Raw genomic sequence first — 72,089 nt, forward strand, 5'->3', positions numbered from 1 at the left:
GCAGGAAGCACAGAACTGTACCTTCTAAATGGAGACTAGGAATGGGGTACTGGAGTACATGCTAAGAGGAAGGCAGAAAGGGTTTCTGCTAGCTTACCACTTCTTTCTAAAGTTCTGTGCATTTTTTATGTACAGGTGCACACCTTAGGCATAACCTTTTTGTTTCATTTTGTTAGATGTCCAGGTATTTTCGAAAAGCCACTTTAATGAGTTACTGATTTTCATTTGTTAGAGGGAATTCAAGAGAGCCATTTACAAGCAGGGCAATTTTATATTTGCAGTACGAATTATGAAGTTATGATAGATTGGAATAGATTCATAGACTCATTCTTTTGAGAACATAAGAGCATTCCCAGGATTAAATGAAGCACTGGTTGTGTTTACAATTATGTGCAAATTGCAGAATTTGGGGAGTATGTTAAAGACTCAGAGTAAATGCATAGGATTATTCTGTAACGTTAATGCAAACAGCAATGAAAGAAAAAGGAAAACCATTGTGATTGTCTGAAAATCCTTCATGGGTAAAGTAGAAGGAGGTAGGAGGCATTGCCAGCTAGGACAAAGCCAAGTGCTTTTAAAATGTTAAGAAAAATATTTTCAAAGGTTTTCTATTTGGTGAATGTTAAGGATAACCAAAGGATTACTGATGAGGTAACACATTTTACAAAATTTTTTAACTAATTATTTTTACTTATTCAATGTCCTAGAATACAAAATAATCAATTGATAATTTGAGACAGAGAGAGAAAGAGAGAGAGAGACAGAGAGACAGAGACAGAGAGAGAGACAGAGAGAGAGACAGAAAGAGATAGAGAGACAGAGAGAGAAATACCCAGGGCATATATTTTTGTGATAGATCCCAGAGATAAATGATGAATTGTTTTAAGCAAATCATGACATTTAGAAATAAAGTAAACAGGAGTTCTATTTTTAAATTTTATGAAATTTTGGTGCTATAAATAGAGCCTTTGCATGATAGACAAGTGCTCTAGCTTTGTACCATAACAGTCAGCTCTTTCAATTTCAAGACAAGACCCCATTAGTTGGCCTTGAAATAATTTAGTAGCCAAGACAAGTCTTTAATTCCTGCCTCAACTTCATGAGTACTTAGGATTATAAGCCTGTGTCACCAGACTCAGCAAGTACCCACTTTCTTCTAGAAGGGAAAAGCCTAGACTCTCAAATATGCTATTATTAAAACAACAGTTATCCTTAAATAGTTATTCTCAATTGTTGGACTTGACACATTATAACAAATTCTTCAATCTGTCTTTTTGTTTGTTTGTTTGTTTGTTTTGTTTTGTTTTTCAAGACAGGGTTTCTCTGTGTAGCTTTAGAGCCTGTCCTGGAACTCACTCTGTATCCCAGACTAGCCTCGAACTCACAGAGATCCGCCTGCCTCCGCCTTGCGAGTACTGGGATTAAAGGCATGCGCCACCACCACCCAACCCTATCATCATTTTAAGGGAAATTTGACTTCCTTTGATGACATTAATAACTTGTCTCTCTGCTTAATCTTCACCTGCTGCCACCCAGGACTTGTCTACATTTTGATGCATAATGAGGACTGTAAATACCTAACAGGATATTAAATTGCTACTTCAAAATGTTTGACAGGTGCTATCATCTTAGCCCCATACTGTTGTCTCTTGGCGAAATTATCCTTTAAGAAAAATGAGGTAGTATAAGAAAATACAATGGATGGGGACTGATATTTTGAAGAAGAGACAATCGAAACTTTTTGCTTGCACTTAAATGTAGCAGGGGTCAGTAATCTCTAGAGAAAAGTATTATGCAAAGGAGGAGTCACAGGACAAAGACAGGACTCACATGAGGAACCCTCTTAACAAGACAGGAACAGTATAGAGGTGTATGAAACTGAGCAGAGTGGGCAGGACAAAAGCAAAGACTCGGTCCTGTAGACGGCCATAGTTCTTGTAAACATGCTGTTATTCTTGGTGATAAGGGAAGTTATTGGATGGCCATAAAAACTTAAATATCATGGTGTTACTTAAACATATTAGATAAAGATTATATGGCTACTAAAAGTCAGGTGGATTTCAGGTGTCAAAGAGAGAATCGGGCTGAGGAGCTGAATGAAAAGCCAGAGAAGACATGTTGGCTACGGCTGAAATAATTCTAAATACTGTCATGAGAAAGTTTCACATTTTGAACACAATTTGAACGGGGAACTATAAGATTTTGAACAAAGGGATATAAGTAGGTTTTTAAATCAAGATGAATTCTAAAGATTTTGTCACAAGGAACAGAGTATATACTGATCTATTCCTTTGGGAGGGCAGCAAACGTTTATGAGGTGGTGAAATTAATATCTCAATTTCAAATATTTTAGTTTGAGCCAACAATTCAAGACCCAAATGCTGATTAGACACATGAACCTGGAATACCAGTGAAAATCCACAATTGAGGAGATAGTTTGGAAGCTGTGTACATAACTGTGATTGTTAAAGCCATGAGGTTAGAAAAGTCAATGAGGAAGGAAATGTTGATAGAAAGGAGAAGATGCACAGGAAGAGAGCCCAGAAACATTGCAACTGTCAGTGGCCAAGAAAGGAAATAGTATGCCGGAGAGAGAACAACAGGGGTTAATGTTAGAAGGAAAACATGGGGGTGGTTCATTTCACTGAAACTTAAGAAAGGACTGCTTCAAGGAGCACCTGATCTGCTCTCTCCCTGCTTGAAGTTTAAATAGAACATGAATTGAAAAATGTGTTTAAGTTAGTAGTCTGGTGGTCATTAGGAGTCTTCAGAAGACACTCTCAGTGTGTAATGGTGAAGAAAGATCAATAAAATTAAAAGTAAAATAGCCAGAAGTCTATTAACTATTCAGCAATAAGGTTTACCATTATGTTCTGGAAGGGTAACCAATAGAATAGGCAATACCCTGTAAATATTTGAGGGTCTCTGGCAAGAAACTGAAGCTACAAAAATTTAACCCATTCGTGGCACTGGACTTTTAATTCATTAGCCCTGGTGCCTAGTATGCTGATTGTACACACACACACACACACACACACACACACACACACACACACACATCCTACATCTATCTACAATAAATATGAATATATAATATTTTTATATTTATATGTACAGAAGGATGTTTCCATATGACGTTTTTGAAAGATCTTTGATGTTATTTATCATTCCTCCTATATTCCAATCTTCCTTCACCCTCTGATCCTCCACCTTATTGGCAAAGATACCATATCCTTGAGCCATAGAGTATGAAGAAATCAATCTGGTATTCACTTAGCATCTTTATCCTGATTGATTAGCTTCCATAGTACTGGAAGGCTCGATGCACAGTGCCTGAGGGAAAAAAGTCATCATCAACCTTATCCAGCTGTGAACCCTGTGAGTTATAATAGTAACTGGCCTGGCAAAACATTTCATTATTGCTATAGTAGCACAAATTTGATAACTTTTTATTGGACTTAAAGTCTTCTCCAGAAGATGGAGTCCATACATGCCACTGTCATAGAGGACAATGACCTGTGGCTAAGCAGATCATTGGCCTTGGGGGCCAACGTACCACTAATATTCTGCTAAATGGTTATAGTTTTAAACTGACTCTTAAGAACTTATCCTTATACCCATAATTAGCCCATCTCTCAGTCTCATCAGAGTACTTTTGTTTGCAGTGATTCATCCAGAGACCCTGAACTAGTCAAAGTATAGAGAATAAGAGACTGAGGAATTTTCAGTCATAAATGGGATGTCTATATCACTCCCCCTCCAATCAGAGCTGAGGGATCATTGCAGAAGAGGGTTTTGTAAGAGAGTAACAACTACAGACAGTAAAAGATTACAAAGAAAGAATGTCTTCCAGTCAGACACATCAGTGTATGGCCTCAAAGCATCTGTGACATCATGCACAAATGCATACTCAAGTCAGCCCAAATCCCAACACAGAGAGGGAACATGCAATAAAGTTCTACCCCTAGCAGAGGAGCTAATAGCAATTGGTAGATGTGGGAGAGGGCAAGTCCATTTTCTTTAAGGATGAAATGGCACTTGGGTTCTGCAGTAAAGGCCACATAATGAAGTGCAAACTATGTCTGATGAGACAAAAGGAAAAAGAAGATATAAAGTTACATAGAGTAAGGAAGGGCAGATGGATTTATGAGGAGGAGCTTAATGCAACAAAAATTGTAGGAAACTCTCAGAGAACATGTAGTCGTGTGTGTGTGTGTGTGTGTGTGTGTGTGTGTGTGTGTGTGTGTGAGTGCTGATACATGTTGGATTTGTGGTTATACAAGTAAAAGTGTGTAAAACATCTAAAATCTTGCTGGGAATCATTAAAGATGATCAATGCCCTCTGTGTTATATTAATAATATATCATTTCAGAATGTTGAACACAAAGAAGCAGCTGCCAATTAATGAGAGATGCCTTAATTAAAGGGAAAAATACTTCAGGCATTTCTTTAACAATAGAGATTGCTGAGCAACCTATGGCACTATGATCACATTTGCAATAAGTCAGATATTTGAATAAAATGAATGGATTATTCTATAGGCAGACTACTTATTGAAGTAAAAGTTAAAGGATATTTAGTGCATTGAAAAAATTTACATCAACTAGTATGAGGTGCTATTAATTTTGGGGAAGCAAGTAAAAATGTTCTAAAAGTCACTCAAAGCTATAAGCTTTTACAGGAGTGCCTCAACATTTGCTGCTTGTACCATTTGTAAAAATTTCCGTATTACCAAAGCAAAACTACTAAAAAGGCATCACTTAAAATGTTTCTCCATTCATTTTTCCTTGTTTAAGTTGAAATTTGGAAATATCCCAGTTCTCACTCCACATTTCAGAAACAACAGAAGAAATACTGATTCCCATAAGTAACTGTTCATAATTGTACTGCTCCATTCAGGAGTTAGAAGCCCACTGAATCCAGTTAAGGTTTTTCATATATGTTTAGAACTGACCTCTTGGTATTGTATAACATGTCAGGTGGCTTGGCCCATGGAGAAAACTAATTCTTCCTCTCTCTCAGCAGCTGTTGACTAAACTGCATTTAGTATTGAGTATGTCTCTTAAGTATTTATCCTACTCTACATCTACAATGTCTTTGATGAAATCCAAGACACCATATTCTTTCTCATGACCCATTATAATACCTCAACTATTTCATAGTACCTACATTGCCTAATTCAAAGTGCTCTTTAACTCAGAATCTATGTCATTCCCTTGCTTCAAGATCCTTCAGTAACTACCAAGTACCTACAGAATAAAGCAAGTAGCTTCAGGAGACATGCTCTCAAGTATGATTGTACATATATACCAATATTCTTCCTCTTCACCTTTTCTGCAAAAATAGTACCTGATTCTGTACGACGCACCAACATGTTCATGTTGCAACACTATGAAGATTTCATGTGTAGTGTCATCATATCTTTCCCACTGCTCTTCAGTTTGTTTATTTTTATTGCAAAGAGGAAAACATATCTTTGGTGAGATATGAACCAAAGGAAGAAATGAAATAATAATTTCAACAGGTACAGTTAATATATATCAAAGAGGACCTTAGGTATCATACACGTTATTTCACTATGATGACATTTTTGTTTGTTTCAAAGCCAAAGAAATCATACATAGTAACTTATCAAAGGACTATAGTTCAGACAGGAAATAATTGAACAAACTATATTTTTACACTACCAGATTAATTTATAGAGAACTTTTTTTTTTCTACAGGTACCCTCCTTTGATGTCATCACAGACAATCGGAGTAAACAATGTTCTAAAACTCATCAGTATTTTGCAGTGAGATAGCTATCTCAAATCTAAACACTAAGATCATTACTTTTGGTCCATATTTCTTGTGTTAGGGAGGGTTAAAAGGCGCGCGCGCGTGTGTGTGTGTGTGTGTGTGTGTGTGTGTGTGTGTGTGTGTGAAGTCACAAAGATATGGCAGTGCTCTTGTGCAAGTCAGAAGACAACTTGCAAAAGTTAGTTCTCTCCTTTCTACCATATGAGTCCCAGTGACCAAGCTCAGGTCATTTGGCTGGTGAGCAAGTGGCTCTACCCTCTGCACCATCTACTGAGCCTGTACATTTTTAAAAAGATGGGGACCCAGCACCAATTTTAATGGACTGCACCTTGAAAACTTAGCTACAACTAGTGACAATGTCATCCACCTGATATTGTCAGTGCATGAAGCAGAACAGTTTAAAGATTAAATGCATGTTGAAGTGAAGGAGTCATATGATACTTTACATATACAAAAATGTCACACAGAAGATTCTTTATCGGTATTTTTACTGTTATCTGCTTATTTTTTTAGATAATTATAAGTGTACGCTGCATGAATTCCATGATTTAATGTTTCTAGTTAACTGCTACACTGCATAAACATTTTCTTTTTATATCTGTTTACTAAAATATTAAAAATAAAAGTGGTCTTATTTCATGAGTTTTCTTAATGGGCCTTCCATATAAAAAGTCAATACCAAGAAAGGAAGGTTCTGTTAATGAAATAAACAGACAAATATAAAGCACAAATATTGCATTTTTAACAATATGCCAATTATGTTGAGTTAGTATCAAAGTAATATAAATTCTGGAAGCAGTCCCTTATTTAAGCTACTTTTAATCAGTCATACACTGAATTACTTACATAGATCCTGTGCTCTCTCTATGCACACTTTTGGTAAACTTTAGTAAACCTATAAGAATAATATGTGCCAGAGACCTTTTTTAAAAAAGAATATTACGTTTATTTTATGTGTATGGATGTTTTTCTTGAAGGTATTCTGTGTGCCATGTATGTATCTGGTGCACAGAGAGGCTAGAAAGGGGTTAAATCCCCTTGAATTGAAGTTTAGACAGTTATTAGTTGCCCCATAGGTGCTGGTCATGGGATCTGGATCCTTTGGAAAAGAAGCCAGTGGTTTTAACTGCTGAGCCATCACTCTAGCCAACATTTAAAAGTCAATATAAATGTTTCAGTCAACCTTGTGTGGAGTATTTGCTTCACTTCTCCATAATGAACATTTTTACTAATCAATATTTTGAACAGAAGAAAAAATCCTTTCTTTTTGATGACAGATTCCCTAAATACTACTCGGAATATTTGTATTTGACAACAGGATGGCAGTGGGTTGGATAAGCCATTATCTTCAATGCTTAGAATCCACACAAATTTTAAGAGCTTACTTAACATCAAAAAGTGTATTCTTTCCTATCTTTTTTGATCCCTTTCCCCCTTTCTGAAGCGTGAACATCCTTGTCCTCAATTCTCTCAACCAGCGGTGATCTTGCTGCCTACTTGACTGAGAAAGCTAAAGTAACTGAAGATAGCACACTCCAAGCCAGACTTTTGTACAGCTCCATCACCTGCTGGGTAAGAAAAATAACTTTCTGTTTTATTTTTGTTTTTTGAGACAGGGCTTCTCTCTAGTTTTGGAGGCTGTCCTGGAACTTGCTTTGTAGACCAGGCTGGCCTTGAACTCACAGAGATCCACCTGCCTCTGCCTCCTGAGTGCTGGGATTCCAGGCATGCACCACCACCGCCCTGCAAAAAAATAACTTATTTTTAACAAAAAGTTAAGTTGAAGAGATTTTACTGTATGCCATTGAAACCTTTAAGCAAAAAGTGAATAAGTCTGGGAGGTGAAGTCTGTAAAAACGTCATGGGCATTTAAGATTGAAAATAAGTCTCTTCTTCCAGCTATAAAGGAGTGGGTTAACAATACTACTGTAGTTTTAGGTGTAAGTGTTCTATCGACACCAGTGTAGGCTTGGAAAGTGAACTACATCAGTCACTACGAGCCGAAAATACCCAAGAAAAACAATTCAGAAAGGAGAAATTTAAATTCGGTTCATTGCTTTAGAGCCACTGTCTCCTTTCTTGTAAAACAGCATGTAATGACAGAATGATGTGATGTAGCAGAGTTTATCAGATTACAGCCAAGGAATAGAAGGGGACTAGAGACAAAATACATCTTCCCAGTACCCTCCCTCAGTGACCTACTTCCTCCATCCAGGCTTGACCTACTCATTTCTACCAGATTTTAATAATTCCATTAAGTAATAAATATGTATATGGATGAATTTGTTGTTGAAATCAGGCCCCTTCCTACATGATCTAACCCCTTCCCCCAAACTCCACCTATCACCTACAAATGTTGCTGCATTGGGAACTAATGCCTTCCATATATCATCTTTGGAGAGAACTCATGTGGAAATCATGCTGTACTTTTCTGAAGTCATTAGTACTTGTTGATATCAGAAGTACTGGCATGTAAGATCATCAACAGAGGATTCAGTTGAGCCATACCTGGATATATGGAAACTTTGAAAAGATAAACATCCATTGCTCAAAGCAGTTTAAATTGTAATACTTTGTAACTCAGACATAAGACAAAGGAAGAGGCACTCAAAGCACTCCTTGTGCTTTCTCCCACCGTCTGTATTCATGTGCTCTGCCAGCCTTCCTTCGTTCTCTGTGATTGAACAGTCTATTTTCATCCAGAAGCAAGACCTCCCCCGGGTTCTAAATCCTATTTCCGCTTTTCTGCTTAAAAGCGTTTTGTCCTCTCTCACTCTATCATTAAATCACCTTTCTCTGGTGAACAATTCTTATCAGAAAACAAGATTTGTTTTCTCCTGGCTTTATATAGCCTAGCCAAGTTCTCTCTCTCTCTCTCTCTCTCTCTCTCTCTCTCTCTCTCTCTCTCTCTCTCTCTCTAAGATTTCCTGCTGTAATACTCTTCCCCAAACACAAATAAAACAAAAGCAAATGAAAACTGCAGTCTAGTTACACTAAAAATAAAATAGAATATTCAAATTGATGAATGTTCCAGAGTCGGTCTAAAAGAAGTACACAAAAATATCCAGATCCCATAATAAAGAGAGCTTGAGAAATGGTCATAGACTAGCTTGAAGCCATAACTGGTCTCCTGACTTAGGGCATGGCGTAATATGGTTTCTGTGTCTTGATCATAAGCAACCAAATGCAGTAAAGGAAAGATGCTGGTATTGGAATAAAATCTTAATGATTAATACTGGCTTATTAGTCATAATTAATTTGCTATGGTAAACCTTCACTTTCCCCAGGTATTTCCACAATTTCCTAAGGCCTTTTATGGTCGCTGGATTTGAAATAGTGTTTCTGTTGCAGTGATAAAATATCATTGATCAAAGCAATTATAGCTTGTAGTCCATCATCCATGGAAGTCAGGGCAGGATATAAGACACGCATCTGGAGGCCAGGGTAGAGAAGAGTGCTGCTTATTGGTTTGCACTCCATGACTTAATAAGCCTGTTTTCTTATATTATCCAGGACTATCATCACCCTTTATGGTCTGGGCCCACCCACATCAATCATTAATTAAGAAAATGGCCTGAGGGCTTGCCTACTGGGCAACCTAGTAAAGGTATTTTCTCAATTGACATTCTCTCTTCCCACATGACTGTAGCTCATGACAAGTTTACATGAAACTAATAAGCACAATTGATGCCTTGTCCACTTGACACACAAACACATCGCCACTCAATTATAACCTTTCATTTCTCAGTTGCTCCCAATATGACATGTTTATATTTATAACACAATATAAGACAGTGTAACTTTTCAAAGACATAGATTTCTAAAAATTCAAATACATGTAAAACTCAGTCTTTTTAAAAAGATTCAAAATCTCTTTAAAAGTTAAAAGCCTCTCTAAAATATCCAAATTCTCTCTAAAATTGAAAAAATTCCCTAAAATTTCAAAATCTTTTTCAAAGCTCAAAGTCTCTCAAGTGTGGACTCCTATAAAATCAAACTAAATAAATTAGATACTTTCTTATTCTAGGAAGGAATAACTAGGGCATGTTCCCATTCAAATAAAAGAAAGCACATAGTCCAACAGTGTAAATAGCTATGTCCAACATCTGGGATTCACTCATGAAAGGGCTTGGGTATCTAGCATATCAAGGTCTGCCATTTACAGCATACAAAAATAGCTTATTCCATAGGCTTAGGCAAGCTCCTCTCCATAGAGGCTTCTGTACTAAGTGGTCATTCTATGGTGCTAGCATTTCCAAAATGCTGAGGTCTCTACTGCAACTGAGTGGCAACTTCACCAATGGCCTTTCTTAGGTTTCCTCTGGGACTCTAACCACATGGTGCCAGGCCTCAATTTCTTTTCATTATCCCTTCAATGTGGGGCCTGTACTGCAACTTGAGCTGCCCCTTTACCAATGAACTCTCCTGGTCTGTCATGCTGCCAAGTCCCATCTGGTTTCCATGATCCCTTCAGGCCTTCAAAACCAGTACCATCTGAGGAACTCTTACATATTAGCAAGTTGTGCTGCTAGCATGAGGTACAGCCTCAGTCACTTCTGGAACAAAGCTGTGTGTCAATCCTCAGGAAATTGTTGCCAGAAAATTTTCCCTCAATGTTGCTCTCATCTTATTCACAACTGATTATTTAATCCCAGCTGTCAAGAAACACAGATTATTCAGAATATTAAATGGCCCCAATAGAATCTTTATGGTACTCTCAAAACTTCCCCCTGAAGCATCACAAGCCATGCTTCCATCTGTGATGCTCTGGGTGCTCTCTCCCAAGGTCCTACAATAGCTCATAATCTCTGACAATCCAATAGAGTTTCCAGCCAAAAGTTCCAAACTCTGTCTACAATCACCCCCCAAAATAACATGGAGCCTTTACTTTTATTTAACAAGTAAATTAAACACAATGTGTTCATTTTTAGGAGTTTTATGTTTAAATACAATATTCTCTTTGGGAGGTATCAATCGGTGTTGTTTATTAAATGTTTTCTAGCACTTAGACACACCACACACACACACACACACACACACAGAGAGAGAGAGAGAGAGAGAGAGAGAGAGAGAGAGAGAGAGAGAGAGCTTTTGAGGATTCACATTTCCCAATTCAGTGAGATGGTTGGGTTTGTTAAGCCTATGTTCTTGGGTTTGGTGTACAACTGTCTGAAAAATTGCCCCATTCCCTTTGTTGTGGAATGGAATCATGGTTCAGCCTGAAAACTAAGCCTCACTTGAAGCATTTCACAGACACTTTCATCTAAAATAAAGACGAAAACACAGAGGGAAACAAAAGCATGAGGGAAAGAGTTGACGCTTTGATGGCTTATTTTGAACACTCAAATTCTGCCCTGAATCTGTGTGTCTTTGGGAATTTCCATTTAACCAGTAAACTATTCTTTTGATGAAGCTAATAGGAGTTGTTGGGTTTGTGCCCTGGAACTCAGACAATTGTGATTAATTAAGTGTCTGTGAGGACACATGACAAACAAAGGAACATGCCAGTTACAGAAATATTTTGAGTTCCAGACGTTATCTCAACTCTACATACATTATGCAATAAGTTGTAACTTTATTTCCAATGTCCTACTTCAGAGAAAGCAGTTAAGATCTAGGCCAAGTCAACCCCTGAGAATTCCAGTCTTGTGAACTTTACCCATTATGCTTTGTTCCAGAGAAGCTCATTGAGAGCTGCTTGCCATTGTGTTCTAAGATCTCATTACACTAATATGCAAATTCTTACCACAGACTGAGATTCCTTACAAATGGATGAAAATGAGGCCTGAAGCCTTCTTACTTGGGTCTAATTAAGATGAAGAATGTTCCAAAGATCAAAGGATAAAACAGAAGTATGACATTGTTTAGAACAGAAGGAGATATCTAATTTACCAGTATTCTACCCTCTGAAGGCTTCTACGTCCTAAATGGAGCAGTCATTGCTGCATGTGCACATCATACACAAATACTTAGGAGAATCAAGTACTTCTTCTTCTGTTTCCAAACTATGGGGTGAGAACTTGAGTATTAATCACAATTTCAACTTAAACATGGAAAGTATAATGGAGAAATGTTTGGTGCATATTTAGTAGCTTGGGTCTGATTAATAAAGAAAATTTTATAAATGATATATTAATGTTGAAGGGTGAATCCTACTACAAAAGCTGACAAATTTGAGAGAATTCTAGAACATTTTTACTTGCTTCCAAAAACTAATGGTACCTCATACTAGTTGATATAGATATTTTCTTTTTCCCCTTTATTGAAAATAATTATTTTCTCATAAAATACATGCATTCTGATTATATTTTCCCTCACTCTGTTTCTTCAGTTCCTCTTTACCTCCTGTTACCTCTAGATTGACTCCCTTTTTATCTCTCATTTCAAAAGGACACATCTTTAAGAGATAACAAGCAGATATGACAAAATAAAATATAGTAAAATGAAGCAAAAACTATCATATTGAAGTTGGACACTGCAGCCCAACAGGAGGAAAAGAGGCCCAAGAACAGGTACAAGAGTCAGAGACCCTCTTGTTCTCACAGTCAGAAGTCCCATAAAAATACTAAGCTCATAGCCATAATATATACACGGAGGACCTGGTGAAGATACATGTGGGCTCTGTTCTTGCTGCTTCAGTCTCTGTGCATTCATATATACCTTACTTAGTTGATTCACAAGGCCTTGATTCCCTTGTGTCCTCCATCCCCTCTGACCTCCTCTACTTCCTCCTCTTTCCCTGAGCTCTGTGCAGAGGGATTTGATGGAGACCACCAATTTATATTCTCTCTTTGGGTAATGTCTGGATGTGGGTCCCTGTATCTGTTCCCATCTGCTGCTAGAGGTAACCTCTCTGATGTTGACTGGATAAAGAACTCATCTACAAGTACAGAAGAATAGCATTAGGAATATATCTATATCTACCTATTTCATTCTCTTTTTCCGTGTGTGTGTGTGTGTGTGTGTGTGTGTGTGTGTGTGTGTGTGTGTATCAATAGTGTTTAGTTTTATCCTAAGTCTCTGGGTAGTTCTCTGTTAAAGTCTCTGTTCTTAGTTACCCGAGACATGTAGGGTATGGGGTATGTTGTCTTTGGTAATGGGGCCCCAGTGTTGGTTTGTGGAGAACCACCTTTTGTCTTAGCAACAGCCTGGGTTCTTTGGAAAATTCCATGGGACCCCCTTGGCCAATAATTCAATTGAATATAAATCCATCTCATCATTAGAAGCCTTGCCTAGCAACAAGAGATGGCCAGTTAAGACTCCATATCCCCTATTAATAGAAGTCCTCATTAAGGATCACCACATATTGCAGGACATTTCCACTACCCTATTTCCACACCGCAGCCTAGATATAGCCGAATTCTAGTCATCTCTCCCTGTATTGTCTCCTTACACTCTATCTCCCTGGCACCAGATTCCACCCCACTGTTGCTCCTTTCCACACCCTACCCCAATCTGCCCATGAAATCTATTCTATTTTCAACTGCTAGCAAGATCCATGTGTCCCCTTCAGACTACTCCTCATTACATAACTTCTCTGGGTCTATGAATTTTAGTTTGGTTGTCTTTTCCTTAATGGCTAATATCTGCTTAAACCAAATACACACCACATTTTTATTTCCAAGTCTGGCCTACCTTACACACAATGATTTTTTTGTAGTTCTATCCATTTGCCTACAAATTTCATGATGTCATTTTTTTTAACAGCTAAGTAACATTCTATCACTACATTGTGTAAAGTACATTCTCTTTATCCATTCATCAATTGAGTGACATCTAGGTTGTTTCCAGGTTCTGGCTATTATGAATAAAGCTGCAATGAACATGTTTGAACAAGAGTCCTTGTGGTAGAAAGAAGTATCCTTTGGGTATATTCCCAAGAGTGGTATAGCAGGGTACTGAGGTAGATCTATTCCCAGTTTTCTGGAAAAGTGTAATATTGATTTCCCTAGTGGCTATACATGTTTGTATTCCCACCAGCAATGAAGGAGTGTCCCCTTGCTCCATATCCTCACCAGGAATGAGTTATCACTTGTGTTATTAATGTCAGCCATTCTGACAAGTGTAAGATAGAATCTCAAAGTAGTTTTGATTTTCATTTCCTTAATGGCCAAAGATATTTAACCTTTCTTTAAATATTTCTCAGCCATTTGAGTTTCTTCTATTGAGAAATTTCTGTTTAGAGCTGAACCACATTTTAAAATTGGATTATTTGGGGTTTTTGATATCTAGTTTCTTGAGTTCTTTATATATTTTGGATACTAGTCCCCTATCTAATATGGAATTGGCAAAAATATTTTCCCATTCCGTGGGCTGCTATTTTGTCCAAATGTCTGTGTTATTTGCCTTATAGAAGTTTTTTTTTTTATATTGATTGTTGATATTAGTATCTGAACTAATTATATTTTATTCAGGAAGTCTTCTTCTTTGCCAATGATTTCAAGGATATTCTCCTCTCTCTTCTATTAGCTTTAGTGTATCTTATTAGATGTTGGGTTTGAGGTTTGTACAGAGTGATTACTATGGATTTATTTGCATTCTTCTAGAAGCAGACATTCAGTTTGACCAGCACTGTTTTTTGAAGATGTTATCTTTTTTTTTCAGTGTGTATTTCTGGATTCTTTATAAAAAATAGGTGTCCACCTTATGTGTGGATTTATGTTTGTATCATCGACTCAATTCCATTGATCATGCTTGTTTTATGATAATTTTGAGGATTTTCCTTTCAAAGTCGCTGAAGAATTGTGTTGGAATTTTTATGGGAATTACATTGAATATATGGGTTACTCTTGGTAGGATGGCCATTTTTATTATATTAACCCTACCAATTGCTGACCATGGGAGTTCTTTCTATGTTCTGATATCTTCTTTAATTTCTTTCTTCAGTGACATGAAGTTTGTATCAAACATGTGTTTCACTTGCTTGGTTAGAGTTATCCAAAGATATTTGTATTATTTCAGGCTGTTGTGAGGGTGTTGTTTCCACGATTTCTTTCTCAGTCTGTCATTGATATATAGGAGGAATACATTTTTTGAGTTAATCTTCTACTACTTTGCTAAAACTGCTTATTAGCTCTATAGCTTCCCTGGTAGAATATTTAGGGTCAATTCTGCATGCCATTACAACATCTGCAAATAATAATACTTAGAAAGTCTGATAAACTTCTTCAGTTTCAATTTTTATCCCTTTGCTCTCCTTCAATTGTCTTATTTCTCTATGTAATAATACTTCAAGTACTTAGCTATAGAAACTAGACATGGAGAGAGTGGAAAATCTTGTCTTGTTCTTGATTTTAGTGGAATTGTCTTGAGTCTCTCTACACTGAATTTTATGTTGGCTATAGGCTTGCTGTAAACTGCCTTTATTATGTTGAAGTGTGTCCCTTATATCCCTAATGTTTCCATGACTTATCAGAAAGGAATACTGGATTTTGTGAAAAGCTTTTTCTGCATCTAGCTAGGTTATCCTTTTTTTCTTTCAGTTTGCTTATATGGTGGATTATATTGATTAATTTTCATATGTTGAATGATCTCTGCATCTCTGCAGAATGAAGTCTACTCTTTGTTTTTGATGTGTTCTTGGATTCAGTTTGCAAGTGTTTTATTGAGTAATTTTGTACCTTTGTTCTTAAGGAAAATTGGTCTGTAATTGTCTTTCTTTGTTGAGTCTTTATGTGGTTTGTGTATCATGGTAAATGTGTCCTCATACAATGAATTGGACAATGCTGCCTTCTGTTTCTATTGTGTGGAAAAATTTGAGGAATGTTGACATTAACTTCTTTTTGAAAGTCTGGTGGAACTCTATGCTCAAAACATCTGTCCATGGGTATTGTTTTTTAATTATTGGCTGGGAGATTTTATTTATTTATTTATTTTATTTCATGTGCTTTGGTGTTTTGCCTGCACTGGAGTTACAGACAGTTGTAAGTTGCCATGTGGGTGCTGGGAATTGAACCTGGGTCCTCTGGAAGAACAATCAGTGATCTTAACTAATGAGCCATCTTTCCAGCCCCGTTAGGAGACTTCACTAGAGGGTTATAGACCTATTTAAGTTGTTTATCTGATCTTGATTTAACTTTGATAAGTGTTATCTATTGAGAAAATTATCTATTCACTTTAGATTTTCCAAATTTCATGAGGTTCTGCAATTCCTTGGTGTCCCTTGCCATTTACCCTGTTCTTTTTTTGATTTTGTTACTTTGGATATTCTCTTTACTTTCCAGTTAGTTTAGATAAAAATTTGCATATATTGTTGACTTGTTCAAAGAACCAACTATTCCTTTTATTGATTATTCTGTTTCCAGTTTATTAATTTCAACCTTCAGTTTGATTATTTCTCCCCGTCTACTCCTCTTGGATATGATGGCTTCTCTTTGTTTTAGAGCTTTGAAGTGTGCCATTAAGTTGCTGATATGAGAACTCTCAATTTTTTCACTTATTCTTCTCCAATTTTTTTTTAATTTAATGTAGGCACATAGTGCTATGACCTTTCTTCTTAGTATGGCCTTCATTATGTCATGTGAGGTTGGGTATGTTTCATATTCATTTTCATTCAATTTTAGAAAGTCTTTAATTTCTTTATTTCTGTCTTAATCCATTTTTCATTCAGTAGATAGTTGTTCATTTTCCAAGAGTTTGTAAGCTTTCTGTTGTTTTTTTTTTCTGTCATTTTTGATGTCTAGCTTTATCCCATGGTGCTCTGATAGGATAAAGGGAGTTAAATTATTTCAATATTCTTGTATTTGCTTTTTGTCCAATTATGTGTTAAATCTGGGAGAAAGTTCCTTGAGGTTGAGAGAAGAAGATATATTCTTTTGTATTTGGGTGAAATGTTTTATAAGTATCTATTAGGTCCATTTGGTTTATAACATCTGTCACCTCTAGTATTTCTCTGTTTAGTTTTTGTGTAGATGACCTGTCAGTGAGGGTGGGTATTGAAGACTCCAACTTTCAGTGAGTGAATGTCAATATATAATTTAAGGTGTAGTGATGTTTCTTTTAAAAACTTAGGTACCCTTGTGTTTGGGGCATAGATGTTAAGAATTAAAATGTCATCTTGGTGCATTTTTCTTTTGATGTATATGTTCTTATCCTTCTCTTTTGATTAGTTTTAGATTGAATTTTATTTTGTTAGATATTAAAATAGCTATTCCAGCTTTCTTTTACTGTCCATTTGCTTGGAATATTGTTTTCCAACCTTTATTTACTCTGAGGTAATGTTCTGTTCTTGATGTTGAGGTATGTTTCTTGAATTCAGCAGAAAGATACACCCTGTTTTTGTTGTTATTGTTTTGTTTTGTTTTTTGTTTTTATCCATTCACTTAGTCTGTGGTTTTTAATTGGGGGATTAAGACCATTGATACTGAGAGATATCATTGACCAATTAGTGTTGATTTATCTTGTTGTCCTTGTTAGTGGTGTATGTGTGTGTGTGCCTGTATGTGTGTGCTTTCCTTTTCTTTTTCTTTTTCTTTTCTTTTTTTTTTTTTTTGCTTTTGTTGTGTGAGATTATTTATTTCCTGTGTTTTCATGTGTGTAGTTATCTTCCTTATCTTACAGTTTTCCTTCTAGCATCTTCCATAGATAGATATTTGTGAATAGGATTTGTAGATAGAAATTGTTCAAATTTGATTTCATCATGGAGTACTTTGTGTTCTCTGTCTACAGTGACTGAATGTTTTTGCTGTGTATCATAGCATGGGCTGGCATCTGAACTCTAGAGTCTATAGAACATCTACCATTCTCTTCTGGCTTTTGGTCTCCATTGAGAAATTAAGTATAGTTCTAATAGCCTTGCTTTTAGATTTTTCCCCTGGATTTCTTTAGGGAATTATTCATTTCCTCTGCAAGGTTCTCTGTCATCTCCATACAGATAGTTTTAACATCATTTTCTTGTGCTTCAACTGTATTGGAATATTCAGGGTCTGCTGTCATAGTGCTCTTATGGTGCCATATTGTCCTGGCTGACAATTGTGTTTTTATGCTGGTGTCAAGGCTTCAGGCTTCTGGTTTTGGGATGATTATAAGTTTTGCTGTTTATTTCTCGGTTTGTCTTTGTTGGGTGGGCGTTTTAATTCCTTGGTTTCTATTTCTTCCTTGGATTTTCAGAGTGTGACAGCTGTATGTTGCCTGTTTCCCTGGCTTGCTCAGCTGCTGTGTTTACAAGAAATGCCTACTGGTGTTGGAGGCTGGGATACTCAGATGAGTTCTAAGAAGGAAGTTTGGAGGAGATCTTTGTGATCCATTGGGTATGGGCTCAGAGAGGAAAGGGAGATTGCAATGGGTTTAATACTACAGAGTTGATGACAAAACTAGGTCTCAGAGGAGTAGTAGGAGAGGTGTGGGTCCACCGTCAGTATACTTGTTATGCTGGGGAAAGCAGCCCATAGGTTAGTAGGGAGTTCCTGCTTGGGTTGGTGTCTGGGATAAAATGACTGACTCAGGGAGGGAGGATAGAAAGGATGAATTGTGGGATCCACAGATATGAGCAGTAGGGAACAAAGACTGCAGCTGCTGTTCTGTTTCAGCTCTGGAGATGAGACTGTGTGATTGGATCTGGGGGAACAGAGAGATGGTCTGCAGTCAGTACACCTTCTTTTCTGAGATATAATTTTCAATGTACTAAATATACTTTAACTTTTACTGAAATCAGTATTCTGCTTATAGATAATCGGTTCATTTCATTCACATCTGATTTACTGCAAATGTGATTATAATGACATAAGTTGCTGGGTCATCTCTTTATCATTTATGGAGTGCCCAGAAAATTTTCTTTAATTAAGGCATCTTTCATTAATTGGCAGCTGCTCCTTTGTTTTCAGGATTCTGAAATCCAATATTACTAACCTAACACAGACAGCATTAATCATCTTTAATGGTGCCCTGCAAAATTTTATAATTTTTGCAAACTTTTGTAAGTTTTTTTACAAAAAAGTTTTTTTTTTTTTTTACAAATCCAATCATATATCAAATAAAATGTTTCTTTTTTATTGTACCCCAATTTCTAAGAATTCTAGAGTAATATGTTTCCATTACCATTTGGAACCATCATTTGCCTTGTCCAGTCATCATCAGAGAGGCTTCCCCCAGCATCAGATGTGAGCAGGTGCAGAGTTATTATACGGAGGGAGAGTCTAAACTGGAGGTCTCCATCTATTTCTTCCCCTCAGACTGGGGAAGCCCACAGAGAAGGGGAGGAAAGATGATGGGATTAAGACGAAAGAAATGACACCAGGAGAACGTGGCCTACTGAATCAACTAAACAGGGCTCACATGGGCTCCCAGAAACTAAATCGGCAAGCACAGGGCCTGCGTGGTCTGCACCAGATCCTCCTCACATAAGTCACGGCTGTTAGTTTAGTGTTTTTGTGGGACTCCTCACAGTGAAAAAATGTTTTGTTTTTTACTCCTTTGCGGGCTCTAGAGACTTGTTTCCTTCTTTGGGGAGTCCCTTGTATAGCTTCCATATGAGGGCTTTTGCCTTGTCTTATTGTATCCGGTTTTGTCCTGTTTTCTCTGGTCTCTTGGATGCCTTCTTTTTTCTGAGGAGGAAATGAAGGGGAAGTGGATGGAGGGGAGGGGGGAGGGGAGCTTGGAAGGAGGAGAGGGAGTGGGAACTGTGGTTGGGATGCATTTATGAGAAAAGAATCTATTTTAAATAAAGTAAAAAAATTAAAAATGAGTATTATTCACAATGATCAATTCAATTTGAACCCAGTGATGCAGGGACAGTTTAACATACATAAATGAATAAGTATCACCCATCATATAAATAGACGAGTAGGCAGAAACTACATGATCAATTCATTAGATACAGAAAAGGCCTTTGAAAAATTCAGATGGCGGTGGCTCATGCCTTTAATTTCAGCACTCAGAAGGCAGAGGCAGGTGGATCTCTGTGTCTTTGTGAGTTCAAGGCCTGTTTGGCCTACAAAGAGAGATTTAGAGTAGCCAGGGCTACACAGAGAAACCCTGTCTTGAAAAAAAATTTAAGAAAAAGAAAAAAGGAAAAATCCAACACCCATTCATGATAAAAGTTCTAGAATTATTTCAACATAATGTAAAGGAAGTCACAGCCAACATTATTTTAAATGCAGAAAACATCAGTGCATCTCTGCTGAAATCAGTAATAAAGCAAGAATGTTCATGCCACACTGCCTCTGTCTTGTCTGACTTAGTACTTGTTGTCTGTGCTAGATCAATAAGCAAAGTGAAAGATTGGAGGGGATAAAACAGGAAATGAAAAAGCAAAACATCTTTATTTGCAGATGATGTGATATCCCACTAAGGTACCCTAAAGACACCACAAGGAAACTCCTGAAGCCAATAAAATCCTTCATCATATTAGTAGGATTCAGAATTAGAGCACAAGCATCATAGCCTCACTATATATTAGTGGTGCACTTAACAAAAAGAAATCAAGGAAACAATACCACTTACAACAATCTGAAAAGATACTATGGAATAAATATAACCAAGGAAGTGGAAGACTTGTACAATGAAAAATGTAAGTCATTGAAGAAATAGGTTGAAGGAGATACCAGAAATTGGAAAAGTCTCTTACGTTCATGGGATGGATAGCAGGGCTAATATCATAGAAATGGCTATTCCGCCAAAATCAATCCACACATTGGCCATACTCTTTACAGGAGCTGATAAAAGAGGAAGTAGGGAATTTGTTTGAACTTATTGACAAAGTTAAGTACTTTCTGAACAGGATCTCAATACTGCAGGCATTTATATCAAAAATCAGTAAGTAGGAACTTATGAAACCACGAAGTTTTTGTACAGCAAGTAGTACCATCACTCAAGATAAGATTAGGCCCACAGAATGGGAAACAATCTTTACTAGTTATACAGTTGATAAAGGCATAGTATCTAGAATATGACAAGAACTCAAAAGAATCGAACATCAAGAAAAAGCAACTCAACTAAAAATTGGGGCCTGGAACTAAACAGACAGTTCTCAAAAGAAATACCAATAGTCAAGTAACACTTTAAATGTCCAGCATCCTTAGACATACAGAAATAAAAATTAAAACTACTTTAAGGTTTAACCTTAAATCAGATTTAACTTTAACCTTAAGGCCAAATTTTCTAAGATTAAAAACCAAAACAAACAAAATTAAAGCAAAGGAAAACAAAGCACAACAATAACAAAAAGCCCAAATGACAACAAAGGTTGACATGGATTTGGGACAAAGAGAACACTCACTGACATCTGGTGGATGTGGAAACTTGCATACCATTGTGGAAATTAGTGTAGAGATACCTTAGAAAGTATGGAAATATATCTACCACGGAATACAACTATACCATTTTTGGGAATATACTCAAATCCATGTCCATTGTTTCACTATTCATGGAAATAACTTAGATGTCCTTCAACTGATGAGTAGATTTTAAGTAATAAAATATTATTCAGCTGTTAAGAGAAAGACAAAAATTTGAATCATCAGTAAAATAGATGGAGCTGCAAACAAACCTTCTGAGTGAGATGACCCAGAGCCAGAAAGACAAACATTGCATGTTTTCTTTCATTTGTTGGTGTTAGCTTTGAACTTCAGTGGTACATAATGTGAAAGAGGAATAATGGATCAGAGAAGGTAAAATTGAAGTGGGTGATGGGAAGGAAGGAACAGTGGGAGAGATAGATAGCACTAACTATCTTACCAAAGCATCATATGGAAATCTACTACATTAGAAGCTTCCTAAAATGCTTATATATACACATAAAAAGCAACTAAAATGGAGTTATCTTATAATGGGGGAGGGGGCAATGACCTTACTAGTCATCAGAGGCTTACAAATACAGGCTTAGTGCCAGGAATAAGCTACCTCTTTTGAAGCTGCTGGCTAGTGAGGTCCCATAAGCCCCCAAATATAATAAGCTATTGCTAATGCTATTGGTTACTCCTACAACTTGATGGTAAGTCCTATAAGTCACTACATACTTGACTTGTAGAACATTGAGAATTCAAGCTGATAGTGACCTGGAAGTTTCATCACTGCTGGTTAGCTTTCATAATGCTGTAAGGTCTCTGCATGTTATCAGAAGGGAAAGGCAATGATCAGCCCAGCAACCAACCCTGTGATCTATAGTTCGGACCTGTCTGTAAAGCATGCTGGTACAAACATTGTGGGAGCAACCAATGATTCTTCAATTGTATATAAGGCCCACCCCAAGAGATATAACCCATGTCTGATCCTGCTGGCATGGCCAAGAACTTGAGACTGGATGGGCAGGGTCCTAGGGAGAAAACTAGCACTATTGTTCTGTTGAAGAAATACATCAATGCAATAACTACTGGTGACATTCTGATACATACCGAAAGATCAGTGCCTTGCACAGCCATCATTATAGAAGCTTCCTCTTGCAACTGATGGGAACTAATACAGAGACCCACAAGTGGACAATGTTCAGAGAGTGAGAGATTTTGGAACTCAGAACCAAACGGGATGTCTCCATTAAACCCCTCCCCTCAGGGCTCAGGGAACTATGCAGAAGAGGAGGAAAAAAGACTGTAGGAGCCAGAGGGGATGGATTGTTTGAGAGAAACAGTTCTTCAAGATGCAAAAGGTCTCATGCACACAGGAACTCGCACAAACAGTAGCAGTATGCACAGGGCCTGCACAATTTCAAGCTAGAGGGTCCCCAGTGCTGAGGGGGGGAGTAGAAAAGAGCTCACCTTCCTCACTCAGAAGCTTCCTGTAACTGATACCAGTTTGCAAAGGAACAGTTAGCTTTCTCCAATGGAGTCTCACTGGGTATATTAACCACACTTCAGGGTAGCCCTAATATTCAATAGTTGTTGGCTAACAGAAAACAAACTCAATGAATATTTTTTTAGATTTTCTGTCTAATTTTTCTTTGTTTAAGCATGTTTTGTCTTATTGGTATTTTACTGGTATATTCTGGTTTCTCTTTATGTGAGTTTTTGTCTGTGTGCTTCTTGTTTTCTGCTTTGTTTTGTTTAGTTTTAAAGAGAGAGAGGAGAAAGGGAATGGAATTAGGTGTGTGGGGAGGTGGAGAAGATCCGGGAGGAGCTGGTAGAGGGAAAAGGAATAATCAGAATATATTTTATGAAAAATAAAATTTTCAACAAAAATCAAAAGATATTAAAAAACTTTAGCCTTTGTGATCACCTACCATATTTCTATAACACTTGGTATTCTAAATATAGCTTGTCATTTTAAAAGTCATATAAATAAAAAACACTTGGTGTTTAGGATTTTTTTAACTTTGCAAACACCTATCATTCATCCATATTATTGTTTGTCTTATTGGTTTGTTTGTAAAGGTCTTACACAGCCCAGGTTGACCCTGAATATTTTGCATAGGTGAAGATAGCCTGAACTCATGATCATTTTTCTTCTCAACTCACTGCTGGGATGACAGGCATCTTCCATGAAGCTCATCGGAGCTTATTTTTATTGTTAAGCAGTTTTTCCATTGCATATCAGAAATCATTCATCTGCTCATCCATTGAATGATATGTGCTTTGTTCTCCCTTTAAAATGATAATAGCAACATTTATTGAAGAATATCATGTGCTGGGAGGTTTATGATCTTCTATTTTTGTTAACATATTTAATAACCACAACAATGGTTATTTAAGAGCTAGAGATTAGAGAAACAATTTCCGAGTGAATTAGTAGTCGGATTCTCACTTGGTGCAATATTGCTGAATTTATTACTAATTTACTAAAATTACTTTATAAATATATATGGGGGAGGGCATATTTGTTCGTGCAAGTATGCTTTCTTATGTGACTGCATAGGCACATACTTTCATGTAGAGGCCAGTGGACAACCTCCTCTGTTGTGGGATGACTCATCCCTAGGCGGCTTGAGGGCCGGCTGGCCCAAACTAGTAAAAAGGTACTTTCTGAGAGCCAGCCTGGGTCTGCCTAAGGGGCTTAGCAACAGCAGCTGAAACATGATCTGGAGATGACCTGGACCAATGAGAGGCAGCCGTGTCACACCAGCTGATGCATGTTCATCAGACCTCCCCCCAGGGATGGGTGGAGGGTATGGAAGGCTTGCCTCTAACTGAATAAACTGAGCTTGTTTCCACATTCTCCCAGAGTCTGTGTGGTTTGACTCTGTTCCTACTTGGCCCCCTCCCGCAAAGGGAACAACAGCAAAGGACCCTGCTATCATCTGTCATTCCTCTAATGCCATCTACATAGTTTTGGAGAATCTCTCACTAGCTTGGAACTCTTCAAATAAATCCCTACCTCCTTGGCACTGGAAATTCAAGTGTGTATCATCATGCACATCTTTTTACTGGGGTTCTAGTGTTCAAACTCAGGTCCTCATGCTTGTAAGGCAACAAATCCTTTTCCAACTGAGCTGTCACTGAAATTTGGCCCTAATGGATTTTAGGACAGTTTATAGGAATAATGCCCCCCCCCATTCCACTTTTTGTATCAATAGCAATATAATGATTTAGCATAAAATAACAGTCTCAAAAGATATCCAATCTTTTGAGATTAATATTCATTCTCCTCATATTAACAAGTTAGAAAAGCATCCAGTTCTGAGTCCATATTGTGGCTTCCTGACAAATCCAGACAAAGGATGAATTCCAGCTAAGAGGTCCGTTCAGCAACTGTAAACTATTTGAAGTATACCAGTCTAAGCAGTACATCAAACTTCATGTTCCTAAAGTACTAAGCACTATATCTAAGTTCATTTTCCTTTGTGGAACTAGTATATACTTGTCCTGCTTGTTCTTCATCTCAATTATTTATGAATATTCTGATACAATCATCAGTAATCAAAAGAAGCCTGCATGAACTAGAACATAATACTTTCCTGATTAAAAAACAAACAAACAAACAAAACTATAACCATATTGAAAGCAGAGAGCCAGTGTCACATTCACTACCAAACTCAAAATCCCAGGACAAATGTTTATCACATTATCAATGAGCACTCCACTACTTATCATCATCATCTATAATCTATATCATCTACTTACCTGTTTGCAATCTATCATTTGCTATCTTTAATGATGTATGCATTTTTGTGAATAATGTATTATTTAGTTTTATGTGAAACAAATTTTATGTTACAGTGTCATCATGAAAACCCTCAAGGGCCCAGGTAGATGGATTGATTGATAAAGTGCATGCTCCATTCCCCAGAACCACATAAAAAGCCAGATGTGATTGTATCTATACCTGTAAGTGCTGGGGAGGTGGATACAAGGATGATTCCTAGTGTTTGCTATCCAACTAGTCTTGCTGAATTAATGAGCTCTGGGTTGAGTGTGTAGTCCTTTCTGAGACCAGTAAGGTATAGGGGAAGACACTTGACATTGACTTCTGGCCACCACATACACACATACAATTACATGTGCCTCTACTTGTACATGAGCATGCATACACACACACATACAGATACAAACATACACACATACACACACACACACACACACACATACACACACGAAGACTTGATTCAGAAGAAATTCTCTATTAACAAAGAACTCACATTATTCTTGACAATTTCTCCTATAGCTGTAAAAATTGTTCGATGCATGAATCACATTTTCCATACTGGCCATCCAAGTTTAGAAGAAATTTTGTGACCATCAATTAACATTGTATTACAATAAAGCTGACTTTTTATATTGGATTCAAAATGCATCTTCTTATTTATTTCCATTTCTGAGACCAGATAGCCATGTCCTATGCATTGTAATGAATCATTGACATGTTTCTAAAATAAAAGGGTGTTGAAAAAATCCAGGTAGGCTAAGACTAAGAAAGAAAGACAGGTAAAGTTGTGGGTAGGAAGTGTCTGGTGGTAAAAGGTTCCAAGTAGGCTGCAAACGTGGGGCTAAAATGAAATGTGCATGTCTTATCTCCTTGCAAGACTTCAAAAATAGGTGTATATTAGATTGCATGTTGTATATAAACATGTAACAAAACCATGCCACATGATCCTCAGTTGAATAAAAACATAAAACTAGCTCCCCAAATCAAAATTATGAGGAATATTAGAGAAGTCTGATGAGATATATACACCTAGCTAATTTGTTGTAATTTCTGAAAGTACATCAGGTTAACACTTGAGCAGGCTATACTAAATGCAGAACCCTTTTTGACATCTGGAATTGTCCTCTTTCGTTATGGCTAAATTATCACTTTAAATGATCAGTCTTTGGGAACTGGTGAGTACTGTGTATTGACTGTGTGTGTGTGTGTGTGTGTGTGTGTGTGTGTGTGTGTGTGTGTGTGTTTAAATTGCATAATAATCTTCAGCATGCATTAGTGGTACACATACCTTGGTGGTAACCAACAGGTCTCTAATTCAATTTAAGACTCACTCAACAAAAGGATGATGACAGATACTGGAAACCTAGCCAATTACTCAGGGCTAGTGTAGTCATTGTTATTGAAGAATCTACAACCACTAATTTATGATCTTTTCTTAGAGTTTTTCACTTAATTCACTTCAAAAGCAACAGATACACACATATGATGTTACAGAACACATAATATACATTGAAATATGAGCATTATCGTCCCATGGCAATCCTTGCTTTGAATCATGAAGTATTTGTTTCAAAGTATTTTCTAAATGCCATTTAACTTTATAGCTGAATTATACTAGCTTTATGTAATCTGTGCAACTTGAAATTTATTTTATATTTTAAAATAAAGTCTAGAATATGCACTTGGCAAATGCCATTACATTTTGATTTTAGTACATTTTAAACTCATGACTTGCTTTTATCTTTGTATCATAATTTAAATAGTAATTATGTAACAACAAGACCCTCAGTTCTGTTGAAAAATGTTTCTCTTTCCATTGATGGATTAGAACAACACCATGCTTAGCTCACTGATTTGACTAAAGCTGAGTCTCTATAAAGTAGTAAATGAAAGCAGAGCCTGCATTCTTAAGGATTAAAAAAGCAGATTAAGCTCAAGAATACTATTTAGACTTTAAGTAGCTATACAGCAAAGTGGTTTTAAATTTAATTTGGAGCACATTTTTCTTTCAAAGGAATGCTCTAAACTATGAAGGCCTTTTGCCTGTACCTAAGTAATTTCTTATTCTGAAATAGTATTTATATAAATACATTTTTTTTTGGTTGGATTTAAGTAAAATGGTGCTTTTCTACATGAGACTCAAATGCGTAGCTGTTAATTAAAATACCCCAACATCTCTGTATTTATTAAACATAGTAGTCTCATCTAGCACACGAGTCAAGAGAAATGAAAGTATATACAAATTAGAAATTGAACTGCCACCATGGGCACACGGAATGATACAGAGATGACTCTTTTCCTGCTAACTCTACCCAGAACTGCTGGAATACATAAATCCAGCACAGTTGTGGGGCATGATATTAACATACAAAACCAGCACTTTCTACATGGCACTAATGAATTATCTGAAAAAAAAAATTAAGAAAGCAAGTTGATTTACTACAGCTACCATATTTTGACAATTTTTGTTTGGTTGGTTTTTCTGAGCCATCTCTCCAGCCCACAAAATCTAAATTTTTAAAAGTTTCATTACAAAATGTTTAAATTTTATTACAAAGTTTAATTTTTTACATTTTTACAAAATTTTAAAAACTTAAGTTTTAAAATTTTATTGCAAAAATTAAAAATTCTGTAATTTTTGCTTCAGTATAATTATACATTGCCTCTGATGAAAACTAATCTAAAATAGTGAAGTAACAGGCCTCCAAAGAATGACCACACCTATAGCCATAGGCTTTGTAAACTGGTGACAGCTACTCATTTTAATAATAGTGACTTCACAATCTCTATAAGAGCACGCCTTTAATCCCAGCACTCAGGAGGCAGAGGCAGGCAGATCTCTATGAGTTCAAGGCTAGCCTGTCTCCAAAGCGAGTTCCGGGAAAGGCGCAAAGCTACACAGAGAAACCCTGTCTTGAACCCCCCCCCCCCACAAAAAAAATAACAAACTACAAATAAATAAATAAATTTTGTAATTCTAAAATTTTTAAAATTTAAAAAGTCACATCTCCACAATTAAGACAAAATTTGGCAATTATGTGAATATGAAGCAAAGTAAATATGCCTAACTTGTAAGTACTCCATCTCCTACTGAGGAAATATTACCTTTCCTATATTAGTAAGAAATTAAACAAAACAGATCACAAGTTACAAACAGATTTCAGTTAAGAACATTATTTCTTTTTCATTTATGTTTTTATTAAACAAAATTAGCATCATATAACAAATCATTTTCCAAATTACACACATAAATAAAAGAAAGTAAACAAGTTAATATACAACTCAGATAAACATTAATAAGAGCAGCCTTTTACAATTATTTCTTAAAAGCAGAAATAGATCTGGTTCTTCTTTACAATTTAAACAATTAGATGGGCTAGCTCAGAAAAACAAATACCTTATAAAGAAGATTTATAATATTATAATCCAAACATTACACATATTACCTCTCTTTAAGTTTACTGAATTAAAACATTTAGATTTTCAAAAGTAAAACTGGATCATTTCATTAAATTTACCTGTGATCATTGCAATTCCAGCTGTTTCCAGTCAGACAGCAGAGGTAGCCCTAAGGAACATGTGGAGGGTGGGGGATGCTCTGAAGGCCTTCCTCTAACAAGCATTAGCAGTAACTGCTAATATAGCCATCCCTCAGAACTAGTGTGGAACTGGCTCCACGACCCAGAGATAAAATGGCTGAAAATGCTCAGGTCCTTTGAAAAAGTAGAACAGTATTTGAACATACCCTAGAACGATCCTCAGGTACACACCTAATCCTCTCAGCTTATTTGTAATACATAGAATAATGTAAATTGTGGTTATATTGTATGGCTTACATGAATAAAACACCCGGAACATGATTGTTATATACAAATGGATTTTTTTTTTTTTTCTCACAGAGTATTTCTGACCTTAGTTGGTTGAATATTTGGTTGTGGAAACCAGAGTGGTGACTCTGGTTATTTATATAATTGTCAACTAGTAAGTTTTATTAAAAGGTACTTCAGTCACTTGTTAGAGTGATTCTGCTGAGAACTTAATTTTAAATTAAATTCTGACGGAGTGCTATTGATGGGTGCAGATGGACCGGCAATAGCAGGAGCTAGAGTAAGCTATCCATTATTATTATCGATTATCTAGAGTAAGCTAGAGTTGGAGTTGAACATCACTGACAATTGTTTGGCCTTAGTTTTGTACTTGCCCTTAACCTCAGAATTGTTTGATAAAATTCATTTTCTGTCATGGTGGATTCAAATATAAAATGCAACATAAGGAATGAAGAAAACAACATATGCTATAAAATATTATATATTGATAATTCATTTCTAATGTAGTAGCAAAGAAAAAATCTACAGGTTTTATTTGCTTATTCCAATGGAGATGCTTGGTAATATTAAATATTACTATATTATTATTCTTAGAATTTATCCTGGAAAATATCAGATTATTCACACAATTTTCTATGGCCTAATAACTCTCTATCAATAGAAATTTTTAATTTTATACATAAGGTTACTATAACTCTTCAAAGAGTTTATTCCAAAGCATTATTTAAAAAATCAGTTTACAACACTTCTGTGTCTGCAAACATTCATAAGTAACTGTGGGACTAAGTGTGACATGAAGTGGCTCCATGGAGTGTGTTGATCCTTCCTCCCACCATTGTTGATACAGGATCTTGCTTGCTGCTGGCTCCCACACTCTGGGCCCTTTCCTGTCCACTGTGCAGCTCTCTGCAGGAGCAGTGGAACAGAACACGTATGCTAGCGAGCTCATCTTCACGTGAGATCTGGGTGTGCACATGCAAGGCTTCATGCTTACAGAACAAGCACTTTACTCACCCATCAGTCTCCCTCACCCGAAAAATGTCTCCTTGCTGCTATGTATTCTTGGATAACTTCCAGAACCAATCTGTTTCCCAATGTCTTTATCCTCTGGAGACTGGTGTGCATCATTTGTTAACAGGACTCAACTGACTCTCTCAGTAGAACTAAGACATAACCTTTGTGTAAAACTAGGTAGACTAGCTGTCTTTTCTATTAAAATTATAAATATTGAATTCAGCAGATTTTTACTATTTTTCATTTTTTTAAAATAATTTATCTTAAGCATAAAAGTTATCAGTTTGTAACCATATGACAGCTATGGATCACTGACATTTTCTTTTTAACTCAACAGACAACATAACAGTGTAAGACTTTCATATGAGCACATAACTCAAATAACATGGTATTACTTTAAAAATAATTTTTGATCTATCTCTAGTTTTGAAGTGGTAAGTAAATTTTCTCTATTATTTGCGATAAAATTAAGTTAAAAGGAAAACAATTCTAATATTAACATTATCCTTTCTTAGTTTAGTAGTCTCTGGTGAACATTTAATTTTAAGATATGAATAAGAAAATGAGACCTAGAAAGACTGACAAAATGCTCTCAAAACAGAGTATGTGAACACAATAAACCTTATGACTGAGAAACAATGGTTTTCCTCATAGTTGAGAAGCAGTCATTTACATTTACCAAGCTAAATCCTAATGCTGCTAGTCTTTAATTCAGCAGAGCAAACCACGGGCATTAAACACGCAAAAGCACTCTGCACCGTAGGCACCCGAGTCTTCAAATGATGACACTACAAACGCTGTGCACAAAGACAGTCTTTAACAGAACACAGCTAACGGAACAGAAAAATATAATAAAATAGCCTGTAATTTAAACAAGCCTCTGCTCACAAGAAACTTGAGAAGTGAGTTTGATCACTAGAGGAAGCTGGCCAGAATCTGAATACTAACAAATTTCCGAGTCACCAAAATGTTCAGAGATGAAGCACATCTGTCGATTGTCCTCCGGTCTATATTGTTTTTTTCCCCAGCTTTTCATAATGGGGTTTCTCTGTGTAGCTTTGCAGCCTGTTCTGGAACTTGCTCTGTAGACCAGGCTGGCCTCGAACTCAGAGATCTGCTTGCCTCTGCCTCCCGAATGCTGGGATTAAAGGTGTGAACCGCCACTACCACCTGATTGTAGGTCTGTATTTCATTGTCATATGTACCTGATATGTACGCACTCTTATGTCTTTGGACCCAGAATACAGGTGCAGCTGACCTGTATGTTAGATGGTTTATGTAATGCAAGCATTTTCTCTACTATGAAACAAAAACCAAAAACTTCAATTGCAGTCAGAAATTCAGAAGATTATGCCATCAGGAATGTTACCAACATAACTTTTCTCATCAAATGTTTCTTTGTACAGTATTGTGCATTGTAGGACAAGTAATACAATCTTTTAAAGAGTAAAAACAAAATAACTGATAAAGGTAACAGTAGCAAGTGCTCATTGATTTTGACAGTTTTCTTTCCATAACATAAAACACAAGTCATTTACTGAAGCTAGGCGATTTAATAAACTATAAGTGAGACATTAAGAAGCAGGCAGCTGTTGATCCAATGAATATGTCATTCTTTCCTTACTGTATTTCTCAGACCACTTTTGTGTTAGTTCTAGATAGTAGCTTGGCTTATGAGGCCGGTAATCCAGGTACACTGTGTTAGTGGTTCTTTTGGGGACAGCCTTTTCAATTTGAGTTCCTTCATGCCACTCATTGAAAGAGGTGATGGAAATTAAACTGGGATGGGTCTGGAGTGCAGCACTTAGACCAACTTCATAATACTTCCCATTGATGCGGTTCCTAGTGTTCTGAGTGTTCCACGGACGAATGCTTGTATCTATGTATCCTGGGCCTACACTCGGGATAAATATCAAGTTGTTCTTATCACAAAATGATTTCAGGTTAGCCCAATTCTGATGTGATGAGCCATATGTAAAACCATTTGTAGCAAAGTATGTATAAATTCCATCAAATCCACTTTGAAGAATATCAGATTTATGCTTTTCTTCTACTAAAAGTGCAATAAACAATCCATCATAAGGAGAACTGCGAATACTCTGAGATCCTGAAGGTGTTAACAGATTGGCCCACACTTTAGGCTTTGTGATATAGGAATCATAGACATAAAACATAGGTAGAGAATGCCCGGTCCTTGTCTTGTATCTATAAAAGGCTGGATGGCTTCCATATCTACAACAGAGACACATTGAAAAGTGAGACGAACACTCAGAATAGGTCAGAATAAAACTATGCACTGAAACTGAAAATGATTTGTGAAGCTTAAGCACATTGTTTCCAATCTACAGTGAGTCAGTTATGCAAGAATAATAATGCTAATGTAAACATACTTTTAATATTGTACATTATGAGACACTGGTATACTACTAAACAGGAGGTTAATTATCTCATGCCAAAGTTAACAAATGGAGACTAAAACCATAACAGTCCATTATGAGATGCACAAACAGAAAACCGATCTTATCAGTGGCAGGTGTCTACTTGTTGCTGACATGATTCTTTGTAAAATGAAATACCTCAGAGAATCTTATCATTAAAATACTGTATCAGAATAAAACTAATTACAAAATTCTTTGTTTTAGTTATTCTAGAAACAAATGACAGATATGCAAACACTGCTATGAAATTAGTTTACATTTCATCTGAACCTTCCTTTAAAAGACAAAAATGTATACTCACAAGATTTTAAAAACAGAAATGTAAAATGAGCATGGAAGGAAATTGTAAGTAGCCTTTAAGGTATAAAACAAAATAGTTAAACTAGCAACCTTTATTCATGCAAAACCTGAACGGAAAGGAAGCTGAGAATGTTCTTCAGCTTACTTGTGGTAATATTATCAGAAATGACAGATCATAAACCAACTCTCCGTTATCACTTCAATGAACTCGTAACAGTGGTTATCACCAAGTCACACAGAAAAACTTGAAACACTGAAGAAACTCACTTGTCTATTATGTATTTGACATTTTTATACATGTTTTCATCATCTCGATTGCTATATGGCTCTATGTGAAAAGTGACCTAAAAAAAAGAAGAAAAAAATAAATTAAAGCATGACCTATGAAAGAATATTTTGCATAGTTAATAAGTTGCCAATTCAACAAAATTAAGGTGAGTATTTAGAAAGCCCAGTGATTACAAAATAAATCTTAGTAGATAACACTGAGTTTCCTATACTAAATGTAAGGGAAGCATTTCATATGCAGCCTCCTTTGCTGCGTTAGGGAGCCGCTGACTCCATTTTCTAAATAAAGAAGCTGGCGCAGGTCTTGTAAATTGCCAACAGCTCCCCAGTTTGTTGGATACAATGTGTGGTATAGGATTGAAAGCTTTTCCAGGAGATTATTTTCAATGACATAGATTGCAAAAGGTATTCTTTATAAGACACAAGAATATACTCTGTATTCAGACATAGCTTTCTAAAAAAAAAAGGGGGGGGGACTGCAAAATGTCCAGGTTTCAAATTAATATGTAATTTTTTTTTCTTAGGTATGTGACCATTACATTTATACTTATATAGAAGCAACAAAATATTCAATTAATTGATAGCTTACTACCATTGAAAGGACATCTTATGAATATGTATTATTTTAATATTCAAAGAATTTATAAGAAAATAATATCTAAAAGCTTTACAGAGCACAGTGATTTTCATATTGCTACTGTTAAGGCCCATCTATAACTACTGTAGTAGTAGAAATCACAAAATATCATACACAGGTTTAAAATTCCTACCTACAAATATCAGTTGTACATAATCACGTTTAACAAATTATGTCTATGCTTTGCTTTGTTTGTACTCTATTTCCAAGTACTAAGATATACAGCATAGGGAATAAAGTAACTTAAGTGATGCTCATAAAAATTATCCTTAAATTCACTGTTATCGATATCAAGTACATTTTATTGCTCATCTAATAAAATTAATTACTGTTTAAATATTACATTTTGTGTGATATTGCCTGTTTGACAAGACTTCTAAGCACTGCAGCTTAAACCTTTTTTTTTTCAATTACTCAATTAAAGCAAAATATATTTTCATTAATTATTTTTTACACAATTAATTTTCAAGTTGGGTCATTTAGTAAATCAATCATTGTCTACTTTTGAGAGCACGATGATGTAAGGTTCTGTCAGTAACAAACTCAGGTCAAGACATCCTTGCAATCTGCTTCCAAAACTGCAGGCCATAAATGAGCAGGTTCTTCCATCAAGTACAGATCAACATAATGCAGCAAATTTAAAGTCATATACTTAGAACTTCTTAACTAATCAATTCAATTATACTTTATTTTTAATTAATGACAGGATGTGATCACTATTTCTTCCTTTAAAAAAATCTATTACATTAACATTAAAATCAATTTAAAATGAGACAATTTGATGCATAAAATGAAATGTGTGCATAACTTTTTGAGAAAATGAGTCACATTAAGAATTCCATCTCACCCTTCTGATTTTGTCTTTACCCAAAATCTTCTGAGCCCTGTAGCCAAAGCACTTCTTCCTTAATTCTTGCCCTCCACCCCTGACCTCACACCAGGTACCACCCTTTAGGTCATACATGAGCGAGGCAATCCCTCCTATACCTGGTAGTGCTAAATATTTTGCAGTTTTCTTCTTCTACAACTCACTTGTGTTTGGTTTTGGCCTTTAGTAGACTGCAAGTTGTCTTAATATGAGACATCAAATCTGTTTCTTCTTTTCTGTTTTATTTTGATATGGTTGGTTTTGAAGCCCCCTCTTCTTGCCCTACCTTCCACCTAAGATTACAGGTGTGTACAAACATGTTCAGCTCTCTTTCTTAATACTGTTCATACGTAGAACAGAACCTGCTGCAGAGTAGATATTGCATGAGTATCTGTAAGCACGAATTAGCATGTTCTATGCAAAAGTACCCAATAGTCAAACTGAACTCTAAGTGGTCTACTTACACCCCATTAAGGCAAGATCTGCCAAGTTTTCACTGTGAATACATACTCCTCACTTAAGAAACATAACTGCTTACAAACTATTAGTATTAGACAAATGATTTATGCAAAGGTTATAAAACTTGTTACTTTAAAATCAAATGTTAAATTTATTGAAATACAAGGTGTTTGTTTTCCTTATAATCATGGAAGAAAGAAGTGATAGCTCCAACTGATTTTATGTTGTTAGGTCTTTGGTTTCTTTGAGATCTGATATCATGATGATGCTATCTAACATACACCTCCACAATTTTTAACTTTCAATTTTATTTGATACACCATGAAGTCTGTGTATTACTGTGATGGCTTTGCTCTAAGTTGTGGATCAAGTTTAAATAAGTTCCACAGTTTTGGTCATTTGGGTCCTAGGGAAGAGTGGAGTTTTGTTCTCATACCAAAACAACAAACAAAAGAGAAGCACAACCATGAATGCATGTAGCATCCTTAGTGGAAGCAGGCCAGGCAGAAAACCTGACATCAAGTGGACAGGAAGCATTCACACTTTCTAAGAAGGAAAAGAGAATAGGGCTGTGCTCAACAGTGGCAGTGTCTACCAATAAGCTCTACCACATGTCCTACAAAAGACTGCTTGAACGTTTTTTTCTTAGGATGTTACATAGAGAAGACAGCAAGCTGGAAGGATCCAGCTCTGATCCTTATACCTGGGGCTTAAGTACCCTCTGGAATGACAGTTACAAGTGCTTCAAGTGTATGCTCCAAGAAATAATACAAACATTTATACAAAAATTTATCTTTGAAAAAAACTAGTCACCACTTAGATTTAGATTTTACAGATTTGAGGCAGAACCGTCAACCTTTGCAAGCAGTAATGCAAAAGAAGTCACTAATTATTCATACATGTTTTATTAACTTGCTACTTTGTTTATAATTAAAAATGCTCACCTAAAATTACTTTTAGTTTAAATTAATCAAAATTTCAGTTACAAAGTATTTAGTGACTAATGCTATTGTGTAATCAAAACTAGTAGGCTATAGCAAAAGCTTAAATGTAAGGTAAAGCAATGGCCTAGAAACTCTATTTCTACACAAGTAATAACAAAAGTGAAGGAAAACCTTTTTTACATTCCAAAAGAAAGAGAACTGCAAAATCAACACAACCAAAAATGTCAGAAACATATTTGTAAAAGATAACCTGAAATTAATATAGCATAATCATTTTCAAAACAAGTTTGGTAAGTTTAAGAGCTACTGAGGGTAAGTAATCATTATTCACTGGAAAATCTGAACATTTGCAAGGAAAAAATTGAGAACAGTATTTTATCAAATTCCATCTCTTCTGGTCATTAAATATCAGATCTAAAGTATGGAAAGAACACACATATTGCTCATATTTACAGAGACAATTAATGGTCAAGGTCTTTGCTACTTTCCTGTTCCATATAAAAACTTTCAGTAGAATTAAAAGCAGCCTATTTTCATGCAGCTTGATATTTTTAACTACTTTACATTTAAAAACCTCATTAAAAGAACATGTCTAGTTTCGTTACCTCCCACTACAGAACTGGGGCACAGAGGTCTTGGATTTACTTTGTGCAAAATAAATCAATGACTTATTCAACCTCAGCTGTGGTTCCAGAACTTGAAGATTTGACTATCTGCTGACTCCAAATGCCTATGAGAACTCAATGAACGGTACTGTGGAGCATGTTATGTGGCAGTTCCTGTCAGGCCATTTGAGAAATACTATCTCTAGACTTTCTTTAGGGCTACAGAAATATTCAAATTAGTTTTATACAAAAGAATAAAAAATAAAAAATAAAAAAAATGCCAGACTGTAATATAAACTACAAAAGAAAATCCTTCCTCTTCCTACTTTGGATCCAAAAAAAGGTAAATTTCCAGAAGCAAAGACAGAAAAAAAAATTTCTTTTTTTTAAAGGACAGACCAACAAACTGCATGAAGCAGATGTTGGGAAATTACCCTTGGCCTCTAACCTAAGAAATCACATATTATGTTGGAGCAAGAAGGGAGAAGGTATAAGCAATTAAATATATTGCTAGGAAGCAGAGAAAACAGTACATACCCATGTCTCCAAACTCCAACCCCAAGAGAGGAGACTCAGAGAACCTCAGAACCCCTCATGGGAGTTCATCTGATCTAAAACTCTGTGGAACAAACAAAGTCATATTAAGACCACTGACACAGGCCGTCTGAGCCTCGGTAGGATGAACATTGTTAGCTGGAAAGGGACACAGGAATGGGGTGGAATAGGCAGCACTGAAATCCATGCAAGGTTAGTGAGACCCCCAACCACATTTGGAAAAAGGGAACTGGCTTGGATAGTAACATCACATGTTGGAGGACATTGGAGGAAGGCTGAACTTCACTTTCAAAACCAATGCAGAAATTCAACCCCACAGGTAAAAGTATGAATCCGCACTAATGAGACCTTGCACAGTCAGATGAGGACTGCACATAAATGTAAACAGTTCTATCACCAGCAAAGTTAAATTAATAAGACTTCTCAGGCAGGAGAGGGCTTTTCCTGATGCTCTAATAAAGGAAGCAATTTAAACTGGTATTTTTATTTTATTTTAATTATTTTTAAATCTTCATTCTTGCATAAATTGTTTTTCATATTGCTCTATTAGATTTAACACTATTTCCACTGTGTCTTTTCAAGTATTTCCCTAACCTACAACCCATATACTTTCCCTCTTATTCCTACTTCATTTTATCTTTTTCTCTCTCCCACCCCCTCCTCTAAAATTGCAATTTTCTAATGTCAATAATCTTTAGGGTCTCTGGTCCCTAACACTTTCCCAATTCCTCTATTTACTATTTTATATGAATTCCTAGTCATATTCAATTTATTGTCTTCCCATAGCTATGTTTAGTTGATAATGTTCCAGCAAATACTTATTATCCTTGTTCCTTTATTCCCTAGTGGTCACTGGACTTAAAGGAGATAGCTGTTTTTAACTATTACTGAGTTTTCATAGTATGTCTCCCACCAGTGGAGTTGAGCTGGATAGTATCCTTACTGCCTCCTGAACACATGAGCTATATTACAAGCCCAATACATGAGACGGGTGGAATGCATCTTAACCCTGCTACAAGCTAGTCCCAGAAAAAAACTGCCAAAAGAATTTCAAATTTCAATGCAAAAAACAAAGGTGATATAACAAACACCCTCGATGACCAGATGTACAAATATTAACAAAGAAACATGACCATGAAAAATCATGAAAAGGACCCCTTCCAAATGACCAATTCTACAGTATTAAATTTTCTAAAAACAGTGACCAGAATGAAATAGCAGACAAAGACTTCAAGGGAATGATACAAAAGAAGATTGAACAAATTCTAAAAGGACATGAGTAAGTTCCGGAAAGAATCAAAAGAGGGTATAAATGAACACCTGGATACAATAAGGAAATCAATGCATGATATGAACACAAGTTTAATAAAGACAAAAAATACTTTAAAAAAAATCAAATGAGTATCTGGAAGAAGCTCACTCAAAAAATTCAGTGGAAAACTGTTGCTGAGGACAATACTTGCATAATTCATTGAACATGGAAAAGTTGAGCTGGTGCCTAACTAGAGGCTTTACCCCTGAGTGCTCATGGGACTGGAAGATACTCTGCACATTACCAGCGGAGAAAGTGAAAAACCAGCCCAGACACAAACCTACACTCTACAATGGTGACCATCTGCAGGATACACTAATACAACAGTGACACAAGCATTGTGGGAGTAACTAACCACTCTTCCTGGATTTAAGGTCCACTCCAAGAGCTGGAACCCATGCCAGGCATTTCTTGAATGGCTCAGAATCTGAGACTGGATAGTCCATGGGTCTAAAGAAAAACCAAGCACTACTGTTCCACTATAAGGAGCAGAGTAACAAAATGATTTCTAACAAGATTCTGTTATACCCACAGATCAGTGTCTCAGTCATCATCAGAGAAATTTCTTCTTGCAGTAGTTTGGAACTAACACGGACACCCACAACTTGATAATGTATAAAGAGTAAGAAATCTTGAAATACTTAGTACTAAGTGAGATGTTTCATCAAATCCCTCCCCTTAGAGCTCATGGAGCTACACAAAACAGGAGATGAAGGATGGTTAGAATGAAAGATTGCAGATAACTCTAAGGACACATTGTCTTCCAGTCATAATAGGCATGGTATACATATGAATTCACAGAGACTATGACACCATACACAGCTTCAATCAGTGAGTTACACTGCTGAATGGTGTAAGTAGATGTGAGTCCCCACATCTATCCAAGAAGCTATCTGCAGCTGACACTCACTTGCAAAGGAAAAAATTAAGTTTTCTCACTGAGTATATTATTAACCAGGCTTTAGGCTGGCCCTATACCAAGCAGAAGATTGCCAATATGAAAAAAAAAAAAAAAAAAAAAACTCTCAAAGTTGCTTTTATAGACTTTTCATCTCATATTGTTCTGTTTGAGTAATATTTGTCTAATTGGTCATTTGTATGCATATTATGGTTTCAAATTGTGTGGTTTTGTGTGTTTATGTATGTGTGGAAGTTTATTTTTTGCTTGTTTGTTTTTCTTTTGTTTGTGTATTTGTCTTCTAAAGAGAGAAAGAAAAGACATGTAGTTGGGGAGGTGAGGAGGATCTGGAAGGAATAGGGAGGGCAAAGAATGATCAGCATATATGGTATGAAAGAAAATTTTTCGATAAAAAAGAAATAAAATGAAAGATTAAAAATATCTCTTACAGAAATCATATAACCAAAAAAAACTTAAAAATATTTTATATTTGGCCCATTTTAGAAACTGTTTGCCAATCTACTATGTGGATTTTAATATAAAAATAAAATGTAAGTAAGAACTAAAAAAAAAAAAAAAAAATTCAGTGGAAAGTGTTACCAATGAATGGATCAAGAAAAACTCAGATCAAGACTTGAAGATAAGCCTGGTGGTGGTGGCACATGCCTTTAATCCCAGCACTCGAGGCAGAGGCAGGCGGATCTCTGTAAATTCAAGGCCAGCCTGGGCTACAGCATGAGTTCCAGGAAAGGCTCCAAAGCTACACGGAAAAATACTGTCTCGAAAAACAAAAAACAAAAAACAAAACAAAAAAACCAAAAAACAACAGCAACAACAACAAAAGACTTGAAGATAACATAGATAAACAAGAACATTCAGTGAAGAATATCGGTAAAGAAAAAATACAAAGAAAGTATGAGTGAAGCATGTGAGGTATATAGTATATAATTAAAGACCGATTTACAAATCAAGGGCATAGAAAAAGGTGAAAAAACTAAAAGGTGTGTTCAATAAAATTTCAAATTTCCTAAATCTAGGAAAAGATGCAGGAAGCATTCAGACTTTCAAACAGACAAGACTAGAAAAGAATCTGTCATTCACTATTACTATGGAGAGCAAAGACGTGATGAAGTGATATACAGAAGATGTCAGGGTGTATTTTCAAACATATGTTCCGAAACGAAATAATTTTGAAATAATACATTTATAGGAACCTATGCCCTCCTAAAATTAAAACAAGAGGATATAAATATCATTAATAAATCTATAAACACAATAAAATTGAAGGCATAGCTAAAAACTCCCAATTAATTTGAAAAAAAAAGAAAAAAGAAATCCCAACCCTAGGTGTATATTCACTGCTGAAATCTACCAGACTTTAGAGACCTAGCCCTATGTTTTTCAAATTATTCCATAAAATAGGAAGGGAAAAAAATGCTACCAGACCCATTTTATGAATCTAGTATTACACGAATATTCAAGCCAAATAAAGACACAAGAGAAAAAAATTTAAAAGGCAACTTGCCCTTGAATATGGATCCAACTATTTTCATAAAATATGAACAAACCAAATACTACAACATACCCAGAAGATCACTCTCATGATCAAGTTGACTTCATTCCAAGGGTGAAACATGGTTCAAACAATGCAAATCAACAAATGTAAGAAATTATATAATTAGGTTCAAGGATAAAATCACATGATCACATAAATAGACAAAGAAAAAGCCCAACATTCTTTCATGATAAAAGCAAAGAACAAAAACAACTCCCCAAGCCCTAGGAATACTTCAACATAATATGGCATATTTATACCCAATGCCATACTAATGAGAAAGATTCAAAGTATAACCATAAAAATCATGAATGAGACAACGGTACCCCCCACTTTTTCCATGCTGAAGTCAATAGAGAACTTTAAACCTTAGCTATAGAATTAAGATAAAAGACAAATGTAATGGATATAAAGGGGAAATATACTATCTGAAGAAAAACCAGAGCCAGAGAGTTGTGATGCATGCCTTTAATCCCAGCACTCGGGAGGCAGAGGCAGGTAGATCTTTGTGAGTTCAAGGCCAGCCCTGGCTATAGTGTGAGTGAGGTCTAGGACAGCCAAGGCTACACAAAGAAAACAAAACAAAGCAAAGCAAAAAGACAGGCATAAACAACTGAGAAACAGTTTTTTTTAAATGTTGAACTAATGACAATACTCTTTTACTCTTCCTCACTCCCAAGACCCCGACTATAACTTTCTACTGCTGAAGACACTACAAACTTGAGTTGTAGAACATGGAGAAACCAAGCTGGTACTAATATGGAAGCTTTGTCCCTACTTAATAGCTTTAACAGTGCTAGAAGTTGCTACACACACTACTGATTGACACAAGAATCTTACCTATGAACCCTGTGAGCTACAATAATAACCAGCCTGAAAACATATAGCCACTGGTGAAATAGTAGCATAAATGCCACGAGAGAACAAACTATTGATTTAAGGCCCACTCTTTAAGATGAAACCCATACCTAGAACCTTTATGTAGCCAAGAACCTATGGCTGAATAGATCATAGGCCCTAAAAGAGAACTTACTACTAATATTCTGCTAAAGGGAAATAGTATTAAGCCCAACTCCTAAAGATTTATTGTTATACCCATAGATTAGTTCATCTCTCAACCCTCAGAGATAATTGTTTCTGCAGTATATGACGAACTGGTCAAGATGCAGAGAATAAGACACTGCAAAAGTGCTGATTACTACATGAGATGTCTATATCACACATGTCTTCACTAGGATAAAGGATCAATGCAGAAAAGGAAGTAGAAGGATTCTAAGAATCAGAGCATAGAATTACTATAAAGAAAGAGTAGTTTCTGGATACAACATGGTAGCTGCACATATAAACTCACCACAATTGTAACAACACTCATGAGATGTGTAAAAGCACCAGCCAGACAAAACCCCAGAATGAAGAGGGTAGCTGGATCAAGTTCTACCCCTGGCTGAAGAACTACTGGCAGGAGACAGCTTCTGGGAGAGTTAGTCAGTTTTCTTTAAGATTATGGGCCCTAGTATGCCAATCAAACTCCAGTGGAAGGCCAAACATCCAAGAATATATAGACAGTACAAACTGGACTTGGTGGGATAACTAGAAGAGGACACAAAATTGAGTGGGTAGGGAAAAGATGATAAGGTGAATAGTAACAAAATGCACTGTACAAAATTCTCAAAGAAATAATCTAAAATTTCAAAAATGAAAATTACTTGGACAGAGATTTATTTTCTAACTATTTTTTAAAGATGTAAAGTTATATAGTTAAACACAATCTTTTTTTGACATTTAGAGGATATTCCAGCATTAATTTCACTAATTCCTATATTCTGTTTACTGAGGAACCTGTCAACCCTTTTTCTTCCTAGTAAGCACATAGGAAAGGCCAGACAATGTAGTATATGTCTTTAATCACAATATCTCAGAGGCAGAAGCCAGAGGATTAATATGAGCTCCACATCAACTTGGTCTACATAATAAATTCCATGCCAGTCAGAGCTACAGAGTGGGTCCCTATTTAAACAAACAACCCCACAAAATGTAATAGATGAATATAAAACATGGTTAGAAAAAACAGTAAGGGGTATCTTATAATTGGATAACTTTTAAATTTTAAATAAAACAAGCTTTCATGAACTACTATTATTTCAAAGTATTTCTACATATATGAAATTTTAATAAAAATGAGTACATAAAATAGTATTACTATCAAAAAGTAAGAGGATTAACAGTGACACATATAGTTTGAAGACAAATTAAATACCTTCAGATTATATTTATGAGCTTTATCCAAAATGGTTGGTACTAAGTGATCAGTAGCTTCTCCGTTTTCATCACTGGAATCAGGTGGGTACCAAGAAAGGGCCAGGACTCCTAATAGAAAAGTATAAAAAAGAACAAAAAGCAACAAGGCATCATCAAGAGTGAGTGCAAGTGTCAGAAAATGGGAATATGAGTGCCAAGTACATTCAAAAGGGTAATACAGTTATTTACAAACTATTTTAAACAATTGATGTCTTTTAAAATTATCGTGCTACACATTTTAGCATGTAAGTCTCTCAGTAAGGAAGCACGTAGTTCTTACATACTGTCTCCTACCACCATCTTCTCCAGTTATTCACATATCTGTATGCAATATTTACTATGTTTGATAGACAGTGCCATCATAATATTGTTAACTACAACCATGGCTTTTATTAATGTCAAGCAGTTCTGTGGATTTTAACAAAAGCATGAGTTCATAAGATAAGCATTACAGTACCAGACAGATAGCTTTACTATAGACATTAGTCTCCCACCTATTTACCCCTCCTCCCTTCTGTTCACAGTAACTGATTTTTCACTCCCTCTAATTCTGTCTTTGCCAGAATGTCATATAGCTTGAATCATACGGTATTTAGCTCTGCACAACTGGACTCATTTGCTTAACTACCTGTATTTCAGGTCTTTCATGACTTTGTATAACTCAGTAAGTTGTAGTTTTTTCTGCTGCATATCCACTGTGTAGATGTTTATTCACTTTCCTATTAAAGGGCATACTAGTTGCTTTTAATTTTTGGCAACTATGAACAAAACTTCTATAACCACCCATATGCTAGGGTTTTTTTTTATTTTTATTTTTAAACACATAGATATCATTTAACACAAGATTTAACAGTGACAAAATGGAGTTCTTCCCCATAGTACCTACTTATTTCTGTACTAGGAAATTACACTATAGGTACTAGAAACACCAGTCTACAGAGATATCATCAACTACAGAGAAAATATTTAAGACAAACACTTCAAACCTTCAAATATAAATAAAGAAATTCAGGTCACTAGAGAGATAGCATGGATATCTCAATGAATCAATACTTTTTTAATAAAGGGAAAGAAACAATAGTGTTATATAGAGGAGAGCTTGTAGAAATTATGAAATCAAATCAGCCAAAATTCCACCAAGGATGGGGGCAGCTAAGGGAGTGCCATCATTAGCTGAGGAATTATTGGCAATTTGAAGACTCTTGGTGGAGCAAGAGTCAGTTTTCTACAGGGATGTGGTCCCTAAGTGGTGACCCATGTTCCAGTAGATGATCCTATCATGTATATATAAGCTCAACTATAACTGGACTCGGTAGGTTTATAAACAGAGTATATAAGGTTGAAAATGAAAAGTGGTGGTAGCTGGTGGGGCAGGGGAAGAAATAGAGGGGAGGGAATGGGGACTAGATTTTATTAATACACATTAAATACATAGATTCTTAAACAGTAAAGAAAAAGACAACTGCTGGAGAGCTAGATTTTTAACACTTATATTTTCTCAGAGTCCTAATATGTAGAAAAGATTTCTAGCTAGAAGAACACAGCGGTCCTTTCATTAAAGCTAATAGGGGAAAATGCTATCCCTGTTTGCTCTGCATAGAATAGCAAGAAAAAAAAAAAGAAAAAACATGTAAGACAGAACAAAGAACAAAGAACTAATATTGGACAGGATCCAGGGAAGTTACGGCTATTGAAGAAGGGAGTGCACCTAGATAAGGTTGTTGGTAAAAACAAAAGTTGGGAGAAAACCGATCAACATTTAAGAAGCCCTCTAGCTCAGCTTGTAACAGCATCAAGAGCAACAACACACATTTTCTCAGCACACGGCCTAGGAAAGAAATTTCCATCTCACAAAACGCAATGAAAATAGACATACATAAGGGAAACAATACATGTCAAAAAGTCAGAAAGTAGGTGAGCACTGTAAAGAATGCATTCTTCCACATAATTCAAACCAGGATTCTATTTCTAATAATCATGCAATAATTTCTAATAGCTATTGGTCTAATAGCAGAACAACATCAAACATGGGCACCAGAAATGCCAGGAAGACAAAGTCCTTCTCCATAAATAAGCAGGTACTAGCACAGTGAGTAAGCTAGGAAGGACATGCTCATGGAGGGCAGTTTCCGCAGCTGTGCCTGGCAGGAGTGGAGCAGCTCTAGGAAGTGGCACTCTGCAGCCTGGCTTTCATTGCCCACGGGTCTCTGCTGCACTTTTTGCAGATATTTAGGTGAGCCAGCGTTAGCATTCACGACAGCAAAGACAAAGCAAAGTCACTCAGGACGCTATCTTCTTCCTGAGCTCAAAAGCATGTTTCAAAGAATAATGAATAAAATACAAGCAAACATGATTTAAAAATAACATAAAGAAATAAAGCATCAGGTTTCATTAAGGGAACTCCAAAGACAACAGGCCTATGTGGAACCTTCAGACACTGGCTCTAGAGACATTTCTCAGACACTAGATAATATACTGTCATTGGAAGATTTTATGACTAAAGACATGTACCTGGAAATCACACACAGGACAGAGAAAGATGAAGGACATTGGGGACATGAGAATAATCATGATCAATCACTTTTCACCATTTAAGTTACAGGTATACACTGCAATGCTACAGCAATTTTAAAAATACATAAGAAGAATAACTATGTACTAGGCCAAAAGAGACTGCAGGATAGAGTGATTCACACATTCAATGTCAGATCATAAACAGGGCAAGTGGAAATGCAAAATGGAACACTAAAAACCACATTCCATTAAGTAAAAATGAAATTGACACAGAAATTGAAAAAGTCATATTATATACTACAGGAAGGAAGGAAAGCTGAAATGTCCAACACATGGCTGCAGAAGCAAACACCCTTGATCATAAAATGAAATACCATCACCAGTAAACAATGACTAAAACCGATATTCTTACAACACGTGAATCACAAAATAATGTGCTATACACATTAAGATAAGCAAACAGGATGGGCGGTGGTGTCGCATGCCTTTAATCCCAGAACTTGGGAGGCAGAGGCAGGTGAATCTCTGTGAGTTCGAGGCCAGCCTGGTCTCCAAAGCGAGTTCCAGAAAAGGCATAAAGCTACACAGAGAAACCCTGTCTTGAAAAACAAAACAACAACAACAACAAAAACAAAAACAATCATAATTTCACAGCGACAGAAATCAGATACAGTTGCTGGAGCGATGTCAAGGTCAGTAGTAAATAGGGCAATGATGATGACAATTTTAGGGCAGGTGAAAACATCCTGCTGAACTGAACTCAGAACCCTTTTCCCTCAGCTTTCCAAGTCTACAAATGCAGGCATACTCCACCATGCATAGCTCAGGTGTAGAGAGGTTGCCTAGCACAAATTAAGTCATCAGTTCAATTACCAGTACTGCAAAAATGAAAACAAACAACAACAGAACAGGACACAAATGCAGTTTAATCCAGGGATATGAATTAAGACTGTTATTAATAAAAGTATGAAAACTGATTACTAATTTAATTGTCCACCAAAATTATTTATATATGTAAATAAAATAATTACCAACCAATTGAGGCTGAGCACATCTGTCTCATGTGAGTTTCTATGACAGAAGGGTCCTGAGAGCTGTAACTTCCTAGCTCAGGATAAAAGTTGGAGCCAATGTCATCTGGAGGAGTATGTCTCCCTTGTGGATAGTTCTTGGCTATTCTAGGGTCCCAGTGCTCCAGGACTGGATGATTCCAATGAATATATTTACCATTAAATTGGGGATTTCCATACCAACTGTAATAAAATACATGTAAAAAATAATTCAGAGGAGGCAGTTCCTCCAGGTTCACTTCAGAGGTTCGGGGTGGCCTCACAGTCATGCCAGCAGCTTTGAAATTCTTGGTATTTGTTTCCATGTTGATTCTATCACTCTTTTGGAAGTCAACTTTGTTTCCCAAGGGGGTCTTTGGTGGATGAAGTTCTGGAAGAAGGTCAAGCCCAAACGGAGTTCCAAAGGATGCTGTATTTGGCCTCAGCATCTTTAAGCCCATCATCAGGGAGAAAATAAATAGAATAAAAAGCGACAAAATGATGCAAGTCTTTCTTCGAAATTTTGCCATGATGACATACTTTAAACTCCAAAATAGTGAATGTTTTGCTGCAATTCATTGAAAAAAAGATCATCAGTAAGTGATAGCTACATGTTTTCTACAGCATTTAAAATGAAAACTAAAAGTGACATTAAAAAATAAGCAAAATATAATAAACCACCAAATACTGTTAAATGCTTATGTGCATACACGTGTACACACACACACACACACAGACTGGCAAATACACATACTAAAGAGGTACTGATTTGGAAACAGCACTATGGACATGCCAACAACATTTAGTCAGATCTATAAGAGAGAGAACGTGTGATTTCTGACTTGAGTTGTATCATTTAATATAATTTCCTGATACCTCAATTTTCCTGTAAATTTCCTTATTTCATTTTTCTTAAAGGCTTAACAAAACTCAGTTGTATACATATACCACATCAGGAATGAATTAAAGAGGCTGTTGAGTCCATTTCCTCTCATGAGCTCCTCCCCTTCAGAGGATACAGCATCTAGACACTATTACACAGCATCCACCCCCAGACATCTGATCCTGCCAAATCTTTATATAGACACCCCACTGTCAGAGCTGTGAGAAATACATTTCTCTTCTATATAAATGATCTAGTTTTATGAACCTTGTTATAGAAGCACATAATGGATAAATATACAAAGCAACAGGCAAAAATCATGTTCAATTTTGGTGGGACACAGGATAGCCACATATTGGTATTTCATCAAAACATACTGAATTCATAAAATGGGAAACATCAAACTTTTGAACAAGTGATCAAGATTAATCTGGGGCACATTTGACAATGGTTTTCTAGAGAGGATATACTGAGAACGATGAAATAATCACTGCTGGGGACTTTTGTTCAGAAATTAACTTCATGAAAAAACTTGTAAAAGCATATATTAAGGACATACACAAGAAGAAACATGCACATATATTTGTACAACATATATACACATACTTATCTATTGGTGAAATTATTAAGGCCACTCCATGTAGTTAAAAGGGAGGTTTATTTTGTGGAGTAACTTACAAATGAAGGGATAGGTTACAGGGTCTGGCAAAGGTATGGCGCAGTACGGCGGTGTTCTCTGGAGAACTCTGCTAAGTCTACCTCCAGCGTCCAGGGACCCAGAACCAAGAGAGACCTCTCCTCTCGATCCTGGGTCTTCAGCTTCCTCCCCTCAGCCCCGCCTTGTGGGCGTGACCATTACCTAAGCCTAAATGGGGGTTGGAACTTCCAGGCCAAGGCTGGGATGGCTACCCACTACATCTCCCCCTTTTGTCTAAATAAGAAGGTTCTAACCTAATACAAGACTATATACAAAGAGATGGTTATCAAATATTGTCCAGGAGTAATGAGGGATAATGACCTAGATAAGTTGGAATTACAATAAATGTAAACAGTATCAAGCAAAAAACACATACTAAAATCTAGGGAAGTCTAGAGCGTGGGTAGGTGGCATGTTACAAAGATCATTCCAAAAGGTGTCTTATCCTAAAGAACCTAAGTCTAAAACTTAATATACTCTATCTAAGATATTATGTATGTATATATACTGAGTTGTAACTATAACTGCTAATCTTCAACTTCATCAAAGACCTGAGAAGGAATATAATAATACCTGAGAAATGGGAGAAGGATGCAAGCAACTTTCAGGAGTCTTGCAAGAGTAGACAGAGACAGCTGGCAGCCTGGACAGTCACCTAATGTTACTCAGCATCATTGGTGCATTCAAATTGGCTACAGGCCTAGAGTATCTGACAGACCATTTTCAGAAGCAGGAATTCTGAAAGACCATCTTACCCTGTCTTGGCAAATACAGTGGTCACTTTCCTTGTGTCCCGCTTGTCCAGAAAGGACAGCATTTGTACTGTCAGCAGTTGAGGCAAGGGCAGTTCTTTTCCCAGTAGGCCATTTTGTGCCAAGAAGACAAACTTCCAAATGGAAATGTTTTAGAAGCCCAAAATTCTCTCGGGATCAAATTGGTACTGCCAGGAGCAATTGTGTCTCACGTCAACAGAATTCTAAGTTATTTAAATGCCATATTCTCTAGGTCCATACCTGTCCATCTGACCTATGTATTTATAAATCTGAATAACCTACCTAACATAATTATAGAGATGACAAGCATAGGTGACAATAAATCTATAAGTCTTATCTACCTACACAACCTGAGGACTAAGGCTTCATATAAATAAGGCAGACAGTCTGTAAGCAAATGTACAGTAAAAGGACAATGACTTTAAATTGTGATAATACACAAAATATCTTTAACAGAGATAGGAATGTATAGTGCAATATGCAATATGATAATAATCCTATATATATATATATATATATATATCAGTATACAGAATATCTTAAACAGAAGTAGAACATACATACAGTATGACAGGTATAAATTTACATTTGTATCAATATACAAATACTTCAAATAAGAGTAAAAATATGTGTACAATATAACAAACATAGTTCTGTATTTGTATCAATATACAAATTATCTTAAATAGGAATATAAAAAGTTTATATTTGTATCAACATATAAGAATTCATAACAGTGCAAATTACAGTGCAAATTATCTAAGGCTGCTATTTTACTAAATTTGTTTACTAATGTATATGATAGTCTACCATAATATCTTATACCTATCCATTCCATTTCTTCTTTTCCCTTTTTTTTTTGAGAGATATTTTCTTTCCTTAAGGAGAGTACTGAGTTTAACAGTTTCTTCCACCCCAACCCTAGAACCATTATCCATAACCCTGAGAAATATGAAACCTTAGGGATAAGGGGCGTCGTTTTTTTTTTTAGAATTGCTTCCTGCTGTTTAGGGGGCGATGGTATCTCCGTTGGGTATTGTGAGAAAGCTCAGATAGTTAAATCTCAGTTAGACTAACTGTAGATTCTGCAGCAACTCTCAGAGTAATGAGTAAGATTGTCTGAAATTCTGGCAAGAAGTGTAGTATGATGATGATATTCATGGCATCATTATCCACTATATATAGTCTTCTCTCTAGATCAGAGTTCTGCATCCATGGTTTAAGTAAACCACATTTGGCTTCTGACAAAGAAATTTACACCTATATCAAATATATACAGATATTTTTTTGGCATTATTTTTCTAAACAACACACAAAATTGACTATTTAGACAACACAGATAGTGAATTTTATCATCTAGAGATGATTAGAAAAACACAGAGGAAGGATGTAAGTTATATTCAATATCTCATATAAATGAACATCCATGAATTTTGCTTCCCAGGAAATTCCCAGAACTGTAGGAAAACTAAAGGAATTGAAATGTTCATACTATTTTGGCAATATTTTTTAATGTCGAAAACATTTTTTTAAAAAGGAAGAAACCAAAAATAAAGAATCCCACGAGACAAGTATAGGGTAAGAATGAAATTTTAACACAACCTCTGCTCATTTCTGGGAAGGAACAATTCTATAATCCTTCAGGCTCAGCACTGCACACCAGGAAGTAAAAGCTCTACTGTGAGAATGTGACAGGCCTATTCACTGGACAGCAATAAAGGAACTGACCACTTTGGCTGCTGCTATAACTTGCTGTCCTGAAATTTCCAAGCTATTGATGTAATAACATATCCTTCCTTCCCTTCGATTAAAGAATATGATAATTTTGACCAGACAAGAAGCAGGAAAAAATTATTTTGGAATATTATCTTGTCTATCTTAAACACAAAATGGAAATATAGTCAAAGCATGTACAGTTGCTATCTCTAAGTGAGAAAAAAAAAACATAGTAATCTCTTTTCCTGTCTTCTCAAATTAGAACTGTTTGTTTGGGGGTTAAGTATTTCATAAAGAATTAATCACTGATGTTGAATGCTGAACACACACACACACACACACACACACACACACACAAACACACAGACAGAAAGAGAGAGAGAGAATGAATGAATGAATATGGGAGAGCTATTAGATTTAGAAGTAACTGAAGAATTAACTTGAGAAACGCTGACTTAGGGCAGGGCAGCGGTGGCACACGCCTTTAATCCCAGCACTCGGGAGGCAGAGGTAGGCGGATCTCTGTGAGTTTGAGGCCAGCTGGTCTACAGAGTGAGATCCAGGACAGACACCAAAGATACACAGAGAAACCCTGTCTCGAAAACACACACACACACACACACACACACACACACACACACACACACACACACAAGAAAAGAAAAGAAAAGAAAAGAAAAGAAAAGAAAGAAAGAAAGAAAGAAAGAAAGAAAGAAAGAAAGAAAGAAAGAAAGAAAGAAAAAAGAAATGCTGATTTAGTAGGCTGGTGAAATATACTACCAGGGGTAAATTAACAGAAAAAAATTGACTCAAGAATTTGAAAAGCACATTAATGACCCACTTGTGTGATCTTGGATAACTCACTGAGACTCCTGTTATCTTTTTTGTTTTTTGATAAAAGCTGTTCTGTGGACAATTGCAAGGTATAGTGTTGGCAAATGAAAAAAAAAAAAAGAGAGAGAGAGAGAGAGAAGTGTTTAAATTAATTACTGAATATTACTTAAGATTTAAAGTAAATGAGGAAAGCAACATAAAAAGAACACTAAAGATCTCTGTGTGTGCATGCATGTATGATTTCTGGTTCATTTCTTAAATAGATCCATCAATGACCAAAATTTGCACTTATGGACACTGCCTATGTTTCCCCCCCATTCTTATTGTCTATTAATTCAATTTCTTAATCTGTACCTTTATTTATTTTATTAACTTCAAATGACTATTATATCATTGCAAACCATCAATTTCATCTTTAAGATCACCCATGAAGGGTATTCCAACCTTCTTAACAAGTCACTTCAACCTGTGTTTAAAAGTCTGAACTCTGCCCTTGTTAGGTATCTTTCACAGTGCTGGAAGGTGCTATTGAAGTGGCTGGGGTAGGAAAGATATCAGTGGTCTTACCCAGTGCTAAATCCTGCATGCTACAATACTGACATGCCAGATATGCCTACCGGTGCAATAGTAGTAAGACTATTTATGTGGATAACCAAATACTCTCTGGATTAGATTTAAAGCCTGTTCTACAGGGAGATTTCATGCCTGCTAACTATAAATATGGTTGAAACCCATAACTACAGAAGTCATAGGTCCCAGGAGAGAATGTATTGATGTTTGTGTCAATGATCACATGGTCAAACTTCTAAATATTTCTATATCCATAGATTTGTCATGCTTTGGGCCAGAGAAGCTTCTTACTGCCATTAATAGCGGTTAATGAAGAGATTCATTACTGATCACATTGCTAAGAATAAAAGAAATGACAGCTTAGCTGGATGATATGCCTCTATTATCTCCTTGCCCTACAGCACTAGAACATGGAACATTGCTCGAGGAGAGCAAAGAGAATTAAGAGCTGGAGGATGGATAGGAATTCTGGGAACACTGTTCTCTGGACATGACCTGGCTGCTGCATACATGAACTCATAGCAGCTATGCTGAGCTGCACAAAAACCAGAAAGTTAAAAATTCCAGCATGGAGCAGTGCACCCAAGACCCAAAAGCTAGCTGAGGACTACTGGTAATTGATGACTGATTGGAGAAGGACCGAGTCACATTTTCTTGGGGTTGTGGCCACCCCTACATTGTTCAAACCATGGGAGATGACCCCACACTCATGTGTTCTTGTGCAGCACTAAAATACTTTATTTTTTTTATTCCAAATTTTATTTTTTATACGGATTTTTGTGTTTTAATTTTACATATCAGCCATGGGTTCCCCTGCCCTGTAAAATACTTTATTAATCAATTATGGAGGACATGAAGTTGGGAGATGGGATGGTGGGAAGGAGAGGGTAGATAAGATTAAAATACATTATATATACATATAAAAGTTTCAAAGAATAGGTAAAAACTATTATTTAAAAAAAAATTTGAGCTCTGTAGTTACAAGTAAGTCCAGATCTCATCTCTTCCTTATGTAGTCTGATGTTTCTCTACTTCTTTTCTCCAGTGCCATTATCTTCCTGAAGGATTCATGTCAGGATGAAGACTTATTTCACATCTGATAATATATCACTAAGTAATTATGAGCCATGAGCTCATAATTATTCATGATGACAATGGTAAAAAGATGGATGGCATAAAAATACTCCAGAAGTAGCAATATGGTAGCTGGATGTGGTAACACACACCTTTAATCCTAGAACCTGAGAAACCGAGGCTGCTAGATCTCTATGAGTTTCCAGGTCACCCTGGAACTTCCACCCCAGCCTGGACTATATAATGAGGCTCCACTGCTAAATAAATAAATAAATACACAAACAAACAAACAAATAAATAAATAGGCTCTGCCTCAACATAAATAAATATACTAATAAAAATGAAACCAACCCAGCATATGGAACTGAGCATGTAGTTCAATAGTTAGAACATATGTCTAGCATGAACAATTCCTTGGGTTCTGGGTTTGACCCTTAACCCTGCAGAAAAGAAACAAATAAATACAGCATATGCCTTTTTCTCTCTAAAATGACATTCAAGGTTCCAGACAAAGCAGAGGTCTGCCTCCTCTTCCTGATGCCTCTCCTAAAGACTCCTGAGTAGCACTGTTCCCCTTTAATGGTGGTATTTCTAACACTGTACACCTCATTAAACTATATGTGTACACGTTTTCTATCCCCTAGAAATGGAGAACACTTATATTCTAGTAGATCCCAACAAATATTATAGTCACTCATCATTATTCAGCTTCCTTAAGCTTTGGCCCTCCTGTTTCTGACACTGGCATGTGTTTGGGCAGTATGTCTATAACACATTCAAATGGACATATGCAGACCAGATCTTTGTAGAGTCTATAATCAACAACACTGTAAAAGAAAACTCATGAAGATTCAATAATTTTAAAGTCCATCTATCTTAGTATCTGTGACAACACAGTACCTCGGAACCTAAAACAAGCATTGCTTTTGCAAGAGACAGGCAAAGGAACTATTTACCTAGTTTTAACTAAAGAAAGGTTTCAGATGTTCCTTGTGAGAAAAACAAAAACAAAAGAACCTAGAGATGTAGAGGTTCTCAAGGCAGGAAGCTCAAAGTACTGGCTACTGACAATGTGTCCTCATCAAAGGGAAGTTTGTGTGACACAGGGTTACACAACTGGTTCATTGGAAACCATGCTATTTTTATGTTCGGTGCTTTTAACCTTTTAAAATGATACTTAATGTGGAAGTTTATTTCTAATAGAAAGTTATTACATACTTAAGTAGCTGAGATCTAAATGATTATTTTAAGAGTATTTTGCTCATATATAACTCGAAAAGTCACAGTTTCCATTTTAAAATAATCAATTAAATTATAAAGATTCCTCCTGCTTATTCTTTTGTGTTCATACTGCTTTCTTCTAATTTTATACTAGAGGAAGTACCTAGAGACAGAGATAACTAAAGCTAAGAACACATATTTGGAATTTTCAGAATCTTGCCCAGGTCAGTTTTACTGCAAACACGGGCAACCTTTTGCACAGAAGTTCAGTCGTGCCTAACCTCTGTCTTGCATTCTTCTCTTCACCACCATCTACAAAGCGTAACTTCACATTACAGATGATGGAACTCAGCAGGTGAGTTTTTCCAAGCCTTTGGGGTAGCTGGCAAACAGCCAAAGAACATGCCACTGAGCACCTTGCAAGGGCAAAATATAGTGCAGTTCCGGCCTATGTGGCCTCAAGTGTAGAAGGCATATAATGACTTTTTTTGCACCATGGAAGCTGACTTAGAAGAAATGACCAGTGGTTCCCTCCTCCTTGAACCTTGGCCCACACTTACTGAGAAGGCAGCTCACGATCACATACAGGTTACTTATTATAGGAAGCCGCAGCTCTGCGTGTTACAGACTAAAGCCATAAAATTCTGTTTTTCGTGGATTACAAGCAGCTCACAGAGTGCAGTAATGTATTGCATGAAAGTGACTTACAAACCTGAATTCGTTTTAGCAAAACCCTACATTCACTTTTCATTTTCCTTTCAAGCTGACGCCAACACACTGTAATGTGAACAGTCAGTCCACCCTCCAGTCTCATTTCTTACGGGCATTTCTAAGCTCATACAGATCCACAGTAGTGCTCATGTACGCCTCCTTTGAACGAGTTAACTTTTAGTACTTCTCCATCTTCCACGCTATTATCTGTAGGTCCTCCACACAAAACGAAAACTTTTAACTGCCTGTACTCCCAACTTGTTCCTCTGCAAGTGGAAAAGGAGGCAGCCACCCTTGTCCAGCGAGGAGAAGTCGACCGTCCCGAGCCAAGCGTGTTAAAGGGGGACAGAACAAAGACCTCGGGGGAGCGGACTTGTACCGGCGGCCTTCCGGGTGCAAACTCGGCTGGGAGACGGGCGCCGCGACCGCCAGGGACCTCCGGACCCACTCCAAGGTTGGGAACTCAAGGTGGAGGCTTGGGGAGCCGCCTGGGGGCAAACTTCCACCTTGCGGGGAGCGGGGCAGCCGGGCCAGGCCCGGCAGGGATGCGGTGGGGACACGAACCTAGCGGGAAACGGCACGGAAACCGGCACGGAAACCGGCGTCCTGGTTTTCCCAGACGCCTGGGGCGCAGGGTCAAAGGGCGCAGCAGGAAGGAGGCCTGCGATTGGCTGGCGGGCCAGCGCGCAGGCGCTAGCTGTGCAGTCTGTGTGGGCTGCAGCTTAGGGATCCCGCAGCTACTCACCCGGGTCTGGGGCCCTGCGACCGGCGGGGACTCAGCGACTGAGAGAAGGCGCCCTGAGTCCTCCCAGGCCTGACAGCTCTGGCCGCCGACGCCTAGTCCCGCCTCCCTCCCAGAGGACAGCGCGGGGCGCGGCGCAGGGGGCGGGGCTGTGGGCGGGGCTTCGCGTCTCCAAGCTTTGCCCTAGCTTCTAAGGAGGGTCATGGTGCTGGCTGCTGGAAGAGTTATGTCAGGCTGGATTCCCATCATTCCTCCAAGGAAGCACTCTTAGACTTTGGCCTTTAAGGCTAAGCCTTGCCCCTGGTCAGGGGGGTTGTGTTTTTCACTTTTTAAAAATTCATTCAAATGTTGTTTGTGTTTATAATCCGTTGGATATTTCCAAAATTTTAAAGTTGAACATGTTTTTTTCATTTATAAATGGGTCTTCATTTGCAAGCCAGAAGTAGACAGACAGAGATGATATGTGAAAAGTAAAGGTCTACTAGAAATCATGTGTGTACAATTACGATAAAAATAGAGAATAAGTCAGATGCAAAAAAACAAGAATTTTTGCCAGGCTACAGCTGGCGTTTCCATCTTACATCAGCCTCAGACACCAAGAGGATTCTGTGTTTTGTTTTGGTTACATGGTAACAAGGAAACCTTGACTCAAAGTGAAACTTGCAGGTGTGAGGTATTTAAAGTCTCCCCTTAAAAAAAAAAAAAAAAAAAAAAAAAAACAAAGAAAATTGGATTTTTAAAAGATTTGAAATACACGCGCGCACACACACACACACACACACACGTAATTTAAAGAAGAATAATAATAAAAAAAATGCCCTAGTACTTACTGCAAAAGCTTAAGACTAAAAAATATTATTTTCCTGTCACCATTAGGCACCACTATTTGGGGTTTTTTATTGTCTTGCTTTTTTGAAAATAGGTTTTTGAAAATATGTAGTTCCCTAAAAACCCTGTCTCCCTAGCTTTTCATGTTTTAGAAGTGAAATATGCTCTGGTTTTCTATGCTAATATGTTTTGCTACGTGATTATGTTTGGAAATTCCTAAACATACAAATCAATTTTACATCAACTAGTTTGCTTCACTAATGTAAAAACTGTTTTTTAAGGGTTGGCAAGATGGCTCAGCAGTTAAGAGCACTTATCAATTCCCATCACCCATATGGCAACTCACAACTGTCTGTAACTTGTAGGTGGAAGTTTTCCTGTGTCCCACCCGGTCTGCAGCAGACTCAAACACACAGAGAGGCTTACATTAATTAAAACTGCTCAGCCATTAGCTCAGGCTTACTACTGACTAGCTCTTACACTTAAATTTGGCCCATTTTTTGTTAATCTATTTGTTGCAACGTTTTCCATGGCTTTACCTGTGTGTCATTACATGCTGCTCCCTGGATGGTGGGCTGGCATCTCCTGACTCAGCCTTCCTGTTCCCAGAATTCTCCTTGTTTGCTTATCCTATAATTTCTGTTTGGCTACTGGCCAATCAGTATTTTATCTATCAACCAATCAGAGAACACATATTCACAGCATATAGAGTGACATCACCCATCAGGAACTGCAGTTCCTAGTGATTTTACACCCTCGAACAAACATACATCCAGGCAAAGCACCAATGCACAAAAAAATAAAAATAAATAAGTCATTTAAGAAAAATGTTTCATCTTTGCTTGAAAATGTTATCTAATTGAAGTTCCTTTAATTTGTGTTTTGCCTCTTAGTCATGGAAATATGCACCTGTTTAGATCACTGTGGCTATTAGGCTTTTGGGGAAAATGCCTATACTCAGTCTAGGTTCATTTTATTTTGGATTATTTGGGTTTTGTTAATTAACTTATATGTGAATAAATAAATTTACCTTATGGGTTACCAATACCTTCTTCATTGCATTCACTTTTGTGGTATCTTGATAATCAATCCTTAAAGCTTAGTATCCTGTGTGGTGCATTTAAGAATATCGTAATTAGATAATCTTACATTTACATCAGACACCAAAATTTATGGCAAAACTTTAATAGTGTTGTACCAATGTTAAGAACAAGATATAAATGTTATTAATAGGTCCATTCAACATGATACTGAAGGCCATCATAATCTATTTTCTTTTGCTTCTAAAATTTTGTAAGTTCAGTTATGAGATATATTAGACACAAATAAATGAACATGAACAATATTGACAATAACTAATGAACACCTGTGCACTAAACTATATGTACCTATAAATTTTCACAACTTCGTTTTTCTTATTGATGTTATTTGAATTATGTTAGCTAAGATAGGGTCCTTATTCATTTTTGCAAATTTTAAGATAAACCTGCCAAGATCCATTAAAATACTCTTGTTTGGCTATTGGTTGTGCTTTAATGAAATTTGAGAAATAAATTTATAGATTTTTTTTATAGTTTTGAGAAATAAATTCTGTGAACATGTAATGTTTATAGATTTATATTTGGGTATTGTATGTTTTGTAATGCTTTTTAATTCATACTATTAAAGTTTGTGCAGGTTTTTATTACATAGATTCCTCACATTTATTGCTAATATTGTACATAACTGTCTTTAAATTACTTATTCTATAGTCTAATGCCATGGGCAATGGTAAAATGCATGAGACTCTGAGATTAATTTCAAGCACTGCAAAATGAAATTCCAGTGGATTATTAGCATTATTAGCATGACAGGACATTGGTCTTATATGTGCCTCATTCATGTCTACAAGATGTGCTCATGTTTTGTGTATTTGCTTTATTTCTGGTTATATATCCAGTCTATGCAGACAATTGTTTCATTTATAAATGTGACTTTTTTTTCATTTTTAAAGTCATCATTAGCATACATTAACATGACCTTTAGTGCAATGTCATGTCCTAGTGACAGTATTACTATACTATTCCTAGGTCAATACAATACCATTAAAATTTTATCATGAATTTTGAGGAGTGATAATGGCTTTTCATTATATAATTAATTGCTTTGAATCAATCAGCTTAATAACTATCCTATTTCCAACTTTAGCATAGATACTTGCTTAGTTGATAAAATTAACTTTAATATCTATTGAGATAGTCATAGTTTCATATTCTAATACATTTATGGATGTTGTTAGATTTTTCTGATGTTGAATGTAAGGGAAAGACTTTATTTTATAAATCGTGTATTTATGCCCATGTTAAAACAGTCATTTACTACAGCCAGGGAAAATCAATTAGAATGGATTCACATTGGATCACCCTGTGTTGTAATATTTGGGGAACAATATTTTAAAAAGTGAGTTGGAATTGTAGGTAATGTCATTTTCTGTAATGCTGACCACTGAGTTTCTCCCCTGCTGTACCTAGGAAGGTTGAGATAGATGGATAAAGCCAACATTGCCAGCATTCTTTTTTGTCCATATCAGTTTACAACTTATTTTATACAGATTATATATTCATTTGTCTTTCTTGCATCCCTAGTGCTTTTTTTATATCATAGATGAAACATTATTATATGCCAGATTTTAGCATTTATCAAATATGTGGTGCACATAGTTATTGCAAAGTCTAATTTTCTGTTTCATGTAATTTTAAACAGTATAGAATTTGGTTGGTACATTTCTAAATATCAATTAGATAAATCTCTAAAATGAACAAGTAGCTAGTAATTGATAGTTAATGAAAGTTCTTTTATAGAAAGGTTGTGTGTGTGCATGTAAACACATACAGAATGTCTGAGAGGATGTGTTCATTGTGATCTATTGTGACTCTTGTTTATTTGTCCTTCTTTCCTTCCTTCGATTTTGTCATCGCATATTTTGTTGTTAAAACCACAGTACTGAAAGAATATGCCATACATTTAATGGGTAAATTACATTAAGAAAACAGGGCTGTACAAGCATTGGTTTAAGTGTAATGCATCGATGGTGATAAGCCATTGAGAAACCCAGTAAAAATATTATGAGGAGGGAAGGATCAAGGGAAATAATTAATATATTTTTCCTCATGAATTCTTTTTATGAACTAGCCTAACACAATAACCTGCTTGATGAACCCATCAACCCATGTCACTTTATTACTATAATAGTTTCCTCACCATAAGATGCTTGTGGTTTCACTTATTCCATTACTAAAAAACCAGCAACCATTATTTTCCTTTGAGCATTAGAAATGAATAGCCTTGTTTTCTACACCTAGCCAAATGCTTGCATTTTCTGTCATTGTTTTTCCTCCCTGTTTCAATGAGTCTTATCTATCACCTGAATATCACATGCCCCTCCTCCCCCTTTTTTTCCAAGTCTGGCCACAAAGTGTAATTTTAATAACTTTATATATTATTACACCTCTCATCTGGAAAGCAAACTCACAAATCACAGGAAAGCATGTATACTGAAGTACAGTGTGCAGGTGAAGGCTTATATTTTAGACAGTGAAAATGACCCCAAAAGGGCTTCACACAAGAGTACACTTAGGATCTTTTTTCTTTTATGATGAAATTCTCAATACAGTTGATTGCTCTTAATAACTTAACTCTCTCTGCATATTCTGCCTTCTTCAGAATTCCATTTCTTGTTGTTGTTGAGAAAATCTTGATGACTACCAGTCTCTAACCTGTTAACCAGTACTTCTTTAGTTTTCTCAGAGTAGAAGACACTTAGGACATTCTTACTAATAAGTAATAACAAAAACAAAACAAAACAAAGCAAAAGGGTAAATCACCAAGGAGAAGCCGGGTTTTTTTTGTTTTTGTTTTTTAACCACAGTATACTTCTTGATGCCCTTGTCTAGTCTTTTTTTGTTTTTTTGTTTTTTTTGTCTATGTGTGCTACTATAAACTCTTTGATGCCTTTAATCCCAGTTTCATTTAGTTTTGCTACTAGTTATATTTTTATTCTGTTCTTTGCATCATATTTTGCTTTACAAATATTTGATTAAAGAGTCCTATGATAGACTTCGGCATATATCACTCTAAGAAGTTCCTGAGTAGAGTTCTCCACTTTCTACTGCCTGCCAGTGGGGCTCTTTCCACTATTTCAGTCCTTTGTTGTCTGGACAAGGCAATGTGGAGGGATGAACAATATTCTGACCACAAGGAATCCAATGTAACTCCAAGAATCTGTACTCATAGATGGTGAAGGGAACAAAGAAGATACTGGCCTTTGAAAGTCATGGCTGATAGCTATAAATGAGGTAAATTTACAGCCTTTACAGTACCCATGATTAGGTAATTTTTGGCCACAGAGTTAAGCTTTTCTAAGAACAGACTCAATCCTGAGGATTAAATTCAATACAGGTAAGTCAGCACTATAAAGTCAAGGCTTTCTAGTAATCATTCCGTGACTTGTCTATTTCCCCAGAGGCTCTCAGCACTTAAGGAATGAAATTTCATGTATTATTATCCTGTGTAAGTATCCTGCCATATTCAACCAAGTTGCAGATGTTATACCACTTAAAATATAGACTTTGTCCTCTTAAGGCCATATGATTGGTGTTTCTTCCTCCTCAAGGAAGTCTGATTACAGACTCAAGTGGCCTTACCCTATCTTCTGTTATGAAAGGGAATACATTTATAAAGTCAGGAAAACAAAACAAGCCTCATTATTTCTCAAAATAGATGAACTCCCTTGTTCTCTGTTTCTATAACAGAGACCATAGGCAATTCGTCTCAACACACAAATGCTTCAAGATAATTTTTCTGGATCTACTCATTCTAAGAGGTAGTTTATAATTCATTATATTAAAATAAAAATGAAAAAATATAGATTTATTTGCTGATATTTCATGTTAAAGAATCTTGTCAAAATGCACATAGATCTATGTTGTGTACCTTTTTAAAAACCTATAATGTCAAACTCCATAAGTACTTGTAGAGAAACTGATTCATGGCTCCTTCTCCAAAAAACCAGGTCCTAGTAAGTATGTATCATAAGATTATCAAATATACCCAATTCATAATCTCTTCAGCCTATAAATGTTCCTTTCTCAAAGGGGACATTTCCCACATGATTGTTAACCTTCAGATACTCTTTTAGGAGCTCTTAACAGAGGGTTATTTTTATATGTATGAATGTTTTGCCTACATATGTGACTGTCCATGGCTGGAGCCCACGAGGCCAGAGAAAGCATTGAAACTGGAGTGGAGTTACAGATGGTTGTTAGCAGTCTTCTGTGTGTTGGAGTAAATCACTGAGCTATCTCTCTCCAGCTCCAACAGAAGGATAATTTAAAGAGTAAACAAGGTAATTACTGCAGTGAAACATCATGACCCTTGCTTCCAGCACTGGGAACAGGGCAAGGAATGTGAAAAAACATCCTCTCTTGGCTGCAGCAGGGGTGTACACACCAGAGGCCACAGCAAGCTTTCTGGATGCTGAGGCTTGTCCATCAGACATCCCAGTTCACTCATCTCCAGCTTTCTGTCCATGTGTCTGTTTGTCATTCCCTCACATTGCTAGTCAAGTCAAGTTCCTGGGAGGGATGCAAGTAGTTGGCAAGTGGTGCCCAAACAAGGACAGAGACCTTGGATACTACCTGTGGGGAACACTTGTTGGTCAGATACAGAAATTCTCTTGGGAGAAGTATGCTTATATAGGTAAAGGAAGGAACAGGGAAGAGGAAGAAATATAGGGAAAGGAATAAACAAAGGCAAAAAAGAAGAAAAGGGGAACAAATAAAGGGATAGGGCGAGCACAGTTTAAAGCAATAGGTGGAAAATATGGGACAAGTACAATCTAGAGATATATAGTTACATGCTGGTGCTAGGGGAAAATTTGGGAAAACCTCAGAAGAGGGCTGAGGGGCACTGCATTTTTATAGGGGCCTGTGCTGTGTTCAGATGGCATGCCCTAGATTTTCAGAGAAGGTGGTGTGAACCTGGCTACTTGAATAGTAGGAGAAACATTTAGAGAAGCCATGACTGCTTTCAGTTTAACTATTTTCATGTTGCATTTGGCAATAACCAAGCAGTACACCAGTGGCAGATGCATGGTGGTAAAGCTTTGTTATGGGTGGCTGTGTGGGCTGGTGGCCAGCTCCTCAAGTTGGACCTTTTCAGAAGCCTGTAGTAATAAGTAGAATCTCCAGAGCCCAAGCCTGACAGCATGGAGGTGATGGTGATGTAGGAAGAGAGGGGGCTCAAGCTGGTGCCTATGCTGTCTCAGTACCACCATGACTGCAATGCAGCAGTAGCTGTGTGCCAATGGCGAGCAGATGCTGATGTTTCTCCACCAGAGAGTCCAGTTCACTCAATCCCAGTTTTTCTGTATGTGTGTTCATCCGTCTCTCTACTTCATAACCTTGTTGCCCTAATGAGGTCTGTTCCTGAAGCAATGCTAGATGTGAGAAATTCTGATGTGACTTGGGGAAAGGAGAACATTTCTTCACTGTTGCCAGAAGTGAAATGGGTACAGCCATTATGGAAATCAATGTGAAAGTTCCTCAAAAGCAAGAAGTAAATCTACCACTCGATATAGCTACAGAATTCTTTAGAACTCAGTAAAAAACAAAACAAAACAAAAACCTTGCTCATTCATGTTCATTTCTGCCCATTTCACAATAGCTAGGAAATAGAAACAGTCTAATGTCCATCAGCTGATGAATGGCTAATAGAAATGCAGTACATTTACATAATACAATTTTTTTTCAACTGTGCAGAAAAAAATAAATTACAAATTTCCAGGTAAATGGAAAGACTAGAAACAACCATTCTGAGTGAGGTCACTCTGACCCAGAAAGACAAATTCACATTTTCTGTCATCGTGGATGTTAACTTTGACTATGCACACACACACACACACACACACACACACACACACACACGTGTTCATTTAAAATACCCATACCCACATAGTCCAGGAAATTAATAATGAGCCAATGAGGTGATTGGGAGACTAAAAGTAAGAAAGGAAGAACACAGTCATAAAATGGGGGAATAAAACATTGGAACAGGGAGACTTAATGAAATGAGGATTTGGAGGGAATGTTAAAAAATTTTGTAAAAGTCATCTGAGAAACTACTACTGAAGAGACTTCCTAAATATGTATACATGCAAACATATAAAAATTTGTTTAATGAAGTTGCCTTGGTTATAGAGCAGCAGTGACACTACAAGATGGCAAATAAAATCATGGACTGGTTGCCTCTTTTTCAGTTGTTGACCAGTGAGGTCCTACAGAGTCCCAAGTATTACAAGCTTTTAAAAGCCCTTGCTTTTGTTTACACCTCAGAACTTGACCAGGAAAATCCTATTTCTGGACACCACACACTTCTTTCATAAAACATTGAAAAAAATCAAGCTAGTACTAACCTGGAAGCTTTACCCTTCTGTTTTTCACAGAGATAGAACTTTCTACACCACTGAGGAGAAAGGTACCCATTAAATTTACCTCATTTAAGTTTACCCAGTGAACCATATAAACTACAATAATGACCCACCTCACAAGCCCATTGGGTCAATAGCAGTGTGAATTTTGTAGGAGGAGCCAATCACTTTCTGGTGGCTAAGGTCTGCTCCAAAAGACAGAGCCCATCCCTGGCTCTGAGGACAGGCCAAGAACTTGTGGCTACATAGGTCATAGATTCTAGGAGACAGCCTACTACTACTACTGTGCTAAGGAGACATAGTATTAAACCAACTCCTATTACTGATGATTTATTATCAAAACATAGATAACTGCATCTTTCAATCATCATCAAATAAACTTCTTTTTAAAATAAATGACACCTAGTTATCACAGAGCCCCACAGTTGCACAAGATGCACAGAATAATGGACTGCAGAGTGCACATTGCTAAATGTAACATCTGTAATACACTTCTCCCTTGAAAGGCTCAAGGATCATGGCTAAAGAACAAATAGAAAGACTTTAAGAGCCAGCATGTGTATATTACAAGGAATCAGCATTTTCTAGACACAAGAGGAGGAGTTGCACAAATGAAATCAGTGTTTGTAACTAGAAAAAAATCCCAGCATAGAAGTGGGAATTGGTCATGAAGTACCACCCCTCGCTCAGGAGCTATTGGTAATTAGTAATTTCCAGTATAGGAAGAGGGTGTTTTCTTTAAGAATATGTCCCCTGATAAGTAGAACTGGAATGAGTTCCAGTAAATGTATAGAGACAAAAGTATGTGGTCATTATGGGCCTTAAAATGAGCTCAAAGCAAGGCAGGTAGAGAATGGGCGTGAACCTGAGAAGAGTTGGTGCAGGGAGGTATGATCAAGTACATACAAATATCTCAAATAAATATTAAAATATTTTTAAGTAGGGATACAATATTAGGGTTGGAATAAGGAACAAATATGGGGATGTGAAGAGCCCTCTCTTTTTATCATAGCACAAAGAATGTTGGTTACAACTTCCTTCTATACATCGGGGTTGTATGGTGGATTTATGGAAGGTATTGTTAGATCTGGATCTGGGGATGAGAAAGAAGTGCTAGAAATTTGAGTGCATACATCATTTTGGCCTGGAGTAAGCATAAGAATTCTTTTGGAAAAAAAAAAACATATATTGTCTCCATGGGCAATTTGGGATTTATTAGTGCTATAAAAAGTTTTAGCCTTTCTCAGGAGTAAAAGCAGAACATATCTTGAGAGAAGAGCCATTTTCCTCTCAGCATGCTTTTCAGCCCATACCACTGAAACTCCCTATCTTTCTATCCTACTTCAAGATGAGTTAATAAACTAACTTTAGGATAATTGGTTTCTTTTTGTTATGTATGTTTTTTTTTTTAATTTGCAGGCACCTACTGTTAGACTTTATTTGATTAGAATAAATTTCTGTATTCTAGGAGCTTGCCATCTTCCCAAAACTATACAGATTAACTATGTGTTATTATTAATTATCCATACATCAATGTTTTGGTCACTTAATTGTATTTGTACATGTCTATATATTTAAAGAGCTTTTTATATTGAAGATAGGTGTTTCTTCATTTATATGTATATATTATGGCATGTAGAATAATTTCTTGCACACAGTAAGTCTTTAGAAATTATAATTGATGGAATGCATCTAGTTTACCAGAAATTTATTTTTATTGCCTAAGTAAGGAACAAATTACTATGTGTGAAGGGGTGGGTGTGTCACCCAGTTAGTTTTAACTGTCAAGCTGACAGCCTAGAGTCACCAGAGAAAGGAGTCTCAATTGAGATACTTTCCAGATCAAAATGATCTATAGGAATGCCTGTGGGTTATCTTGATGGTTAATTGTTGTGTGAGGGCTCAGGCCACTGTGGTTTGCACAGTTCCCTGGGTAGATGGTCTTCTGCTGTATAAGACAGCTAGCAAAGCATGGATCTGCAAGAGAATCAGCAATCTGTGTTCTTACTTGTTTTCTGCTTCAAGTTCCTGTTTGAGTTCCTGCCCCAGCCTTCAATGATGACCTGGAGCCTAGAAATGTAAGCCTAATGAATCTTTTCCTCCACTAAATTAACAGTTCAGAGTCTGTTATCACAGCAGTAGAGAAGAAGCTGAAACAGAAATTGGTTCCAAAAGTAGGCTGTTCCTATGATTACCTAACCACATGTCTTTTTATGCCTTTTATGCTTTTGTGGGATGATTCTGAAATGTTTTATAACTTTGAGCTGGGAAAACCATTTATTGCTCAGAGCTAAGTGACGTTCTGTTAGAGCTTAGATGATCAGAATTCTGAGGGAAATAGACACAATAGAAGCTTGAACTGTGGGGTTTTAGAGGGAAGCAAAGACTCTATGGACATTTCGAATAGTGACCATTTTGTATTATTTAAGATTAATAATCTGTGCTTATCAGCTGAGGCTGAAGGAGAAGCTGTGATTAAAAAGAGCACTGGACACTGGTTCTAAATTGCCACTGATTCTGAGGGACCGCAAAAGGCATATGATATTCCAATTAACGTAGGGGCTTATGGATTTCAGGTAATTGATACGTTTTGGCCAATGTCTCACTTACAGTGAGGCTACTGGATCCCTGAACTCATAGCCATTTCTCCAATCCTAGAATATATAGTTGGAATAGATATACTTATAAGTTGGCAAATTCCCACATTCATTCTGTAACAAGTCCAACAAGGGCTATTATTCTTGGAACAGCCAAATGGAAGCCATTGGAGTTGCCTTTGCCAGGAAGAATAGAGAACCAAAAACACTATAGCACATATAAAGGGATTGGGCTTGCCTCCTTCTTCCACAAGGTTTTATAATGTCCACCACATTAACAACGTTATGGTGATTGGACCAAATGAGCAGGAGGCAGTAGCTGCTTTGAACTTCTTCCATGAAAGCATCGTTGAATAAAATCTTCTGTGCTTCACTAGGACAGTAAGTAGTAAAGTATTTCCTCAAAATTACTGAACAGAGCTAATCTGGGAGAGGGCAAGTTGCATTTAAATCGTGCCCAAATTTGGCAAACAGTAAGTATGAGCTGTCAGGTGGTATTGGTTTTGATGACACAAAGAGGTCATAGACAGTAGCTGGAGCCTGGGGACCTACAGCAAGAGCTGAATCTTTATGAAAAGGTTAGGAAAGGACATTGGTGAAGGTGCAGCCTTTGACTCAATGAAGACCCCAGGATTTTGGAAATGTCAAGACTGAACAGAGTTATTATCTCACATAGATTTAAAGCTATGTATTGTGGAGCAAGGGAGGGCTCTTGGTGAGGGAGACAAATAAAACAATTTACAATGACATATATGTAAAAAAAAAACAAAAACAAAAACAAAAAACAAAAAACCACAGTAATGAAACCCATTATGCTATGTACTAACTTCATGAATGTGTATCTGTATGTGTTGAGGGTTGTCTGCCTAGGTGCATGTGCTATGTATCACATGTGTGGAGAAGCCAGTGGTCGACTTTGGATGTCATTCTTCAAGCACTATCTATCTTTCTTTTTAAAGTGGGGTCTCCCATTGTCTTGGAAAGTACATTAGGCTGGCTGGCCAGTAAGCAAGCCTAAGGGATACTCTTGTCTCTGTCTTCACAGTAGTGGCATTACAAGTATGCATCATCCCATCTGGCCTTTTTTAATGTTCAAAACATCGAACTCTACTCCTCACACTTACACAGCAAGCATTTTACCAACTAGGCTCCTTTTCCAGTCTCTTTATGTACTAACGTAAGATTAATAGAAAATGTATTCGCTAATAAGGGAACTTTTAAAAATACAATAAAAATGTAAGTAATAAGTTATTTTATATTTTGGTGATTTATATTTTATAATTTTCAAATATATTACTTTTTAAATCCCCCCAAACACCTTAAATACTAAGTAAGCAGAAAAAAATAACATTACTTTAGCTTTAGAAAGAGAAATAAAAATATTCAGAAGATTGAGGTAATCTTTGCTTTGGGTACAAGAGCTCAAAATTATGCACAAACAAAACATGTACTTAGACATTTTAGATAACATACAACTACCTAATATTTCTGTATGTATGAAGAGTTTAGAAAGAGGCATCAGGTATACATGGAGGCAGCCATAGTGGACCAATTCTTATATATGCTTATTGTTATTTAGTGTTATAACTTCTAAGAAAACCTGACTGCTTAAATATCAATGTATAAGGTAAATGTACTCAAATAAGCAGTGTTTGGAATGACCTTTAGGTTACAACTATGTTATGATTTTTCCCTAAACAAGAATTGGAGTGATATATATAAGGTCAAGATTGAATGTAAATAGAAGAATTGGTTTTGTCCATTTTATGTTATTTTCATAATAAAATGTCTTTGCTTTTATGATATGAGATAATAGGTTTCACTTTCTCCTCTTCAGGCCCCACCAATCCAACAGGTCACAAAACTGATACTTTCAAGATCTTCAATTTATTTTCCAGGTGGGTGAGCAAACTGAGAGCATTTTTTAGAGGGTCTGGTTGGGGACAGCACAGCTGCTTGGATATCCCTGACCTCTTCTTAAGGGAGATTGTCCTCATCATCAGAGGGAGCATTAGCAACAGAAAGTCACATGGAATGATGAGAAAGGGAGGGGCTACCTGCCTGGCTAGCCAGACCAGTAGAATCAACCCTAGGGATCAACCAGAGGACAGATGTTGCAGCCAGTTTGCCTTCACATCTTAAGAAGCTAAGCACGTCCTGAGACCTCTTTTCCCCTTTGCCCCCCTGCCTCTATCTCGCTCTGTAGTTATGCTCTATCATTGTCGTCATTTTTCTACAGGTTGCCCTTTCTGATTTGACAGAAAACCAAAGATACATGTCTTCACTGCACTATCCCGACATTCAGATCTCATTTTTCTGCCTCCTGCCGCTGTTTGAGTCTCATTCATTGACTGAACTCAATCAGGAGCAGAATTCAACAAAACCTGGCTGTTACTAAGAGTAGAGACCTGTGCTTCTATGCCGTAGAAGACAATTGTGAAGACATGAAATCAGAGCTCGGGTAATCATCATCACAAGAACTAATGACAAAGTTAAGATGCAAAATTATCTATTTTTTCTTTGAAAATATCAAACGTTTTGAGCAGAATAAAACATGTGCAGGATGTATATAAAAAGAACAGGGATATGCCTTTGAATCATTTAAATGGCAGCTTAGACCTTTTTGATGTTGTTCCCCAGGACCAGTTTTGCATCAATTTTACTTCTTATATTTGATTAATTAATTTTCTTAGTATACAAAGAGAAAACATTACTATCATTTATGAAAACTGTTGAAAGATAATAGCATATAACTTAAGCATCATTCTCAATATTAATCTTGAAACAAAGCACATTATCTAAAGATACTAATTCCTTCAGTTTGACCAACATACATATTATGTTTCTTGCTTGCCATCAAGCCTAACAGCCTGAGCTAGATCCTTTGAGACAGAATGGTGGAAAGGAAAGTTGTCCTCTGATCTTGACATTCATCATGATGCACACACACAATATATATATATTGTAGTATGAATCTTAAAAGTTCTTATTAATGAAACTCAAACCCGAGGCCAGTTATTGGGGTGATTGCTGGAAGATCAGAGACACAGAACAAGCCACAGTTTCCTCACCTCACCAGTCCCTCAGCTGGTTTTGTTTTGTCAGACTGGAAGCTTCTGAGTCCTCTTCCCAATGGCTCTCAGCTGAACTGTGCTCGAAAGCATGAATGCTTAACCAGCCGAATGCTTTACTCACTACATGCTTTTTTCTCTTAGTTCCTGGTCCTCACGCCTTATATACCTTTTTCTTTCTGCCCCCACTCCCTGGGATTAAAGGTGTGGGTCACCATGCTTAGCTGTTTCTAAAGTGGCCTTGAACTTAGAGATCTGGCTAGCTCTGTCTCCCAAGTGCTGGGATTAAAGGTGTGTACCACCACCGCCCAACTTCTGTTATGGCTTACTCTTCCCATTTTCTAGCCACCATTTCTGGCTCTGTTCTAGTGGCTGTCTGTTCTCTGACCCCAGATATGTTTATTTCGGGGAACACAAAATATTTCAGGGAACACAATACCCACCACATTTCCCCTGTTTTTGTCTAAAATTAAAAAAAGGTTATAACTAATACATGAAAAATCACATCCAATAAGTATATACAATATACACAGTCAAGATTACATTAATGATGTCCAGTCCAGTAACATTTGATAAAACTCAGACAAAAATTTTTCATTACTTATCCTATTTAAAACAAATAGTTCCTTTTTAAATGTATTTGTTTTCATAACAGATTCACTAATCTACCTTTTGTCATTTTTATATCTTCTTTTTCTTTTTAGAGTAGATTCAGTGATCTACCCATTTATCCTATTATTTCTTCATCTTTTTTCTCAGAGTAGATTCAGTGATCTACCTCATATCTATATTCTTTTTCCTTTTTCCTTTTCTTTTTTAAACAAAACCTCTGAATCTAATCTTCATGTTCAGCTTTTTTCCTGACCATTAACAATTAACAACTTGTAACCAATCATCATAAACAATGACAATATCCAAAACTCGTTAAAGGACCAAAAACTTCCCATCCCACCTTTTTGGGATGTGGGCATTGTTTTCTTAAAATTACTTCCATCTTTAGGGGATCCTGAAAAGAAAATTTTGGGGTTAATTGTCAAGTCCTGTATCATTTGTCCCACCGCTGTACAATGAAAAAGTGCAGGGCTTGTTTCAAGTCCTTGTTCTGGTAGTCTGTCAGGCTGGATCATTTCAGCTAGCCATCTCAAAATTGTCCTAAACAGTTTGTAATCCAAAGTTGATCTTTCCATGGCATTAATGGCTTTACTATAGTCCATGTGGCATAATCATAGTGGAGTCCCATCATCCTTTTGAAGATTTCAAAGTCACTGTTAGGCATGATCATGGTTCCCTTTAGATTTTTTTTTTTTTTTTTTTTTTTTTTGTGCCTCCTCTGTGGTTTGGAGCAATCACAGTCTGATAAATGTCTGTCTCTTGGAACCATGAATGTTCTTCCCTAGAAGAGAATATCTTCACAGCAATTTTTCCCCACCATTTGTCTTGCCAAACTTTTCCAAACAGACCTTTGTCGATGCTTTCTTGTAACACGATGGTCCTGGCAATTCTTCTCTGAACAATTGGTAGTAAACACTTTGTCCCAGGTAGCAGCATCACTGCAGTCACCAACATGATGAGAAACAGCCGGCACCTCGGAGCAGCAGTCACTGCCTCCATGGTCCCACCGACACTGTTTTTGTCTCTGCCCCGGCCGTAGCTTCTCTGTAGCTTCTCCTAGGCTGGCTATAGCTTCTCCTAGGCTGGCCTCAACTTGGGATCCTCCTGCCTCTGCCTTCTTCAGTAAATCCTACCGGCATGTGCCACCACAGCCAGCCGAGTGTAGCTCGGGCCTGAGCTGGGGCTCACAAGGCCACAGGCAAGAGGCTTTTTCATGAATTCGTACCTCGAACGTTGGGCGCCAGATGTGGCAGGAATCTTAAAAGGTCTTATTAATGAAACTCAAACCCGAGGCCAGTTATTGGGGTGATTGCTGGAAGATCAGAGACACAAAACAAGCCACAGTTTCCTCAATATATATAGAAAATCACAAATGTTATAAAAAGGAAAACTTTTGGGAATTTTTTTAAAGAGGCATATTTTCATGGGGCTGCTATAATTAAAATAGTCTAGTTTGGGGTGGGCATAGTGATACATGTCTTTAATTCTAGCATTTGGGAGGCAGAGGTAGGTGGATCTCTGTAATTGTCAGGCCAAGCTGGTATACATAGGGAGTTCTAGGACATCCAGAGTTACATAGAAATACAATGTCTCAAATAGATAGATAGATAGATAGATAGATAGATAGATAGATAGATAGATAGACAGAGAGAAGAAAGAAAGAAGGAAAGGAAGTAAGGAAGAAGAGAGACAGAGAAAGAGAAAGAGAGAGAGAGAAAGAAAGAAAGAAAGAAAGAAAGAAAGAGAAAGAGAGAGAAAGAAAAAGAAAGTTGCATTGTTTCAGAGGACTGACCAGTCAGGTAGATTGATGTCACAGGATAGGGAACACAGAAATTGATTTCTCAGCTTCTGTGGTCATGTGAAAAATGAGATATTTCAGTTCACTGGGGAAAACATAGATGACAAAATAAATCATGGTAGTTCAATT

General features: G+C 36.7%; 1 protein-coding gene across 2 annotated transcripts; it reads right to left on the reverse strand.

The window, feature by feature from the left end:
• Positions 1 to 30,759: 30,759 nt before the first annotated feature.
• Positions 30,760 to 55,689, reverse strand: Manea (mannosidase endo-alpha). 2 transcript variants are annotated; one of them, XM_036180177.1, is made up of 5 exons: positions 55,593 to 55,689; positions 46,355 to 46,936; positions 42,765 to 42,874; positions 32,654 to 32,730; positions 30,760 to 31,880 (listed from the first exon to the last, which is right to left on the reverse strand). In XM_036180177.1, exons 2-5 carry the CDS (start codon positions 46,896 to 46,898, stop codon positions 31,223 to 31,225), a joined length of 1,389 nt encoding a protein of 462 aa, XP_036036070.1. In that variant the 5' UTR covers positions 46,899 to 46,936; positions 55,593 to 55,689; the 3' UTR covers positions 30,760 to 31,222. The 2 variants fall into 2 exon arrangements, with proteins under 2 accessions (XP_036036070.1, XP_036036071.1); XM_036180178.1 differs by lacking the exon at positions 55,593 to 55,689 and adding an exon at positions 54,849 to 55,215.
• Between the last annotated feature and the right edge of the window lie 16,400 nt (positions 55,690 to 72,089).

This window comes from Onychomys torridus, chromosome 2, assembly GCF_903995425.1.
Source record: "Onychomys torridus chromosome 2, mOncTor1.1, whole genome shotgun sequence".
In the NCBI taxonomy this organism is placed as follows: Eukaryota; Metazoa; Chordata; class Mammalia; order Rodentia; family Cricetidae; genus Onychomys; species Onychomys torridus.

Bases quoted from the DNA above. Each gene is read 5' to 3' on its own strand.
- Manea (XM_036180177.1), bottom strand. From the start codon at position 46,898: ATGGCAAAATTTCGAAGAAAGACTTGCATCATTTTGTCGCTTTTTATT. The intron at 42,875-46,354 runs GTTGGTAATTAT...CTTTTCTATTAG, and splicing joins GATGTGCTCAGCCTCAATTG to GAGTCCTGGCCCTTTCTTGG. The intron at 31,881-32,653 runs GTGAGTTTCTTC...TCTCTGTTGTAG, and splicing joins GTCAAATACATAATAGACAA to ATATGGAAGCCATCCAGCCT.